Source organism: Eutrema salsugineum, unplaced genomic scaffold (assembly GCF_000478725.1).
Source record: "Eutrema salsugineum unplaced genomic scaffold, Eutsalg1_0 scaffold_5, whole genome shotgun sequence".
NCBI lineage: Eukaryota > Viridiplantae > Streptophyta > Magnoliopsida > Brassicales > Brassicaceae > Eutrema > Eutrema salsugineum.
Window position 1 is genome coordinate 8804628 of NW_006256612.1, and position 55228 is coordinate 8859855.

The window sequence follows — 55228 nt, forward strand, 5'->3', positions numbered from 1 at the left end:
AAATATCCAAACAAAATTTATTTAGTTTTCTACTATTCTATTTTTGGATCTACTGTTGTCAAACATATTTTAATTTAATTTACTTGTTATTTATTTCTAAAAATTAACAAAATAATATATTTAAATTTTATTTTTAAAAATAATTACGAAAAAAATTAAACAATACAATAAATGCATTTTAAACTACTTTCAACCCATACGGGATAAAACTGATTAGTGCCGTTTAAACTATTTTTTTAACACTGGTTATATGATAATGATGTTATTAATAAATTTTCATGCATGAATCAGCTATTAAGACTGAAAAAAAAAACACTAAGCCCAAAAAAGAATATATAATTTCTTTAGTTTTCATTTAGGTATACTGTATTTTGATTTAAAAATAATGAAGATACATAAGTATATACACAGAAATATTGAAACGGTTTCCAAATTAAAGTATTGAAACTGATATCCAAGAAAAAAGATGAAAAGCATTGTCGACTGGAAAATTCCAACTAAGCACAGTGGGGACAATGAAACAGAAAGCTCGTGTCGGGATCCGGAAACGTTAACAGAGAACATAAGCACTTACACGTGAGAGACGAGAACGAGACAACCAACGAATATATACGAATATGTAGTTTCGGGGTCAGCAAAATATTATTATATGTCAACCGATGAATCAGAGCCTATGAATCATAACCCCAATAAGACGTGTTTGGTGTGATATCTACTGTCTTTTTTTGTCGTGGCCTCATCGACCTAAATTAGATTTCTCTCGATTTAGAGCTAATTTAAATATTCATAATATCGATTATAAAACTTCGTGTCTCTTACTTTGTCAGATCCTGTGACCTAAATTATGATGTCTTCAAGGCATGTAAGTATTTATAAATGCACTTGAAAAATCGAAGCATTTAGCCTTTTCAAAAAATATGTAAGTATTTTTTTCGTAGCATTTAAATACTTATACTCCGGTTTTAAAAGCAGTTTGCCACCCAAAACAAATTGGAAACTCTGAAATAACATGTCGTTTTCTCGAAGGTTTTGAATACTGAAAAATATAAGTAATGTCGTGCATGTGTGTGAATAAATGTTTATTGATCTATAGCAAAATATTGACAACTATGTATTTTTCCATATATACTAGAAAACAAATATCATTATTCGAACTTATCTAAAAAATAAAGTCAATTATAATTTATTTTTTCTTTTAACAACATGTACTATAGCGAGTTTAATTTTGCATGGTGGCATATCGACTAACACAAATGAGACTATGATATAAGTTATATGATGAAATCACTTGGATATCTTGGTGTATGTTATATATTGTGTTTTTTATATAGTTTCTTTTATTACCTTAAAACGAAAATGAAAACAAATGACTAATAAAATGAAAACAAATAACAACAGTTTATCTCACAAATAATTTGCAATCTTATTATTACGTTCCGTTATATTCAAACTTTTAGCTGAATTTTCCACTACAATCATTATACTGATTTTTTAAAACCATGATATGACCGCGCGGTTGCCTAGTGGGCTTGTACGTAATTATTTAATTACAACTTACAAAAAATATCTTTGAAGTAGACGGTTTACCTGAAGGGAAGGAAGAAATAGTTTGTTTTAAAACACACAGTTAGTGGCATTGCGAGTTTGCGGCTCATCATACCCCTTTGTAGCTAACTTCAATATATGTGAGACGAGATTTTAAGAAAACGAACTACGAAGTATGCATTGCAGAAGAACTTTATAATGCCAAAAAACTGTTTTTTTTTTGTTGTTGTTGTTTTTGCGTAATTAGTTACTCTAAAAGCACATTATACTATGGAGTATGAATTAAAGCGATAACTAATGGTTGTATTTGTGAACATAGGTCAATGATAACTAATAATCTTCCTTTTTTTTTGTTGACGGCAATTTAGTAAATCTGTGTAAACAACAATAACTCAAAGCAATTATCAGATAATAAGTTATTGTGGATCGCGAATCGTGAAAGAAATCAAGCTGAAGATAGTTTTATCAAATAAAGTTCATGAATCTGATGTATTATTTCGGTTTTTGATTTTGCGCCAAAATGGCTTGTAAACTATTTGTACTTCTCATTTAACTATCTACTCTACTATAATCAGATGTAAAAGAATAAAAAGTTGTGGATTGTATATGTAATAACATTTTTTTTTTGACGAATTTATTAAAATGAAACGTTTTTAAATTCACATTATTTTCTGTCGACAGAAAAAGGAAAAAAAAATAGACCCCCTTACGATTTCTTTCTATTCTCGATCTCTCTATAAATGATTTGAGGAGACGCGTCTGTGAGGTGGAAAACTCTGAAAGTGTCTGCGTCTCTCCACGCAATGGCTCAACCATGATGATTTGATAAACTAAACAACAAAAGAGAAGACATCCTTCAAATTTTATCCGATTTTATTTCCTTTATAAATTCCTCCCAATCAGATTTCCTAGATCATACGAAGCCAGAAGAAAGCTCAGTTTTTGTACTTTTTATGCATTTTTCATTTTTAGGATCGACATTTTCCCCTTCAAAGTTTTTCTTCTTTCTCCGTAGATTACGATTGTGTATAGATTTTAGGGAAAAAAAGAAGAGATGAGTTTCAGGGATGATACGGAAGAGGGAAGGAATGATCTTCGGCGACCGTTCTTACACACCGGAAGTTGGTATCGGATGGGTTCCAGACAATCTAGCATGTTGGAATCGTCTCAAGTTATTCGGGACAGCTCAATTTCTGTCCTAGCTTGTGTTCTGATTGTTGCCCTCGGTCCAATTCAATTCGGATTCACTGTAAGACATAACAAAAAAATCTCAACTTTCTTTAATTTTATCAATGGAACTGGGAATGCAGGTTTTTTTTCTTTCTTTTGTGTGCAGTGTGGTTATTCCTCACCAACTCAAGCTGCCATTACTAAGGATCTTGGCTTAACTGTATCAGAGGTAAAAAGGTCTTATCTTTTTCTAAGAACTCTGTTTTATTATTTTTCTTTTCCAGACTCTTCTTCAAAAAAATTCTGACTATTATATTTGATGTTTGATGTTTAGTACTCTGTGTTTGCGGTCCTAACTTTATCTAAAGCTGTTCTTTTTTTAAGACTCTTGTTCAATTATTTTCTGACTTTTTTTATGTTTCATGTTCGATGTTTAGTACTCTGTGTTTGGGTCTCTGTCCAATGTGGGTGCTATGGTTGGGGCAATTGCAAGTGGTCAGATTGCAGAATACGTCGGGCGAAAAGGGGTAAAAGAGTTTTTGTTTCTTGATTCTAAAATTGTTCTCCTTTTTTGACAATATTGTCATATAATATCTTCTTGCTTGCTCTATCTTAATTACTATGTGTATTTCCTATTGGCAGTCTCTGATGATTGCTGCCATTCCCAATATTATTGGCTGGCTTTCGATATCATTCGCAAAAGTGAGTATTCTATTTTCTCAAGTTTCTGATATTGTTGGCCAATATCTCTAACTCTTAACTCATTCTTCTTCTTTGCTTTTTTTTTTTTTTTATTGGTTTAGGATACTTCTTTTCTTTACATGGGAAGATTGTTAGAAGGTTTCGGCGTTGGGATCATCTCTTATACGGTATTACTGAAATCAACTAGTTCTTTGATTTCAGTAATGTTTGGAATAATGTAATCAAAAATACATTACACAACTTTGATCATGGTTTAGGTGCCTGTATATATAGCTGAGATCGCTCCACAGACCATGAGAGGAGCCTTAGGTTCAGTAAACCAGGTTTGGGTTCTATGAATAGCTTCACTTTTCTTTTCTTGCATGTTATCAGCTGATTAACATTAAACATTTGATGTTTTTCTGTTTTAAAGCTCTCTGTAACAATTGGGATAATGTTGGCGTATCTACTCGGTCTCTTTGTTCCATGGAGAATTCTTGCAGTTTTGGGTAACTCTCATAACATTTTGGTTTGGCTGGAGAGAAACAATACCACTAGATCTTTTTTTCTTCCTTTTTTTAAGTATAGATACGGTCTACTTACTTTCTTGATTGTCCTCTTTTTCTTTAGGAGTATTGCCGTGTACATTATTGATACCGGGACTTTTTTTCATTCCTGAATCCCCTCGGTGGCTGGTAAGCCTTTAGAACAGTATTGCTTATATTTTTGAGTTTGTTGCTCTCTTTATTTAAGTTAGTTTCATAAATATAGGCAAAGATGGGTTTGACAGATGATTTTGAAACTTCATTGCAAGTTCTTCGTGGATTTGATACTGATATTGCCGTTGAGGTTAATGAAATCAAGGTATTGACTAAACTGTAAAAATGCTATAACATGATGATAGTTTCAATATGTAACGAGTTCAGGATTGCTTAATGGTTTATATTTTTTCTCAATACACAGAGATCTGTGGCATCATCTAGCAAACGTTCTGCAATTCGGTTTGTAGACCTCAAGCGTAGGAGATACTATTTCCCGTTGATGGTACAATTACTCTTACCTCTGAAGCCAATTTTGTCTCACTGTGAGAGAAAATTACATGTTTCTTGTAATCTATGTGTAAACAGGTTGGTATAGGACTGCTTGTACTTCAACAACTTGGAGGAATTAACGGTGTCTTGTTCTATTCGAGTACTATTTTCCAATCTGCAGGTAGAGTTGAATGTTTGTCTTGATTCTTGGAATGTTCTTTAGAGAGAATAAACAGATCTCTTATTATGCTTCTTTGTTCCATTTCATTCACTTTAGGGGTCTCCTCGAGTAATGTGGCGACATTTGGAGTTGGTGCTGTTCAGGTATATAAACTTCAATCGATATAACTTCAACACAATGTGGAGACATTGTTAGATTTGGTTTTTAACCGTTTGTTCATTCTAAACTAGGTAGTGGCGACTGCAGTTGCGACATGGTTGGTGGATAAATCAGGTCGTCGACTTCTGCTCATGGTGAGGAGTTATATTTGAGACATATATATCTTTCAAACTCTGAAGAATTTATGTATGCAAACAAAATATTTACGTTCTTTCCTCTTAATTTGCAGATCTCTTCTATCGGAATGACGATTAGCCTCGTGATTGTAGCAATCGCGTTTTTCCTTAAGGTACATTGAAAACCTTTGTACAAATATATCTGCAATGTAGAGTTTCACTATAACTCTGAGTTTGTAATCTCTTGTTAGGAATTTGTATCGCCTGATTCCAATATGTACAACATTCTAAGCATGGTCTCTGTAGTTGGAGTTGTGGTAAGTTTTATTGTATATACATTCACACATTGTTATAATGCAAAAAGAGCTTTCTTGTTCGTGCTAAATCTTTCTTGGGGTCTTTTTCTTTACAGGCTATGGTTATTGCTTGCTCTTTAGGAATGGGACCAATTCCATGGCTGATTATGTCTGAGGTATATGAATACTAAAAAAAAAAATGTTACTTCATGTTAAAATCAGAGCTAAATTTTAGTCTCTTACTAATTGTTATGTTTGTCAAAACAGATTCTTCCAGTCAATATAAAAGGTTTGGCCGGAAGTATAGCAACTTTGGCTAATTGGTTCGTGTCGTGGTTAGTCACAATGACTGCAAATATGCTACTAGCTTGGAGCAGCGGAGGAACTTTTACTCTTTACGCTTTGGTTTGTGGATTCACTGTGGTCTTTGTGAGTCTTTGGGTTCCTGAGACTAAAGGCAAAACGCTTGAAGAGATTCAAGCTTTGTTCAGATGATTCAAGGACAAGGAGAAGAAGACAATATACATTTTTCACTTTTGTTTTCGCCATTTACAGATCATTCTTTTGTCCTTCTCTGTTCATTGTCTTTCTTCCCACCTTGATTACAATTTGTTTATGTTGTAAAAGCATATCATTTTAGTTTTAAATTTGATTTGATTTTTTTTTTTTTGCGTGTAATATTTCGGATTCTTAAGACTAATGGCAATTATATCTGTATTCACCAATTTAATCATTTATTTCTTAGATTAGGCTAAAAGAAAGATAAATTAGAAAACAATCTTTTTTTCTTGACCAAAAAAACAATTTTTTTTTTAAGAATTAGATAACAATTATTAATACAATAGATCCAAATGGGAAAGAAAGCATGTGATGTGGCTTTGGGACTTTTGGCTATTCAGTGTCTGAAGAGACTCCTTTCCAATGCAAACTAGGACTATGACAAAAACAAAAAACAAAAAATTAATCATTGTTTAAACAAAAAATCTTGGCATGTTCGACGGTTCTTAAAAGAAAAAAAGAAGTAAACAATAGTAAGGTCACTTTCTTCCAAAAGTGAAAAACTGTAAAAATATCAAGACAATTTACCGAAGTAACGAGGAGATACGTTACAAGACCGTTAAGAATTGGAAATTCACGGAATCACATTATTCACACAATTCAACATGTTTCACCTATTATTTTGCAAATTCAATAAAAAAAAAAAACTATTTAGTTAAGGGTTAAATACATCAATAGCAAAGGAAATTATTTTCTCATTTCTTTTGTGATTTCGTCATTACACAACTAAGATATGCACACATGACGAGCTTAAGAAATGAAACTCAAAACATCACAAAATCTCCCAAACACATAAACAAAAACAACAAGTACATTGACATTGTCAAAGATCAAATCTAATTTCTTTAAAGAAACAACCATAGCTAATAACTTAATTTCACCGGATACTTGTCAATACAATCTTCCCAAGGACTCTTTTTAGAAGGCTTCACATTCCTTAACGCTTCCCAAATCGCGCTATTGCATTTAAACCCACTCCCAAACGCTATTTGCCAAACGCGATTACCTCTTCGCATCCTTCCTTTCGCTTCGATATAAGCCAGTTCATACCAAATCGAGCTCGAAGATGTGTTCCCAAATCTATGAAGAGTCATCCTCGAAGCCTCCACATGAACAGGTGAGAGCTGCAGATTCTTCTCCAGCTCATCAATCACAGCTCTCCCACCAGCATGGATACAGAAATGCTCGAAAGCAAGTTTGAAATCCGGTATATACGGTTTAACTTTCCCGTTAAAAAGCTTCTTCGCAACTAAAGTCATAAAGAAGAGAATCTGCTCGCTTATCGGAAGAACAAGAGGACCTAACGTGGTAATATTTGTTTTGAGAGTTTCCCCTGCAATCGCCATTAGATCTTTCGACAAAGAAACCCCTGTTCTTCCTGTATCGTCCTGTTCTTGATAAACACAACGAAAAGCTTTATCGTCTGCTCCACGATGAGTCCTGACCACATGCACAAGCCTGTACTTAGCACGTCTCTTGTCGCGAGACTTGTTCGATAGCAAAACCGCCGAGCCACCAACTCGAAACAAGCAGTTCGGTATCAACATCGATTTCTTGTTACCGAAATACCAGTTCTGAGTTATGTTCTCCGTCGAGACAACAACCGCGTAAGTCTTCCTGTGTACAAGCAACATGTCTTTAGCCAAATCCACCGCTATAACTCCGGCGCTGCAACCCATTCCTCCAAGGTTGTAGCTTCTTATGTTACCTCTAAGCTTATACTTGTTCACAATCATTGCGGAAAGCGATGGTGTTGGGTTAAAGAGACTACAGTTCACAACGAGGATCCCAATATCCTTTGGATTCACGTTCGTGTTCGCAAATAGGTTATCTAAAGCACCGAACATGACTTGTTCAGCTTCTTCTCTAGCTGCAGCCATCGAGATTCTTGGAGGAACGTAATGCATAGCTTCAGGGACATAAGTGTCTTCTCCTAAACCAGAGCGTTCGAGGATCTTGCGCTGAAACTCGAGAGCAGAGTCGTCGAAATCTCCGGTGAGTCTGGAGTGATCCATGAATCGAGTGAAAGGAGCTTTGAGGTGATCAGGCGGGAGGTAACAGGAGAAATCGACCAAGTAAACGGGTCTGGGTCGGGTCATGACATAGACGGTTAAACCGAAGACTAGAATCGCCGAGCAGATGATTATACTGACCAGATTGTATTGGAGATGGATCCAGAGCTGCCGGAGATCGTCTGGGTTCATCTGAGACGCTTCGACGGAGATGGCGACGGCGAGAGGGAATAAACAGAGAGTCAAGAGATTTGAGATTAAGTAATGGTAACCTAATTTCACGTACTTGAGATTCACGCTTTGGAGAAAATCCGGTAGCCTCCGGGTTTGTCGGATCTGTACACCAACCGAACCGTCACCGCCGTCATTTCCGCCTCCGCCGCCGCCGAGCCGTGATTCTCCGGGAACGTCCATGGTGAGAGGGGTGGTCAAGCTCTGATTTTTAACTGACACAAACAAGAGTGTGATTTTTATACGGAAGCCTGATTATTTAAATTCAGGCGTCCTTTTAAAAAAAAAATTATTCTTAAGCTGGTGAAAAGGACCGTAAAGGAGACAACTTTGACGATGACCTACTAAAACCCAGAGTTTTGAAATTGGAATAAACCGAGCTGGATTTTGAGAAAACAGAAATGTCAGAAGCACGAGGTAGAGAAACTAGGGTTTGTCTTTGAGAAACGGAGAGGGAAAACACAGAGATTGAGATTTTTTTTTTTATGGTTTTCGAGAAATTAGAGAAACGGAAACCAAAGGTGGTAGTGGAGGGTCCACGTTTTTGAATGGAATCATGACGAAGCACAGCAAAACAGAGTACAAAACCGAGAAACGTGAAGCATCATGAGCTGTGTTTTTTTTTTCTCCCTTTTTTCCTTTTTCTTTTTTTAAGAAATCTGCATTTTCTAGCGGTAAAATTAATTTTTGTACTGTACATTGTGGAATTAGCTAGATTCTGTGCCTGTCAAAGATTTACTTATTATTTTTCTCATTAGAAAATGTTTGAACGTTTCCTAAAATGGCCTCTCATATTCCTTTCATACGGTTGTTCCAATTTTATAAAATTGGTTAAGAGATCACTCTCTCCATTCGTACATCTTATATTGACAGAATTTTATTTCATGATAAGTAAAGAGTTTATTTTTTCTTTTATCATCAAGTTGGAAGTACAAATGGAAAACTCCATCAATGAACTAAAATCACATACCAAAAGAATTTCTTAATACTTAAAAAAAATGATTTTTAAGGATCTAAAAACTGTTGTGATTGAAGAAAGAGATCTAAAGTTAACAGCAATGTTGACTTTGTGAGTAACTAAAAAATGTGGCATTTCTTGTGGAAGTGTTATCCAAAACTGATTGGAGGTTAAGATCTCTAGCGATCACGCTTTTCAAATTTTACATCTACATTTTTAGTAGGGAAAATCTCAGAAAAAAAAAAACTTTTCTACTTTAATATATATATGATAAAGTGTAGTTCTTACATTACAGTGTAGTTCTTGTATACAGACAGTAAATACATATATACTATAACACATAGCCCATTGGGCATTTTTTATTAGAGGCCATTTGAGAAAATGGGCTTAATAATTTGATCTGTCAGTAGAGATTTTTATTATTATTGCAAATCTCCGTCACCTTCGCCTCCGGCTGTCTCGCCGCTTTTGGCACTTTTCCGAAACTAGACAAAGCTCTGACTACTGCTCAGTTATTACCAAAAGTGAAAGTCTAAAATTTCTTTTCTTTTCTTATCATTTTCAACTTCAACTACACATGGAGGAAAAACATTGAGGATATATTAGTGTTAGCTTAATAAAAGAGTCGTAATTTTTCAGTTTACTCTCAAGCTTAAATTTTACGATTCGATCTGGGTACTACAAATTTTTACTTTGTTTTGTTATTTCTCTCCACGGTTTCCAGTGAGAAATCTGAGATTTTTTCTTCAAATTTTATCTGTCTCATTTCGACCACATCTGTAAATTTTCTTCTTTTAGCAGCTTTTTCCAATCTTGGTACTGCGAATTCCCACTTATTCGAGCTCAAGAATCTTTGAAACTCGCGTAGATCCTTGTTAATCTGTGATTGTAGCTCCAGGGTTTGCTTAGCTTTAGCAATTCCTTGGATCTCGAGCTAATACAAAATTTGATCAAAGTGGAATTTGGAGATCTCTGTTGTTCAGATGCGTTGAAGTGGTCTTCTGTGAGATTTCAAATGACAGAGAGAAAGAGAGAAATGGGGATTGCTCATTTCGCGCGCAGGATTAAACAGCCACGAGGGATTTGGGTGAAGATGACGTTCATAGTTGTTTTGGGTCTCTGCTTCGTCTTCTTCTGGTCCTTCTTGTCTTCCTCTGCCTCTTCATTCAATGTTCAGAGAGAAAGCTTCGACGACATAGCTGAACCAGTGTCATCTCGCACTAAGTCAGCTCATAACGAGGTATCGGAATCTAGCAAATCACGTGAGAAAGGTAAAGTTGAATCTGGTTCGAAATCGAAAGATGGGAAAAAATTTGGTGGCTTCGTTCATAAGCATGAAACCAAGAAAAAGAAAGAGCATGTTGTGTCTCATCCACATAAGAAGAAGGATGTGCCAAAGCCTGTGGTAGAAAAAGAAGAAGAAGCTGTGGTTAAGGAGGATCAAGAGCAAGTAGATGCAGAATCTGATGATTCTGAGTCTAATAAAGAAGATGGAGAGGAAGGACTCGAGTCTGATGGCAGTGAAGGAGAATCTGATGGAAATGGAAATGGGGATGATTCAAATGCGTCGGTGGATGAAGAAGTGGAAGAAAAGATCGAGGAAGTAACCGAAAAAGAGATAGTTAAAAGGAGGAAGAGGAAAGGTCCTGTGTTTGATCCTAAAGCTGAGTATAGCTGGAGATTGTGTAACACTAGGAGCAAGCATAATTACATGCCATGTATTGATAACGATGGGTTGATAGGGAGGCTTCAGAGTTATAGACATAGAGAGAGGAGTTGTCCTAAGAAGCCTGTAATGTGTCTTGTTCCTTTACCACATGATGGCTATGATCCTCCTGTTTCCTGGCCTGATAGCAGATCAAAGGTTAAGATTGTTGAGCTTCTATAAGTTGATTTTATTTGATAAAAGTTAGGTTTGATCTAATGTCTTTTCTATTAACATCAGATATTATATAAGAACGTGGCGCATCCAAAGTTGGCTGCATATGTTAAGAAGCATAAGTGGGTGAATGAGAGCGGTGAATACCTAACTTTTCCACAGAACCAGACTGCGTTCAACGGAAATGTTCTTCAGTACCTTGAATTCATTCAAGAGGTGAGTATCATTTGTAACTCTCTGAACTTTAACTTTTCATTGAAGGCAAGCTCTTTGTAAGAGAAGTGTTTGAAACATGGTGGGTGTTTGATAGATGGTACCAGATATTGAATGGGGAAAGAATGTTCGTATAGTGTTGGACATTGGATGCTTAGAGTCAAGCTTTGTAGCTGCATTGCTGGATAAAGATGTTTTGACAGTTTCTCTAGGCTTAAAGGATGATCTAGTTGACTTAGCACAGGTCGCTCTTGAGCGCGGGTTTCCTACTTTAGTCAGTGCTTTGGCAAGTAGAAGGCTTCCTTTTCCTAGTGGAGTCTTTGATGCCATTCATTGTGCTGCTTGCGGAATCCACTGGCATTCTCATGGTAAGTGTTTCTCTGACAACGTCATTAGTGTCGATATGCTTTTTTTGAGTCGTGATTATTTCATATGTTTGCAATCTCAGGTGGTAGGCTTCTTCTGGAGATGAACAGGATTTTAAGGCCTAATGGATACTTCATTTTGTCAAGTAATAATGAAAAGATTGAGGATGATGAAGGTATATTAATTTTCACTGTTGTGGTTTTAGTATTCATCGAGTTTTTCATTGTCTTTAGAATTTCTTGTGACATAGCATTATCTGGTGTGAGTTTTTCAGCGATGACCGCATTGACAGCTTCTATTTGTTGGAATATTCTTGCACACAAAACCGACGAAGCAAGTGAAATGGGAGTAAGAATATATCAGAAACCGGAATCAAATGATATTTATGAATTGAGAAGGAAGAAAAATCCACCACTTTGCAAGGAGAACGAAAACCCAGACGCAGCCTGGTAAGTAAAGGAATGGTGATAAATCTAAATGCGTAACTTTCTCATTCCGTTATGTCCATTCTTGTGAACTTTCATGCGCTCTTTGGATAGGTATGTGCCGATGAAAACCTGTTTACATGAAATACCGTCAGCTATAGAACAGCATGGAGCAGAATGGCCTGAAGAATGGCCAAAGAGAATTGAAACATATCCAGAGTGGTTAACAAACAAAGAGAAAGCCATTGAAGATACAAATCATTGGAAAGCTATGGTAAACAAATCTTACCTCACTGGATTAGGCATTGACTGGTCACATATCCGGAATGTGATGGACATGACAGCTATCTATGGCGGGTATGGAAAAAGGAGACATCTTTATTTGCTGCTCGTAGCAAAAAATCGTATTCATATGGTGATTTATACTGGTTTTGAGCTCTTACAAACAAAAAAATTCAACAGATTTGCAGCGTCACTCGTGAAGCAGAACGTGTGGGTAATGAATGTAGTGCCTGTTCATTCGCCAGATACGCTTCCTTTCATATACGAAAGAGGACTTTTTGGTATTTACCACGATTGGTGTGAAGCATTTGGAACATATCCAAGATCTTATGACCTTCTCCATGCTGATCATCTCTTTTCACGGCTCAAGAACAGGTAATAAAGCAGTGACCTTTAAATCAAAAAAATTTGCCTGTGAAATGAGAAAACTGGCCATGGAATCTCCAAATTTGTTTCTTGTTGCAGGTGTAAGCAACCGGTTTCGATCGTGGTGGAGATGGATAGGTTGACAAGGCCTGGAGGCTGGGTGGTGGTGCGTGACAAAGTGGAGATATTAGAGCCATTGGAAGAGATATTAAGAAGCTTGCATTGGGAGATCCGCATGACCTATGCTCAAGACAAGGAAGGAATGTTATGTGCCCAGAAGACCTTGTGGCGTCCATGATCTGATTCTTACTTTTGGTTACTGTCTGTATATCTATCAGAGATTTCAGTTGAACCTTTTATACGTCATTTTTTTAGTTTTTATAGAACTTGTCTTGTGTGTGATTGGTTAAACGGTCTCTTGACGAGTAAGAGAAAACGACACGGTGTTCGTTAATTCCCACTAGTTTCGAATGCAATGGGATGTGCCTTGGGAAGGAAAACAGAGGAAACGACACGGTGTTTGTGAAATTTCATAGATGTGAAGAAAGTGTTTTAAATGCTTTGCGAGATTAACGGTTATAACCTTCCCGTAAATATGACGTTTACGGAATAACGAATCACAAACATTAATTAACACTATTTATAATGTTTATTAAAGAGCGTTTATCGTAGCTGATGGGAAAATACATGTCGTTTTTGGTTGGTATAAAACAGCGAATGGTTTTGCTTCTTAAAGACGAAAAGGTAAATAACATTGAAGGATAAGGTTAACGACTCGACGTGATCGTTAGGTAGGTGAGAAGAAAGAACACATCATCTTCATCTTCCACCTCACTTTCTTCGCATCACTGTTTCTGATATTTTTGTTTTTCTCCTTTCATCACCTTAGACTTTTCGCGATATTACGGACATTTAATAATTGTAATTAAGTAGATAACCTGATATTTTTTTCCTCAAACAATGACATACATAAACAGATAAAACTACACATCTGCTCAACTGGGTCCATCGCAATCCTCGGACACGCGCTGCGTTCCCATTAGATCGAAAGAAAAAGCTGTGATCTTTCGTGGTGGGTTTCGACAAGTCTAATCTTTGCCATAAACAACATTTTCCCTCAAATTCTTTTGATTTTGTTTCTTTTTAGACGTTGACAGGAAGATTAATATTGTACACTACGAGTCTCGACGAGTCAATTTACCGGATTTTAGAGGATTTTGTGGATGCAATTTCTTCTTTGGTGAGTTTTTCTCCTCTTATTTTTATTGTTTTTTTTTTTTACATTCTATTCGGATCTTCATAGTTTGAGACGCTTCGAGTGTGTTCTCAATGGTAGTTTTTTTGTTGTTGTTGAAGATACACAATTTCGATTTCAGAGCCTCTTGAAACTTTATTTCTTATCTGGGTCAATCTCGAAAGTTTGAGATTCTAATCTTAGTGTGTCGTTTCTCTGCATCTGCAAAAGTTTGAAACTTTGAATCTTTAACTGTCTTAGCGTTTGCGATTCAACTTATTGTTGGTCGATTACTATTTGCGTTATTGCTTCTGTGATGGGAATCTTCCCTTTTGGGACAGAATGATTCTCTTTTCCCGTTTAAAGTATTCCTCGTTTCATGTCCATATAATAAGGCTTTCTGTTCCTCAAAACCAGGTCTCTCTCTCTCTTTTTGGGATTTTTCATCGGAATTAAGGCTTACACAAGTGTGTTCCGACTAGATTTTGGAGTGAGAATTAACTTTGGGTTTTAAGCACTCGTTGGTCCTCTTCCTCTCGAATCATGGAGGACACTGGTGTGACACTTGACAATGGTGAAGCCTTTCAAATATCTAGATATCATAACTATAACCATCACAGCTCCAGAATCTCATCTCCCTGGTTGGATTTGAGAGTTTTTTACGTCAGGATAAGCAATTTCACTGTGGATGATTCGACCCCTGAAGTCCTCACCATCAATCACATTCCTCTGGATCCAGATACGCTTTTGGAGATAAACGGTGTTAGGATGAGCATGTACTCGGAAGGGTGTTCTTCACAGCTCAGGAGGGACCGGGTTGATAAGAAATCCGAAGAAGCTACTTATGTCAGCACAGACAATATCAGGTTAACCGGTAGCATAAAGTTTGAGGTTTATGACAGAAACGAGCTTGTTCTGTCTGGAACTCTTGAGATGTCTGACAGTAAAGGTTTCACTGGGGAATCGAATAATCGATGGAACATGGATTGTGAGGCTGTAAACACTGCAGGGTCTGGTTTCTTTAAGGAGAAGAGCATTAACGGTCAAGAGTTGTCGTCACCATTGCCAACTATCGAGGTTTATGTCACTGGTTGCTTCTCAGGAACACCTATCATCTTAACCAAGACTCTGCAGCTTGGTTTGAGAAAGAAACACGGTAGAAGAATGGCATTGGACTCAATTCCTGAGTATGAAACGGCAGAGCCTCGGAAAAACAACCCCTCGGAGCTTGATTTTCAGGTAAATTTAAAGTATTCAATTTGATATTATCTGAGTTCGTTCTCCACTGTTTCAAGATATTGCATATGCCTGATACAATCTTATTTCTTCTCATTGCTTCACAGTTTTCTTGAGCATTTTTGTATTGTGTTCAAGCCATTGGTTACTATCTCAGATGGAAAACTAATAAATTATAACATGTTGTGATTGTTTTCGGATCTCTTTTCCCTATTGAAATCATGTTTGTTGGTAGGAAGATTAAAAATCCTTTAAAAGAATTGAAGTGGACCCGTCTCCTTCTGATGAATGTGGCATGTGGCTAGACCCAATTTAGGATTGAAGAGATAGATATAAATCTCCCATCTGCCTCCTTTGTCTGTGAGCTCTTATCCTTTTGTCTGCTGCTTCTATGACCCACAAGGGGTTGCTACCTACGATTTCTTCAGTATATGCTTTGTTGTAATGTTGTGCTGTGAAGTCTGTCAAATATTTTGGATCAATATAGGCTAAAGGTGTTTCCCCTTCAGCTTTCACTATTACTGTTAGGAAGTAGATTCATTTAGTAAATAGGAAATCTAAGCTATTGCATAAAAGCCACTATGAGAACAACCTGGCAAAGCTGATCCTTGAAAGTATCTTCTTCGTATAGTTTGTTTCCTTTAAGTATGATTTTTGCTTTTGTCTGCGCAGGCAGAAGAATACGCAAATTACAAAGAGGAATACGAAGGAGACATGTATTGGAGAAGTGAATGCATAGATGGAGAGATGTCATGGTTCAATGCAGGTGTAAGGGTTGGTGTTGGGATAGGACTTGGTGTCTGCGTTGGTCTTGGGATTGGTGTCGGTCTTCTCGTTCGTACTTATCAATCAACGACCAGAAACTTCAGGAGGAGGCTTCTCTAGTTTAATATATACATTTTCACTTTTCTTTAGTTCTTTACCTTGAAATTTTGAGAGAATCCTCTTTTTTGACCATTTGTATTTTGGGTGTGATGTGAATCAAACAATTTGGTGTGGGTTTGTTGGTATCTGTTTTACTGTAAATAAACGAGTGAGAGAGTGTAGTCCTTTTTTTGGTATTCAGAATTTGATTGATAGAAACTTGCGAAGTAATCTGACCAGATGAAGAAAAAAAAAGAGAGAACTTGCAAAGCAACTCTGTAGATAGACGGGTGTAATTCACGAAGATCTAATACATGAAATGATGCAGGTATTCGATTTTTATAGAAAAAAAAAAAAAACTATATTTCAGCTAAACTTACAGTGACAACACAATCAGCAGGGACGGATCTAAGTTGCAAATTAGCTCTGTAAATAGACGGGTCTATAAATTCTAATTCACTTAACTTTTGCAGCCTTCTCGGTTGTATTAGCTTTTATGTTGGGTTTTGAGATGATAAAGCTCTGATGCACTTGATGTAAAGCCTATTTGATTGAATACAATTTTACATTCAATTCAAAAAAAAAAAAAAGAAGTTGCTGGTACTTTCAAAGGTTTGGTATTTGTTGCACTGTAGTCTGTAGATGTCAGTAAATCAGAATTCAACGAAGTAGTTGATTAGTGAAAAGTCGATGGTAACTATACATCAATGAGTTTTTGTATTGACTATTATAAAATGTTCTTAGGCTTATTTCCACAGAAAACAAAGAAAAGTTCAATTCATTATTCATCTAAAGAGGAAATTTCGCCCATTGAACTTTTTTTTTAGCAGTCATTCTCACGGCTTAATTTATCATCAAAAATATGCTTGGACAAAATCAAAGGAAGAGGGGAATGAAATTTAAAATAAAAGAAGTGACCCTCGTGCTTAGTTAAATGCTACTAAGACTTGAAAAAAAAAAAAAAATTGTTGGGACTAAGAGATGATGTAATTTTGGGAGGGACGAAAAGGAAATTTGAAAATGAAATGGTTTATAAAAATAATTAGAGTTGGACTATTGACCTTGAGCTACAAGAACCTGGAAGACAACAAAAAAAAAAACTGGTTTTATTCATTCTCGGACAAAATCTGTTTCCAACACAGCACTCAAACTTGTCCTAGAAATCTTCCAAGTTCTAAAGAAACTCAAGACATATTTAAGTTAATTTTGTAACCTGTGACGGAACATTCCTGAGAGTCGGTTTACTTGTTTAGCAAGGAACAAATCAGCCGGCCGCCAAAAGCAACATCATGAGGTGCTATAACAATTACTCCTTGTCGATTATTCTCTCTCTTCTACTAATCATGCTCATCATTGATTCAAAAGTCACCGCTCTTTCGAGCTCATGTGAAACCGAATCATGTGGAAGTGTAAGGATCCTGTACCCCTTTGGAATCAAAGAAGGTTGCTATCTCAACGAATGGTACAGAATCGAATGCAAAAACGCTACTTCCCCTTTTCTTTTCAAGCTAAACATGGAAGTTGTGAATATCTCTCTTCCTGGCGACAGAGAGGGTTCCTATAATTCCAATTCATTCGGGTCAATTCGTGTCAGAAACCCGATAACATCCGTTGGATGTTCCAGAGATGGAAAAGAATCTAGATCGGTCTTGAATTTGACGGGTAGCCCTTTTTTCTTTGGGACTGGAAACAACCTCGTAGCGGTTGGTTGCAACAGCAAAGCCTCGTTGACTAACATCGAACCGAACAAAGTGGGATGCGAGTTGAATTGCACAGCAAGCAAAGAGTCTTTACCTAGCAGTAGCGTCCCTTTTTTCGACAAAACCGGGTGTTCTTACAATGCGTTGCCTTATACTTACTCTACGGTTTGTACAAAGAACAGAGGGAACGGAGAAAGAAGCTGCGATGGTAACGGATGCTGTCAAGCAAGCGCACAGAGTATTGACGCTCAACAGATGATCGGTGTCAGAATAGACAACTTTGATCATGGAAACTCGACAAGCCGAAAATGCAGAGTCGCTTTCTTAACAGATGAGATGTACACCGTGTCGAATGCAACCAAGCCAGAAAAATTATTTGCTAAGGGATATAGTACTCCTGTAATGTTTGAAAACAATTCATTTCTCGCCATAGACCTTTCTCTCTCATTTCCTCTTTTTCACATCCTCTAGTGGGTTTTTCCGTTTCCTTTTTTGCCTTCAAATTTTGAAAGAATTCTCTTTTTTTTCCCCTGATTTTACGTTAACCAGAGTTGCAAAAGCACACACTTGGTGTGAGTGATTGTTGATATTTACTTTCTGTAAACGAATACGCAAATTACAAAGAGGAATACGAAGGAGACATGTATTGGAGAGGTGAATGCATAGATGGAGAGATGTCATGGTTCAATGCAGGTGTAAGGGTTGGTGTTGGGATAGGACTTGGTGTCTGTGTTGGTCTTGGGATTGGTGTCGGTCTTCTCGTTCGTATTTATCAATCAACGACCAGAAATTTCAGGAGGAGGCTTCTCTAGTTTAACATATACATTTTCACTTCTTCTCACCTTGAAATTTTGAGAGAATCCTCTTTTTTTTTGACCATTTGTATGTTGGGTGTGATGTGAATCTAACAATTGGCTGTGGGTTTGGGTTTGTTCGTATCTGTTTTACTGTAAATAAATGAGTCAGAGAGTGTAGCCCTTTTTCTGGTATTCAGAATTTGATTGATAGGAACTTGCAAAGTAATCAGACCAAAAAAAAGAGAACTTGCAAAGTAACTCTGTAGATAGACGTGTCTAGTTCACTAAGAACAAATACAAGAAATGATGCAAGTATTAGATTTTTAGAGAAAAAAGAAATATATATTTCAGCCAAACTTACAGTGACAACACAAATTAGCAGGGACGGATATAAGTTGCAAACTAGCTCTGTAAATAGACGGGTCTAGAAATTCTAATTCACTGAACTTTGGTAGCCTTCTCGGTTGTATTATATTTTATGTAGGGCTTTGAGATGATCAAGCTCGAGTCTTTGGTACTACTATATCTTCTCTCACTTTCACTCACTCGTTATTTTGAGATAAGAAACGACTTGGGTAAGAAGAAAAGTGAAAACAGAGCAAGCAAAGAAAAACAATTGCAGGTTTAATGCTTTCAAGCTCTTGACTTGGTGCTCTAGTTTTGTCTGGATATGATACCCGGAATCACCTAGAATCACTTTTTTCTTATAGAAGTTAGAACCGACTACCTAAAAACAACCTCATTACACAAGTACACACTACAACCACCTCAAGAGAGTGGTCAAAATTTTGGCTCAGTTAAACTTCCTCTGATTGCGAAACAGAGCTCTCACTAACCACCAAACTCAGGTTCTGTTGGCGTCAGTTGCCAATTTACTCACTTGATGGGCTTAAAGTTGGGCTTTGAATTGTTTATCACATAAACATGATGTTCTATTGTTGATGTGGATTGGTTCTCGGACTAGGTCATTTGAGAAGAAACTTCTTCTACTTCGAGAACACAAAGACTACTATTTCACATTTTCGTCTCTCACAAACGTTTATTAAAATGAGTTGATAGTGATATTTTTGTAGGGCATGTTTTTAGTAAAACAAGACGGCTTAGACTATTGACCTTGAACTATCAGAAATTCGCCACTGGTTGATTTATTCTGAACGAAAGCTGTTTTCAACACAACATCAAAAAACTTGAGTTCTTGTTATTATATATCTCCCAAGTACTTATGAAATTCGAAACATCTGATGTTGTTTCATAACTTGTATTGCAAGTAACCTGAACATCGGCTTGCTAATTTCAGTTGAGCAACATCATGAGTTGCTATAAGAGTTACTCCTCGATTTTTCTCTCTCCTTTACTATTTCTGTTCATCCATGAGTCAATTTCGAGCTCGTGTCAATCGGAATCATGTGGAGATATGAAGAAGATCCCGTACCCTTTTGGAATCCAACAAGGTTGCTACCTCAACGAATGGTACAGAATCGAATGCAGAAACGCTACTTCCCCATTCCTCTTCAAGCTAAACATGGAAGTTGTGAATATCTATCTTCCAGCTGATGGGACTGTTGAATACAATACCCGCCGATCTTTGGGATCGATCCGTGTAAAAAGCCCTATAAAATCCGATGGATGTTCAAGAGATGAAAAAGATCAGTCTGCATCGGTCTTGAATTTAAAGGACAGCCCTTTCTTCATTGGGAGTGGAAACAGCCTCGTAGCGGTTGGCTGCAACAGCAAGGCGTCGTTGACTAACATCGAGCCGAGCATTGTGGGATGCGAGCTGAGCTGCACTGCTGCAAGCAAAGATTCATTACGTAGCAAAAACGCGCCCTTTTTCGACAAATCTGGATGTTCTAGCAACGCCTTGCCTTACGAAAACACTCAAGAAGACTGTACAAAGAATGATCATGGGGATCAAGAAGAAAGAAGCTGCAATGGCAACGGATGTTGCCGTGCAAGTCTACCGGATGATACTGAGGCTCACCAGGTGATCGGCGTCGACATAGAGAGCCTTGAGAATGGAAACTCGACGACAAGCCGACAATGTAGAGTCGCTTTCCTTACAGATGAAGTCTACACGTCATCGAATTTAACAGAGCCAGAAAGACTTTTTGCTAAAGGGTATGCCACAGTTAGGATAGGATGGGTCATTCAGACCAGTAACCTTTCCTTTGTAGACTCCTTGAGCTGCAGAAACACAAAAGAGTACAATAGTTTAGGGTTTAATGATATTAAATTCGGAACAAGTTGCACCTGCAGCAATATCACCATTTCTGCGACCAATTATGCAAGCTGTGGATGCACACAAGGTTATACAGGCAACCCATACCTCTTTAACGGATGCAAAGGTTTGTTTCTAAACGTGTCTCTTTTTGTACATATATCACATCTCGTGAGGGAAATACAAATCTTTCCTTGGCTAGAGACTTCAGTATAAATCATCGTCAGCTGATTACAATTTCACCATCTTTCATATCGACTGTCTAGACATTGATGAGTGCCAAGAACGCGATCCTGATGGAAGTCGCCGATACTGTACAGGAAGTGGCGATACTTGCGTGAATTTGCCTGGAGATGTTGAGTGTGTGCGCGATAAAACTGGAGCAATAATGATAGGTAAGTTAGCCAATGTATCTTCTGCTTCGGTTAGCATCACGAAGGCATGAAATGTTGCAAAGTTAAACAGCTGTTTATCAACAATCTTGTGCGGTTTTTGGTTTTCAGGAGTAGGTGCAGGTTTTGGAGTGTTAGTCCTAGTAGGTGTAATTTGGTTCTTGAGAAAGTTTCTTAAGAAGAGAAGGAAAACTCAGAGGAAAAAGAAGTTCTTCAAACGTAACGGTGGGTTATTGTTGCAACAACAACTAAACACAAGAGAAGGCAGCATAGAGACGACAAGGATATTCAGCTCGAAAGAGCTTGAAAAAGCCACTGAAAACTTCAGCGAAAACAGGATACTTGGACAGGGTGGTCAAGGCACTGTGTACAAAGGAATGCTAGTCGATGGTAGAACGGTTGCTGTCAAGAAATCCAAAGCTGTGGATGAAGACAAAATAGAAGAGTTCATCAACGAAGTTGTGATCCTCTCCCAGGTCAACCACAGACATGTCGTCAAGCTCCTAGGATGCTGTCTTGAGACGGAAGTTCCCGTTCTGGTTTATGAGTTTATCCCCAATGGTAACCTTCTCCAGCACATCCATGAAGAAACTGATGCTTACACAATGATATGGGGGGTGCGTCTGCGCATTGCCGTGGATATTGCAGGAGCTCTTTCGTATTTGCACTCTTCTGCGTCTTCTCCAATTTATCACAGAGATGTCAAGTCAACAAACATATTACTAGACGAGAAGTATCGAGCCAAAGTGTCCGATTTCGGTACTTCAAGATCAGTAACTCTAGATCATACTCACTGGACAACGTTTGTTTCAGGTACAGTCGGATATGTGGATCCAGAGTACTATGGATCTAGCCAATATACCGATAAGAGTGATGTTTATAGCTTTGGAGTCATCCTTGTTGAGCTTATCACAGGAGAGAAGCCTGTAATTACCTTTTCAGATTCTCAAGAAATAAAAGGCTTAGCGGATCATTTCAAAGCTGCCATGAAGGAGAACAGATTCAATGATATTATGGATGCTCGAATAAGAGATGCCTGCAATCCGGAACAAGTAATGGCAGTGGCAAATCTAGCAAGGAGATGTTTAAATTCTAAGGGAAAGAAGCGGCCATATATGAGAGAAGTGTTTACCGAGTTGGAGAAGATATGTTCATCTCCTACAGGTGATTCGTTGGTAAAGGTTGAAAATGACGATGATGCTGATGAAGAGGACCAAGGAATGAATACGATACACATAGCTGATTCGTGGACTATCGGTGTTACTGCTCCAATCCCTAGTACTGCTGCTTCCTCTTCCTCATCAGATGCTGAACCATTGTTTCCTCGCTCCACATGGTGAACTGTGAAAAGGGGAAGGTAATTCTGAACAAAACTGATTATGTTTTCAAAGTTTTGGTAGTTGCTGAACTGTATAATGTTTGTTGTGGTTGCGTATGTCTCTTAAATACCTGCTCCTCTACTGGGCTTTCCCTACCCTTTAAGAGAATAATGAACTTTCCTGTAAATAAATGAATTCTTAGCTCAATTACGATTTTTTGGCTTTTCTGTGCCTTTGAATAATTACTCAAATTCTTTAAGAGAGTTAACGCGATCTTTCTACATGTTGAACACAACCGTACAAGGCTTTTCATCTCTATAATTTTACAGCTTTTAAGGCTTTTCCACTTTGAGGAGCCATCATTATACTCCACAAGTACTACACAAAACACCTTATTTTCCAAGATCTAGACAATCAAGTCTACAATCTTTACTTAGATCTCTGTTGTTAAGAGAATCACCTTAAGCAGTCCAACTTTCTTGCAGATTGTTGTTCTCCATTTGAGCCTGATGGATCCACTTTCCTACTTTCTCGTGTGTATTCAAAAGAATATATACAGATGAGGGCTTGCTTAGTTTAGATGGTCACTAAGTACCTGACACGAAAAAAGATAGATCTTAAACGTGCATGTAATTAGGACAAGTAACATTCAGGCAAAAGTCATCATATCATACGAAGTTATGAAATTTAGAGCAAAATTAGATAAACCATGCATTGAATTCGGATAATTCAACTACCAAAACCCTTATGGTTGGATAATAGTGTTTAAGAAGAATCTTGCGATACAGAGACCAACCTCTTTACAACTCTTCAGCCTTATTACATTCAGATTCCATTACTACTTGGAAGGAGGCTATTTCCTCGACACATTGATAGATAGGAGAAGATTCTTTGAAGTTTTCTTTAGTAACACAACGTTTGAAGCACCATTCTTGGAACACATCCATTAAATATCTCGAGGATAAAAACCGACAACCAGCAAAGCTTGCAATAAGTATTACCACACACCACAGACGCATCAGAAGAAAAAAAAAAATTACTTGAGCAAACACTAGGGATCATTAATGTCTATACATACAGGCTTTTATTAACATAGGCTCATACCAAAAGAAAAGCCAATCCAAACTCCAGAAGATGGTATGAAAATACACATTCCATATTTCAATAAATAAATAGGAAATCAAAGTAGTATACTGCATACTTATTAACTACGAGAGTTACGAGTACATATGCAATTAAGTAGCTGGAGAACGCAAAGTAAAGCCCATTTAATTCAGAATCAATGAACTAAGATTAGCAAATTTTATTCGGTCGTGTGTAATTAAAATAATTAACAGGCAATTACCTTTGTTTTGGTCATTAGAAGCTCATTGTCAGGTTTGTGATTCCCTTAGATGGTAGCACATGCAAGAAGCATAATGAAAAGCACAAGTGATAGCTCAATATTCGGTCAGTGGTTCTCTTCCTGATTTGCACTGATGGGTTCATATGCAAGATGCATATTAGAGGGGCACAAGTGATGCCTCAGAATTGGGTTTGTGATCCTCTTTGTGGTATGCAAGAAGCATATGAAAGAGCAATAAAAAAAAAAAAAAAAACGAGAGAGACACAGGCACACAGCCCTGAGGGAGGGAGAGCCGGGCAAATAAAGAATAATAACCAATCCCCGTGCCATCTCCCATCCCTCCACAGAACCAAAAACTGTATCTTTTTATTTAAGGGTTTTTGACCTGCCAAGCAAGCGCACCTGTCATGGCAAAGGTCACATACATCCCTTTTTTCTACATCTTTTTCTTTTTTCCCTCGATACTTTGAAATCCCAAACAGTATCTTTTACCAAAAAAAAAAATATCCCAAACAGTATCTCAGTATCTGTGCAATAAGAAAATACCCGAATTACACATTGAGTTCTTGTTGTTGATCAACGAGAATTGATCAGATCAACGAGAATTGATCAGATGCTGTTTATTCCCGCCCGCTCTTGTTAATCCCTAGAGAATTACGAATCCCAAAAGTAAGTCAACTGTATCAAAGCAATCCAACACAAGACCCGAACGATTCAGAAACAGTAGCAACAGAATCGAGAAACCCTAGGTATAGAAAATAACATACCTCGATGACCGGCCGGAAAAAACTCAATCGGTCGGCTCAGGATTAAGGTCACCCGAATCGAGATGCGTCGTGCCAAACCCTAACAAGGAAATTCGAAAGATAATCAATAAAACGACCGAATGTCCCAGGAGAAAAAAAAAAGAGTTAAATCGGATTTCGAAACCAAACTCACATGAGAAGAAAGATGCAGAAGCGATCAGCGGGAGATTTTGGGTAAAAAACTGAGAAACAAGTCGAGCCACTTTTTATATAGACGGAGCAAAACCCCAAATCCGAGTCGGTTTTAAATTTCGGAGATTATTGAGAGATCCTACGGTTGTCAATTATTAATGTGTAAAGCAATCGACGGTACAGATGAAATAGAACGAGAAAAGGTGGTTAATAAGTTCGCGCGTGATTTTTTTTTTATCGGATGTCCCTTCAAGAGTAATTAATTTTTGTTCGTGCGTGATTAACTTTAGCAAGAGTAATTAATTTTTGGAGAGCCACGTCGCCCCATTCTAGATTCCTTTAATACTGTTTATAGAAAACTCGATTTATGCATTATGCATTTAATTTTCTCTCCTCGAATGACCAATTATTATTATTGAGAAATATTACAGTTTCGGTATTATTCGAGAAATACTCTTATATACAATAAAAATCTTATGTTATTCTCGTGGGTTTCCGTCTTCAAAACTCAATGATGATTGGGCTGGGCCGAAGTAGAGTCGGGCTTAAGAGAGCGAACAAGAGACAGCTTCGCAATATCGGAAACGGCACCGTTTCGAACGGCGGCGGAGTCACTGACCAGAAACTCATAAGCCGCCTCGAACGCCTCTCGCCAGAACCGAGGAATCCTTACGCCGCCGGAGCGTCCGTAAACATCCCACATCTGCCTCACCACTTTCTCTCTCTCCTCAATTTCCTGTCAATTCCACAAAAACTCCAAAACTCAAAAATCCAATTCCGATTTTAAAAAATTTCAAATACAAAACCGCGATCAAACTGGTACCAGAACGTCGAGATCGTCGCCGACGGGAAATCCGAATTCGCCGTCAACAGAGTGGAACAGACCGAGTCCTTTGAGAGAGACGGAACCGGTTAACATAGACCCTAAGGCCAAGAGGAGAACCGCGACTAAAACCCAAAGCTTGTAACCAGCGCGTTTGCGGTTGCTGCTGAGACAACAGCCATTTACAGGTTTTCTCACGGGTAAGAGCGTTTGAGATTCTTCAAACTTCATTTCTAACTGATCTCCGAATCAAGTGTTGTGTTATGGACCTGCCTTGATAAAGGAACTAAAGATCAAATGTGAAAGAGAGACTTTTTGAAAAGTTTGGATAAAACTAACAAATTTTAAAAAGTCAGTACTGAGTTTTTTTAGCTGAATACGACGAAGTGGGATGGGCTAAAAGCCACGATGAAGTTGACTTCGTGTTGACTTTAGTAACGCGTTCTCTCTTATTACGGCTGCGACTGCGATATTTTAACTGTTTAAAAGAATCAAGCCGGTGGATATAGTAGTCTTCGTGTCCAAACAATAGCAAGTCTGATTTTTTTGGTTTTACAACAGTCTTGACGAGACCATAGCATGAACTTTTGATCTGTCTTAAAATTATTTAGATTTTTGATTACTTCACGCACTATGGTATTTTTTATCATCGTTAAATTTAATTAAGAATCTAAAGTCTTATACAGTTGATAATTTGATTTTGCCTTAGATTACTTCGACAAGTATATTGCCGATTTCATTATTTTCAGATATTAAAGTCAAGATTTTCGATCTGAAAATTTGGGTAACACTCAATTCAGTTAATGATTTTAAAACGTCACGCATGTGTTGGCGAATGGATCAGAAACTCAGAGATGCTAAGTGTAGCAATTAGAGGCAGACAATCAACACGACATCAATTTCAGACCGCCCGTCTGCTATTTCTCATCATTGTATCTTCCTCACAATTGTTATTCTTAATTTAGATTTTTAAAGTAATACTTTTAAGAAGGGCATCAGAACTCATCTGCCACCATCGAATTTTAAATAATCAAACTTTAACGAAACCAAACAGAGCTAAAACAAATTAAAATTGGATTTTGTCAATGAAAGAGCTTCGGACCAATTGGCATCAGATAATAAGCAGAGATTGGTAGTCAACACTGATTCATCTGTGTGTAGGATAAGATTCTACTCATCATTTGCCAATTAAAAAAAAAAACAGATAATTTTAAAACCATGAAGAACAAACCAAGAAAAACAGAAAGCAAATACTTTCGCGGAAACAGAAGAAAGAACTATGAGCGATCAAAGAGATTTCCGCAGGTGTGGTTTGTTAAATATGGTTTATATAACGAAGAGGTGACAAACCAAGCTAGGGTTTAGCTTTACAATGGGCTTACTTTGAATATATTGGTCCAATGGGCTCACATAGTTTTTCGTTTGATGTTTTTGTTAACTAAAATCCACACTCTTAAACAGTTCCAAAACAAAAGCAGTTTATCTCGTTTATATAAACAGAAACACCAGAAAAAAGTTTGGCAAGTCATCCTTTACTAGCAACTAGCAAGTCACATTTTCTAATCAAACTCAGTCTACATACATATAATCTTTATCTCTTTCCTTCTTTCGTTTTTCTTTTTTTCCTTTTATTTGTGTGGTATCAATGACTCTAAAGGATGATTGATGTGAGAAGAGCTATATATTATTGATTGTGTGGCTCTTCTCATATCATTCATATAAGTCCTACATGCAAAAATTCGAAAAGGAAAAAAAGAAGAAGCAATATATCCTATATATATGGGCGACAGCTTTCGTTTCCAACCTCTCTCATAATGGTATACATTCTTTCTAGCTAACTCGGAATAGATATAAGAATAACTCTAGATGTTATATTTTCATATAACTATTCACAGAAAGCTCAAAATATTCCCTGTTTACTACACAAATTCATATGGCATCATGACTTTTATAATTAAATGTTCTGTCCTTTATGGTCCCAATTACACTAGTAGTCAACTACAGTAAGAAATGGGTATATATTGACCTGATACTCTGATAGAGATGATTAGGTTTCAGAGCATATTTCTTGCCATTTGAGTACTTAGAAAACCTTATGTAAGAAGAGTAGAAAAAACATATATAGAGATAGACTGATGATGATTATATTATTCCTTCCTTTGCATCATTATCTTGCACTGGTAAAAAAAACAATCAAATGGTGGTTAAACATCCAATAACCAAAAAAATCAGGATACCGATTTGGGCGAATAAGTCAAAGGTGGTCCACAAGCGAATAAAAGAGGGATGAACTTAGACAAAGATAACATATCGTTCACATGTTGTCCATCTGTATCTAGATGGTTGAACACTTCGTTATAGGGACGATATTGTCTGAAAAATATCTTGTGTGCGTCCGTCTATAATGAATGATCGTCTGTAATAACGCCATTATATTTGTAGTTACGCTAGTTATCATAGTCACAATATCAATTTGGATTGTTTTTTGTTAATCTAAACACTATATATCACAGTTAAATATAGATCTACAACACTTAAACAAACGTTCTTCGAAGTTCTAAGTAACAATAATACACGTAGCTAGAACTAATTAATACGAATATTAATATATATATGGTTCACCAACTTGTTATACTCAGACCATCCCAGTACCAAAACTTTAAGAAGATATTCCAAAACAAGGCCATGCACACATGTTTGGTCAAACATATTGTGTCCACTCCATGCTCATGCCGTCATGCCTATATATACACATAGTATTAGCTAGAGGCTATACTTGTCAACAACATCAAAAGAAAGAGAAAATTATATAAAGAGAAACGGTGACATGAAGAATGAGAAGTTGTGTGGTAGCCAAGTGATATGATCCTCAGAGGAGGAGGAACCAGAGATAGCTGGCAGGATTACTCGTTCCAGAGCTAGAGAGATGGTTAAGGAGGCTCACGCACTCATTGCCACAGAGGACAGCGATCACCAGGAGGCTGGAGCTCACATCTTCAACATCTCTATCTTGAAGAATGAAGAATCCAGTAACAATGACTATGTAACTTAGGTGATGATTTTGTACTCTTTTCCTTGGTGAAGATTTTGGAAGGCAAGGAGGTTCTTCTCCAAGGTTTTTAACGAGGCAGAAATCATTGCTACGTCGAGTTACTTAGAAGTTGTTACTAATGGGTAATAATGTGCAAAGTCAAAATGACTTGTGCACTAGTTGTTTTAGGCGCACCACTTAGGATTAGAAGGGACGCCTCGCTGTTTTTATTTTAAATCAAACTTCATGTTGTTTTTATTTAAATTTCATGTAGTTTTGTTTCTTTAGGGCTGCGATTTCTCTAAGTCTATATAATAGAGAAATCGCCTAAGTCATTAGGCAGCTTGGAATTTTAACGTAAAAGAGATAGCAAAGTTTGCTTTGACTCCTTGACTCAAAAAGTTCATTGAATTCGATTTTCTTACAAGTGATTCTTACAAGAAAATCTGCTACCTATCATCTAATCGATTTCATCATCTTCTCTTCTCATCCACCACCATATCCATCGAACTCATCCCTCCACCATCATCACCATCGATCCACCAGCCACCATCGTCTCTCATCGCTTCGAGTCACCATCGTGTCACCTCCACCACCATAACGCATCATCGATTCCTTCTATCCATCATATCGCTGCATCTATTTCCCTTTGCTTCAGAGTTAATCACTTAGGATCGTATCACCAAAGATGACTTGCCTGCGTCTTAAAACCATATTTATCGAAGACTATATCGATAGTCTCTGAGTTGGTTAGTCGTTAGGCAGTCTCCCTTGGCTATTCAAACAATTCTTTTTCTACTCATTTCACATTTCTCTTTTTTTTCAAGACCGAACTCGAAAAAGAGGTGACGTAATCAATTTTGTTGGCCATTAAACATTTTTCCTTTTTTGGTTGGTCTCTAAATTGATGTTATATCAACAAACAAACAAAAAAAACAAAGATTTCGGGATCTCGTATATATGAGATTGGGGTGGACTTTGTCCATGTATAAGCGCATTGGGACAGTGTGTTTTGAAAAATCGAGGGCTTTTGCTTCACTGTGACCAAGAAGCTTCACGTGGAGAGTCTATGGATCTTGTCGCTGATCAGCATGTGTGCTTTTCTAATTCTATGTGTGGCCATCTAGAATGGTCGGCGCCGAAAAATTTATTTACTATGATGTTACTGTTTCTTCGTAAAGAAAAGGTTTTTAATCCAACCAATTTATGCGTCTTTTTGGGTTTCAATATGAGTTTTTATATATTTAAGTTACGCTGTAACTTTTATTTCTGTAAGAGGTTAACGTGTTTTTTATTTTTCAACAAACCCCATACATAATAAGAAGAAATTAACGTCTTAAAATGCTTTTAAATGCGGTTATTTATCACAAGCCAGAGCATTTGTTGATTAGTAATGTGTTAGATTTTCGTGTGTAAGTTAAAGTTAGTTTTAATCCAATCACAAATATGACCAACCTACTGAACTTGTTTTTTTTTTTGCTGAATGAAAGGAAAAAAAAAACACAATTTAAAGTTTCATCTATACTATACAAATCTTGACATCCATGGGCAATTTGAAAAACGGACTACAAAGATTAAAATTTCTGGAAAAAATACATGATAAATAGTCCCAAATAGCACAAAATTAGTATTAAAAACAGCACAAAATTAGATAAAAATATTATTACATGATAAATAGTCCCAAAATATCGTAAGACACTTTCTGATCTCTTCTTAGCGCCAAGCTTCACCGTGACTGAAGACGACCGGATCGAATTCCAGACACAAAGGTCTCAATTTTTGACCTTCTTCTAAAATTTTTTTATTACACCCAACAAAGATCTAACAGGACAAGATCTTCTTCTCTTTCCACTCAGATCCTTAATCTCCACTCCATCTCCTACGGATCTGCATAAATGGCGGTTACTCACTGATTCAGACACGGAAAAAGGAAAAAGCTTTCTGCTTAACTTTTGCATTACTTTTAATGGCGGTTCCTCAAAACGGCAAGTCCTTCTTCTTCCGCTTCTCCTTTTTAATCTCCCTCACTTTACTTTTTGTTTCGCCGTCGTATGCCAACGAGTCGCCGGTTATAGTTGATCCGACTCCATACGAAACCGTAGATGTTTCCACCGATGTAGCTGTTTCGGTTAGTGAATCCAATCGAGAAGCTGTTCTATTGCATAAACTGGAGGCACTCGTCAAGAATCTGACGGAATTAGTCGCTAATCTAGATGCTAGGTTATCTGAAACTCAGGAATCGCCATTAATGGAGAAGAACGAGATCACTAGATCAGGTGATGAAATGGAAGATGAGAAAGAGAGAGGAGGAAGAGCAAAGGCGTTTTCGGTTACTAAATACAGCCCTTTTTGGTCGGAGAGGTTTTTGTTCACATCAGCTGTGAAACTCGATTCCGATGCGACTTGTATCAATGTGCTGCCGTTTAAGGACTTCGAAGGTTCGAGCAAATACTTTGCGATTGGTGATTCTCGAGGCAGGGTTTATGTGTTCTTGAGAAATGGTGATGTTTTGATTGAGTTTTTCACCACGGTTGATTCACCGATAACTGCTATGGTTTCGTATTTGTCTGTGTTCAAGAACTCGAGTTTCGTGGTCACGGGCCATCAGAACGGTGCGGTTTTGCTGCATCGGATCCACGAGGGATCCAACGGCGAAGATTGGAACTCGAACTCGGTTTCGATGGAAGTTGTTGGCAAATTTGATGTGGATGATTCGGCTGATCCTGTGACTCTATTAGAAGTGCATCATGTTGGTCGTGTTAGGTATATATTGGCGACGGATTTAAGCGGAAAGCTCACGGTTTTAACCGAGAACAGAACGGTTTATGGGTCGGTTATGCCATCGAGTAGACCGCTCGTGTTCTTGAAGCAGAGACTGTTGTTTCTCACCGAGTCTGGTGCTGGGTTCGTTGGACTTTGAGGAGTATGAAGATAAGAGAAACAGAGTGTGAAGGACTAAACCATTCAATCGCGAGAACCTTATGTTTTCGATGCCACGGAAAGGTCTAAAGCTTACGGATTCACATCCGAGGGAGAAATCATTCACGTGTTGCTTCACGGAGATATAATGAACTTCAAATGTAGAGTAAGATCCAAGAAAAAGTTTCAAATGGAAGAGCCAGTAGCTTTACAGTCAATCAAAGGCTACCTTCTCGTAATCAACGAAGAAAAGGTTTTCGCTTTCAACGTATCGACTCAGCATTACGTCCGAACAGCAGGTCCTCGGCTTTTGTTTTCCGCGGGATTAGAAGAGATCAGATCAGCGTTCTTGAGCCATCGTCAATCTTATTCAAGAAACGTAGCAGCAGTAAAGGCGAGACCTTTGATCGCTAGCGACAGAGAAAATCTTGTCGTGATCGGTTTAGGAGACGGGTATTTCGCGGTTTATAAGTCGAAGCTTACGAGTCTCAAAGGTGATTTCAACACGATGCTTTGGAGCAGTCCAGTGTTCTTCTTCATACTGTTTCTGTTCGGAGCTTGGCATTTCTTCGCCAAGAAGAAAGAGTCGCTCACCGCGTGGGGGCCAGATGATCCTTTTACACAAACCGCAGGACAAAACAGTTCCGCGAAAGAACCGTCTTTTACTGAACCTTCTAGAAGAAACGATGACCTCATGGATCTACGGAGAAGATACGCTGGTGGGTCTTCGTACCGGTCAGTTGGAGCTAACGACCAAAGCTCGAGAGCTCCGGTGGATGGAGGCTACAGAACAACCGCACAGGATCATAACAACTACCGTGGCGGGTCGGGTCTTGATTCAAGCGGGTTTGGTAATAGAAGAGATAGTTTGTTTGGTAACAGCAAAGTATTGGACGACGAAAGTTGAGTCTTTTTGGATTTCTTGCATATTCCCAAGCTTTGTTTAAGTTTTGACATGGAACCAACTGTTACTTGAACAAGTTATATAATCTTTGTAACGCAAAAGTTTTTTTGTTCCTCGTTCGTTTTTTTTTTCAGGCTCTTCTTTTTTTTTGGTCAAGGCAGTACTCTTTGAATAATCCCGGTGAAAGAATAAATGTTCTTTGCAAAGTGGATAATCTTCTTCTTATTTCCCGCCGCCGCACAAATCAAAATCGCGGCGGTCTAACCGCTGAAATCGCGTACTTGATCGCTGAATCTAAAATATATAAAACATTTGGTAAAGATGCGATGAAAGGTTTGACAGCTTAACTAATCTCAATCATAATAGTTTAGTTTGGTCTATCATGTGTGATCGTGCTAGCAAGTGGATTATAGATGTGAGCTTGTTAATTTAAAATTTTGATATATCATATTTCTGTCAAATCTCGATTTAGAATTTGTTCTGTTGACCGTCAGATAAGTCTGCTTAATAATCATCCCCATCGAACGGTTGAAACTTCATCTTAAACTGTTGAATACGAAACACGAATCTACACCGTGAATCATAGTAACAGTATTTTTATGAGCTTTGATTCATCGTCGTCTTCGCAGAAGAGGCCAAACAAGCTCTCTCTCTCTCAACAACTTCAAAAGCCGGGAGGTCTGACTCGAGACCACCGAAGAAAATAGAACATTTCTAGGGTTTTCTGAAAAGGAAAAGACTTTTCTTTGATCCAGCACATTGTTCAACTTTGTCTGTTCAAGTAAATCAGAGAAGAGTCTTAATCGTTTTAGCTTCTGGGTCTTTGATTTCGCTAGTGAAGGGAGGAGAGAAAGTCAACGACCATGGCGGGTCGTAGAGAGAGAAGCCAACAGCTCCGTGGATCTCGAATTGCCATCGCCATCCTCGTCGGTATCTTTATCGGGTGCGTATGCGCCGTTATGTTCCCTAACGGGTTCTTCAACTCGAGCTCGTCGGCGCTTACAGCTAAAGAACGCGTTCAGGTACTGGATCTTACGCCTTATTTCTATAGGAGCTCTTATTTTGGGTTCTGTGATCGAGTTACTTAGAATGCTTTCACCTGAATTTGATAATTCCCTGCGTTAATCTCAGCCATTATAGGTATTAAGTGGAATGTGTCTAGAAATGGAAGAAATTCTTCTTGGCGTTTGTGTTTGTTGGAGATTAGTTCGAGAAATTCTTCAAAGTATTTGGCTTGATTACTGGATATTGTATCACAAGTTGGAACTAAGTTGAGCTGTTTAAGGATTCTTGAAGTTTGAAGATTTGAGTTTACTTGGTTAAATTTCATCACTTCTTTGTCTTTTCTTTTTCTTCTTCAGGTTGGATCATCGTCTTGTGAATCGCCCGCACGAATAAAAATGCTAAAATCAGACTTTGCATCTCTCTCAGAGAAGAATGCATATTTGAAGAAGCAGGTCAGAGAGTTAACAGAAAAGCTACGTTTAGCGGAACAAGGACCAGACAATGCACGAAAACAGGTCCTAGCCTTGGGAACACAGATCAAGGCTGGTCCTTTTGGAACCGTCAAGAGTCTGAGAACTAATCCAACAATCCTCTCAGATGAATCTGTAAACCCAAGATTGGCAAAGATTCTAGAGGAGATCGCTGTGGATAAAGAGGTAATCGTGGCTCTTGCAAACGCAAATGTGAAATCAATGTTAGAGGTTCAGATTGCTAGCATTAAGAGATTGGGTATAACAAACTACCTGGTTGTCGCATTGGACGATTACATAGAGAATTTCTGTAAATCTAAAGATGTTGCGTATTACAAGAGGGATCCAGACAAGGACGTGGACACGGTCGGGAAAACCGGAGGTAACCACGCCGTCTCTGGATTGAAATTCCGTGTACTAAGAGAGTTCTTGCAACTCGGTTATGGTGTTCTTCTCTCGGATGTGGACATTGTCTTCTTGCAAAACCCATTCAGACATCTGTACAGAGACTCTGATGTGGAGTCAATGAGTGATGGCCATAGCAATATGACGGCTTATGGATTCAACGATGTATCTGATGAACCAGCCATGGGATGGGCTCGGTATGCTCACACGATGAGGATATGGGTTTTCAATTCAGGGTTTTTCTACCTAAGGCCTACGATTCCATCAATCGAGCTGCTCGATCGTGTAGCAGATAGGCTCTCCAAGGCCAAACTGTGGGACCAAGCGGTTTTCAACGAGGAACTGTTTTATCCTTCGCATCCTGACTACATTGGCCTGCATGCCTCCAAGAGAGTCATGGATATGTATGAGTTTATGAACAGTAAGGTCCTTTTCAAGACTGTAAGAAAGAATCAGGAACTGAAGAAGAAGGTGAAACCGGTGATTGTTCATGTGAATTACCATCCAGATAAGCTCAATAGAATGCGAGCAGTGGTTGAGTTCTACGTAAATGGCAAGCAAGACGCGCTTGATAGCTTCCCAGATGGCTCCGAATGATTCACCTGAAAAGCAGAGTAGACTCAAAAGTTTTTCAGTTTCTTGACACTTGTGATTCTAATTTTACGTTTTTCTTTATTGTTTCCATGTTTAATGCTTCATGGATGCCTTCTGTTTTTTTTTTTCTTTTGTATCATGAATTTTGTGTGACTTATGGCTAAAAGCTCAAGTCTTTTTTTACTTGTCTGTTCTTGTTACCATTTTTTTCTTTTCTAGGTTCATATTTGCATAATGAAGCCTTTTCCTTCCACATTTCTCTCTGTTTCAGAATTTCCTCTTTACTCTTTCGGTATATCTCAAGTTTGAATGATATATGTTCTAGTTCAAGCCACTTAATAATGTAATATATTTGTAATGTTTTCCAAGATCTAGAAGGGATGATGATAGAAACATACATCTTAAACATTCTATCTACAAATAATGCGGTTGTGAAAACAAACTCACCGGTACAATGAATATCGATTCTAGTACAACAACCAAAACCATGAACTGAACAACACACGAAGACTACAATCCTTCCAGTTCGACATGCCACAACAGGTTCTTTTGTTCTTTATCTCAACTACGACCTTTAGCGTTTCCAAGGGTGAGCTCTAGATCCTCCATAGCCACATCATGGATCCTCTCCCCTTCCCATGGCTTAACTTGGCTGTTCTCAAATTTGAATTCCGAGCTTTGACCAATCTCCCGGTTTGCTGCAGTGTTTGGAGATAATTGCTGAGGTGCGGGGGGCTTCACTAGATTGAACGTAGGAGAGGCTGGCACTCCAGGGCCGGCATGAAATGGCTGTTGTGGGAACTTTTGAAAGCTTATCCAATGACCCGAATCAACAGTCGAAGAGTCAGACTCATCACATTCAGGTATAGTAGCAGGGGCATTGAACTGGCGATGATGAGTGGGACTCGCAGGTGCAGATACGGCGTAAAACGGGTAGTTGAAAGATGAGATTGATTGTTTAGCAGCAATGGCCATGGATTGTTTTGTAAAAGATTCCCAAGTGGGCAATGGCTTGGGGTGGTTTTTAGAAGTTGGGGATGAGACTGGTGGAGTGACTGGAGCACTGTTTGAGATTCTAAGCGGAGGAAGCGATGAAGGAATCCCACCGTTCCTGAGGAAAGGGAAGATGTTGGAGATGTTGTGTGTGTCGCCGCCACGAGAAGGACTTGGGAATGAAGAAGAAGACGGACTGACTTGGTAAGAAAGGATGGGACTTTCAAAAGGGCTTTGGTTATGGGAAGAGTAAGGAGTGACCCGCGAGGATGATCCAGCCATGTCACCAGGGAGAGGCTTGTGTCCCTGATGTTCAAAGAACAATAGACAAGTACACAACAATGTCACAATCAATTTCCAGAAAAGGGAGAATTATAAAGACTTTGGATCAAAAGACCCCTTTTCCACTAAGATTATGTGATAAAAACTGCAAAAACAAGAAAAAGAAGCAATGACTGAGATTTTTAGATGCACTAAAAAGCCAAGGGAGAGATCTAAATATAGTAACTCAAAGGAAAGCAAATGTTAAAAGGAAGTCCATTATCTTCTCCACTGACTCTGGATTTAGTAAGAATCGCCCTAAATTCACTTTCTCCAAGTAAAATCAGAAGGAAACTAGATCCACTTTTAAAAATTCCCATTTCACTAATGAAATTCATCTAAATGTCGTTGAAAAGCTCGAATTCTATTTTCAGAAAAGAAAACCGAGAAAACGAATTTTTGAATCCAGGGATCCCAAAACTACAGATTCAACAGCTAAAACATGAGAAACATCGACAGATAAGCTCAGATCTAAAGCAAATGCGAATGATACTCACCTTGCGATAAGTGGTGCCGTCTTCTTCAACGACCCAGCCAGCTTCAGAACAAAGAGCCTTGAGCACTTCATTGTTGTCGCAGTGTTTAGGCAGATTGTAGTTACCTTGAGCTCTGAGACCGGTATATATCTTCGCCGCCACAGCTCTTCTCCGCCTCTCCCTCCTCCGATTGTTCTCCCTCTCTCTCCACGACGGCTTCCGCCTCGTCGCCATCGCTGCTGCTGACGTCGACGTCGCACCGTCAGACGTCATCTTCTTCCCCAACACTCAAAACACCCAAACCACCTTCGAAACCGATCCGAATCGGGTATAAATACAGGTCGCTGCAGATTATACGCACGGATTGTGATTCAGCTGAAGAAGATGAAGAAGAAGAGTGAGAAGTTAGTGCTCACGAGGAATACGCTTTTCTCTCTTCGATGGAATTATAGAAGAATCTTTCTTCATTATTAAAAAAAAAAAAGCAACAATAAAAATAAAATGGGTGAATTTAGGTGAATGTTCGAGTACGCGCAGGTTCACAATAGAGAATTTACTGGTGATTTGACGTAAATCAGCCACGTGTCAATCGAAAGTTGACGAATGGTGAGAAAAGCTGTGGCGTACGTAACTTACTGTATGGTTTTGCGTAACGAATCAGTGGAAGCTGTACGTTGTTATGTATGTATGTTTCTCTCAATCTGTGTAAAATGACCAGATTATAAAGAGAAAAGATGTGAGACATGTGGGCTCCGCTTATTTGAGGTGGGTCCCTTTCATGTATGACCGCAAAACAGCCCATCTGATTGGTTTTTCGGCCATGTTAATAGAAAACAAATTAATTTAAGCCTCATAAACATTAATGCTTTTTTCTTAATTAAAATTTAACTGTCACTATAGTATGAACAAAAACAAAAGAAGTGCTCACTTTTGTCCTGATATCATGTGTCTATCCAATGATTGCTATTTTCTTTACTTCATTGGCATTTTAGCGAGACCAGTAATGGTTTTAATTGAGAGCATTGTGACAACAAATATATGTAAATCGATCTGGTAGATGATTAGGGTATAAAATTAACTAAACTCTTATGGAACAGCATAAGTTATATTTCTGTTAGTAATTTTATAAAATTTGGAAAGCTTGCCTCTATATATATTGAACTACAGTTTTTATCATAATTTAATATTTGGTTTTAACAAACTCATTACTATACATGGCAACATATTCAGTAGCTAAAACATTCAAAGAAGATCCCTCCAGAGTCCATTTTCCAGAATACCATCCACGGCCTTCTTTTAACACGTGCAAGTAGAATAACGAACAGTGAGCTTTAAAACGAAAACAAATTAAGATATTTCAACTACGTTTAAAAGTTAGAGCCCATAATATATATGTAGTTAATATTAAGAGCTAAAACTTTTTGATATGAGCAATGGATTGCTTTATGTCTTTGTGGCGGATTGTATGGATCTAATCAACACGATGGAAACTCCTGACGTGTGACCAAGTTTCTCAACTGAGTTGTCTGAGTTCAAGCGAAAATGAAACTTGTTATATATATCCTCTTTCTCTTTATAATTAATTTCTAGACTAAGTAATTTTCAACTTCGTAATCTAATTCATTTAATTTGTACAACGCGCGATATGCATAATGCATATATATATCTTTTTGAAGGCACTTTTGCATCGGATTAGTTTATCAATTCCGCTTAATATCTTTTATTGCTTAAAATAATATGCTGAAAAAAGTTTTGTAAAATAGCTGAATAAAATCGTGATTTCTTAAAATTGTGTGAATGATAGAAAAACATGTAATTATTCTATCGTCCTACTAATTACAGATTACTAAACAGTCAGTAACTGGAAACTGTAAAAAAGAATCAACATTTTATTCACAAAACATTATTCAGTCAAACTGGAAACCTCTACTATGTTTGGAATATAGTCGAATTGTTTTGTGGTTTGTAAGCATATTATTATTTGATTGCTATGACAATCAACTATCTTGGAATTATTATTGTTGGGCCCCTTCCCTTCATTGATCATGATTTTCTTTAATTTTCATGTTTTTTAAAAAATTGTATAGTTCATTGAACATAATAGGAAAATGGGATAGTGGATTTGCCCCACATTCTGACCCCTCTCAAAGCAGATATGATCTCCCAACGAGTAGTCACTTATTGAATTCATTTTTACACGCTTTTGCCTTCAGTTTCTTTCATATATTTTGTTAAAAGAAAATAAATGATAGTATGTGATCTCATTTGTACTTATATTTTTTTTTTCCTGAAACATCTGTGATGACAAGAAAGAAAAAGCTTATTAAATTGATGGTACAGTGATATCAAAAAAAAATTGATGGTACAGTACAGTTCTGAAATCTATCAGTAAGCTTCTCGCCTGATTCTCACATTGACTTCAAACGATGTCGTTTCACCGAACCATAACTTCTGATGCTACTCAAAGGTCTCTTCACTGTCCTCATCATGAAAACGAGCCATAGAAAAACAATCATAGAGTTTTGGCCCAAGCCAGTAATCTTCAGTGCTAAAGATTAGTTGATGCACCCACTAATCTTTCAAGAAGAATCTCGAGTCCTGGAAGTGAAGCGGTTCGTTTCCCCAAGAGGTCCATCCAGCAGCCATTTCCCTAGCAAATAGCTCAATGCACCGAGCTGGTTGAGGCCCGGGAACATGTTTCATTAGTATCTCTACACAAATTTCCAAGTGAAAAAAAAAAAAAGAATCAGGGAACTAGACAGCAAAATTTGAACAAACTGCATTACGCTCTTGATTTTGATAAAACAAAGCAGTTGAAATACCTCCAATTGGAGGTTTCCTCGAAAAATCTCCAGGGATGCTTATGATTATTTTGTTCTTATCCAAGAGATTGAAATCTGACCTATGTATTGATTCTGCAAGCTATGACATACATACGGCTGTGAAACAGAAGCTCTATTTGCAGATGATTATTCAAGTAAACAAATACAAGAATTGGCTTACTTCGGTGAAGCGGTAGCCTAGTAGCACATATTCATAAGGCTTATGATGGACCAGGTCCATATCGCAAATCAGTGTACCATCGGGTCTCACCTGAAACATTTTAAATTTCAAGTTCATGTACGCAAACTCAGAAATCAAGATGGGGATCGAGAAGTGCAAGTTGGACTCACCTTTAACCAATACATTGTCGCTACGTACTTAATTCCCCACGCAGGGAACAGCTCTTTCTCAACAAAGTTAAGTAATTTCTCTCTATTGGTCACCCATAAAGCCACAAGAGCTCCTTCAGCATGAGTAAGCTGATTGATTGGGAGGGATAAGAAGTATCTGTTTGGTAATGTTGGATACCTAGAACAAGAAGCAAAACAAACATGGCTCATGAACAGCTTATCTCACAAGCACATTTGGTGTCGATATTAACATATAACAGAGGCAGGAACGAACTTTGACTTCTGATGAGCGCTTGCATTTTCCCAGGGCGGATCAATAACTATAAGATTGAAGCCTTCTTCAGGTTTAGCTGCATATATGACGTTAAGATGATAAATACATCGCCTACCGATAAGGTCATGACTGATCTTTTTAACAAAGGACTTAGGACCAATCAACAAAGCTCTGAAGTAGTAAAACGTCTATATGGACTATACAGCACAATAGTTACCAGGAACAAGGTTTCGGATGTGCAGCAAATCAGACTTCATTGGAAAAAAGAAACGCGAGACCGGAAAATGAAAGTAAAACCAGAAGAACATATCACACATCAACTTGATCAGCTAAAAATACAATCTTTAGACAGCAATAGGCAAAGAACAATTCACAAACCATGTAGAAGCAACTCTTTCTGGGCACTATATATCTCCGGTTGGAAAACTCGGCTTCAACTTCTTCTTCTGCCTCGTTCACTACTAGGTTATTGAACACTTTAAACACTCTCTGTTCACTGCATTTCTCAGTTGAGCAACCTATCAAGACCACAAAATCCCATGAGATACACCATCAAGTTCATAATTTTCACATAGGATTTTAGCAAGTAAATTAGATGAGAACAAAAACCTGGATTACCGCAATGTGGATTCGAATTCAGTGTGATCTCATACAAAGGAGCTTGCCACACTCCTCCAAGCTCAACAAAAGAGAGTTCATCGCCACAACACTCGGTCAACAAACTAGGATCATCATCATCACTTAGACCTTTCGTTAAACTCAACAGCTCGACTTCCCGTAGAAGCGATTCATGCGCTTCCGATAAAGACAGCCTCGCTCCCTGGAATTCGAAACCATTTACTGTCAATCTCTCTAGTCCTCAACACAGAGAGAAAAAACTAACACGGGGAGTTATGACCTCATGACGAAGATTAGAAGCTTGCTCTCCTGCACTGGGAAGATGAGGGCTAGGTTTTTTCTGCTTCCGTTTTCGTTTTTTCGGATTAGGGTCGCTGGATTGTAGATTGAGATGCTTCGAATTGAAGAAACGAGAGTAGTAAGCAGAAGATGAAACTCTTAATCGGGTATATGATCGATTGATTATACGAACTGGGTCTAAGAAGAACCATTTGGAGTCTTCGGATTCGAAGATACCAGATTCAAGGAACCGAGCTAGCTTATCAGTTTTCGCCATTGACGGCTGAACACTCTCTAGCTCTGGCTCAAACATAAACAACAAATCCCTCCAATTTCTCGTTAACCCCTCCAAGTTTTACAACTGACAACAATTAACCATATAATTTTGAATGTTACAGGCAAAACCCTGGAAAATTCGCCGGTAACCAACGGATTTGATTCATTAATCCAAATAAGAAAAAACCGATTCTGGTGTCTAGATTTATTCGTTAATGCTTACTTGCTTAGGCTTAAAAAGTATATAAAAAAAAAACATAGATTTTGATGGGAGGGAAATGGTAAGCATTAAAAGTTATAAATAATTGAAGCAGGGGTCTGGTGAGGGGTCGCTTTGATAGTTTCCCCAAATATGGGGACGGTTTTATTTGTGGGTGGGCATTGTAAACTGTGACTATGACAATGACCCCATAAAAGAGTTATGGACAAATAATTGAACCATCGCTGTAATTTCTTTTTTTTGTTTTTTAAAGAATGTTTCAAAAAAAAAAACGTTTTTACATCAATGATGTTTGCATGATTTGGAAGAAATTAAAATCGCATAAAGTATTACTAGCTATTCTTCAATTTGGTGATCTTGAGGCTATCCAAAGCTGGCAGCCGTCTTCATATTTGTTGTCCCCCAGTAGTCGAATGGGAGTTGAATCTGTTCTTCATGCCTTTGTCTATTCTCTTTGTCAGCTTCTGTGGTGTTGTCGGGTGCTCACCATGACGTCTACCATTCCGCTCACCCTAAACGTGGTAAAGAGTAATGTGGAACAAGTATTTGACTGTAAAATCTCGAATAAGATTCTGATTTTGATGAGTTAAGTAAGCTAGAATGTTTTCCCAACTACTTGTAAAGTCGTCTCCAAGAAGATCCTTCGCTAGGGTATTCTATACTTGCGATGTGTATGGACAATCAAAGAACAAGTGCTCTCTGCTTTCCAATGGATGAAGACAGAAGACACAAGAGGTATGTAGTTGTGTGCTCCAATGTAACATGCGATTCCCAGTTGGTAATCGATTGAAGATTGTGATCCACACATGAAACGCAAACTTTGGGGTATTGTGACGAAACCACACCATACGCCAACCATCATGCTGTAATTTCATATAGTAAAATAAGTAAAAAAAAATGAAAAAAAAAATCAAAATCATATCTACTTTTATGAATTTTTGCTGTATCTGTTCCATTCCTTTCACTCATGTTTACCCAACGTGGTTTAAAAAATGTTAAAAGACAATTTCGGTAGCAAATTATTCAAGGAAAGAAAATTATAAGATAAGGACAAAGGAAATCCAAATTTCAAAACCAATTGAAAAAGTGACGTGAGGAAGGGTACAATCGTCATCCAGTGACCGAATGGGTCCCATGCATCCCTGTCTTTATTAAACACCAGTCAACCATTCAGGTCAATCGCGTGTCTAAAATTACGAAAAGTACCCCTCCGGTTAAATCCAAAAAAAACTGGTTCTGTTTTTGCATAACGCATATACAGTTTCAGTACAATGCTTACGTGGTGAGTTTTTATTGGTTAACGTGGTGGGAACCGGTCGCTATTATCACTCTCTCTCATCTTTCCCTCGCTTCCTCCTCTTTACTATTACTCTGCTTCTCTCTCTCCTCTCTCTCTCTCTCTGCTTTTTTCCCTTTTTTTCTCTTACTCTCTCTGCTTCTTCTTGTGGGACAAACCCTAATAATTTGCATCGAATCCTCTCCACTTTCCCGCTCAATCATCTGATGTTTCCCTCTCTCGCAATGCATGATCTTCGATTTTGTAGCAGTGTTGTGAGCTGAAATTCGAGGGATTTTTTTACAATCGAGAAAAAAAAAACAAATTAGAGAAGAAGAAGAAAAATGCTGGAAACTGTGGATAGCTCCGGGATCGTCAATGGAGGATTCCCTCAGATTCAGAGCTTATGTGGCGAGAGCAGTAGCGAAGAAGAGTTATCAGTTTTGCCACGTCATACTAAAGTGGTCGTCACCGGAAACAACCGTACCAAATCGGTCCTCGTTGGTCTTCAAGGTGTTGTCAAAAAAGCTGTCGGTCTCGGTGGTTGGCATTGGCTGGTAAGTCAAAATAAAAAAATTAGCTGATTTGTTTGATTTTTTTCCTTTTTGGTAAAATATATAATTTTCGATCTAATTTAGGGGTTTCTCTGCAATCTCTGGATTTACCACCAAGTTTGAATTCAATCTATTGAATCGATGATGAGAATTTGGGGGTTTTCGAATTTTGAACTTCAAATTTTGATTTTTTTTTTCTTAGATTTCCAAAAATGAGTTAGTTCTGGGTAATGTCTTCCTTTAATGATATAACATCAATGCAGCTCGATTTACTAGTTACAGATTTCATTAATCACAATCGAATGTTTATCATAGATTTGCATCTCCTCGCGTCTAATCATTAAACCAAGAGTTAAGAGTCTATTAGTGAAAAAAATCATCTTTTTTTTTGTCTTTGCCAATGTTAAATCTGTAATTTTCGAATTCTGGCGATTGAGCTTCTTGCATGCATGTTCGCATTTCAGTTACCATTATTGTTTTGATTTCTTGTTGCTGGATCTTACACTGTTCAAACTTGCATTTGGGTTCTTAGGTAGTTAGGTTATTCATGAAGCCTTCATTGATTTTTTTCCCCTTGTTAAATTTGTTTTTTTTTTTTTTTTTTTTTGAATCGAATGTTAAATTTATTCAACCAAAAAAAAAAATCGTTTTTACAACAAGTGCATCTTTCTTGAGAGTCTTAATAGCATTTTACAGCAGATATTTAAAAAATAGAGCTGTGATCATCTCGAAGCAAACCATGCTTCCATGCCATCAGCAAGCTGAATATCATCAGTTGCTCGTATGGAAGACAGTCTGTTTCTGACCTGTTTGTCAATGCTTTGAGCTAGAGTTTGCGCCGGTTGTGCTGGTTCGCCGTGCTTTCTGCTTTAACTTTGTTTTTCATCTAATAAAGTTTCTGAAACATCTTTAGTATCCATTTTGATGTTTCTTGCTAAGATTCAGGCTCAATTTCAGGAATCATCTATAGGGGAATAGGGAATTTTGAGTTTGTAAAACTAAGTTAGGCAAAAAAAAAGGCTACTTTATTTTCGCGCCTGTTCAGAAAAAACATAATAACAAATATGCACTTGTTATTTAATTCTCCATCATGTTTCTTGACAATTTTATCCTTTTTTCGCCACCTTATAGATTCAAGCTGGCTTTAGAAAAATTAAATAGCTTTGATTAATGGTAATCATTTCTTTTACGGCCTTTTTTTAATTTTGTTCTTTCTTTTTTAGTTGAGTCATTTTCGTCCCCAAGCAGTGTTATCAACTCTTTTTCCTTTGGTTGGTTTAAGTTTATATTATAAATTGTTCTGCAAGATCTTTTTGAGAGTGTCTCTGTGTATGTGGACCAAAAGGAGTAAATTCAGCATATTCTGGCTTTTTACTTTAATGAACAATCGAACTAATATACGATTTTCTCACTACTTCGAATATATTATACTAATAGTGATATCACATTCCACCAGTTCGTGTCTCCCAGAATTCCTATGGAAAATAAGAAAAAGTTTAATTTATTAGGAAACATATCATATTCGTCTTATAGAGCTTATTTAAATGAAAATATGTCAGTACTTGTTTAGTTGTTTTATGTCAGTAAAATAATTAATCCGAATCATTGTTGTGCTTTTTTGGTTTTTCTTTTTCTTTTTAGGTTTTGACAAATGGAATAGAAGTAAAGTTGCAGAGGAATGCGCTTAGTGTCATTGAAGCTCCTACTGGAAACGAAGAAGACGATGATCTAGATTTCGAAAACACGCAGAGGAATTGCTCCGATATGAGTAAGTTTGGTTCCTTGTTTTCCTCAGGATAATGATTTTTTAAGGGTTCTGTCAGTTGCTCAAAGCCTCAAAAACTTTGATAACTTAATTGTTTTTGTCTCCAATGAGTTAACTAAGTGGCATATTGTTCTCTGGAGACAAAAGTAGTAACCTATATAACTGATTTTCTCAGTCTTGTTTCTATGATAAGTTGTTTCTTTTCCAGCATCTGAGGACACACTGAAGCCTCATAAGTCGAAACCAAGAGCGCAGAGATCATCGCGGTCATCTCACAAGACTATGAGCAGGTCTCTATCATCTGACTCACAATCAAAAAGCTCGGGTTTTACTCCTCCTGAAAACTTGGTATGCGTTATTTTTGAGATTTATTCCACTTGATATTGAACATAATCCTGAACTAATCATAGGTTTACTGATGCGATGTTGTATGCTTTCAAGCAGAAGGTTGATCTTAGCAAACTGGAAATGCCTGCTTTACTGAAGTATTGGCGACATTTCAACCTCGTAAGTTGATTTTAAGACGAAGAAGAAAACTTCTCTTTACTCAGTTTACAACTCTACTGTCTATGTGCTTGCTTCTTACTAAACTCTTTGTAGGTGGATGCAATTCCTAATCCATCAAAGGAACAACTAATTGACATCGTTCAGAGGCACTTCATGTCTCAGGTACATCAATCCTTCTGAGCCTTCACCAGATTGTCTCATGAGTTCTAGCTTTGTTCTGATGATGCATTAAAATGTTGTAAAACACAGCAAATGGATGAGCTTCAAGTTATTGTTGGGTTTGTCCAAGCTGCAAAGAGAATGAAGAAGGCCTGCAAGTTGCAATCAAAGGAAGCCAGAAACACTGATCTTAACTGCATCAGCTAAAAGAAAAGCCCTGACTTTTTAACAGATCATGTAAGTACGGTTTGCCGCCGACTTGTTTAACCATTTGTGGCTTGCTGCTAGTTTTTAGTTATTTCTGGAGATGTTTGGCTAAAGAGTAGATGCTGTTTCCTCTTGCTTCTGTTGTTTAGCTATGTAAGTACCCCATCAAGACACCAAATGACCATGAAACCATGAAACATGACTCTCTAAAGCTCCCTATTGAAACTCTCTGTTCTGATCCGATCTGGATAGATATTGGTATGTTAGAATGTAAATATGTTTTGATATGACTTCTCTCAGCTCTTATTTCTTTTTCATACTTAAAAGTCAAAATCAAATTCAATGTTTAAACTGAAAAACAGTGCACATGATATCAGAGTAAGATAAGTGTGAATGTAATAGCAGTACTTTGAAAACCATAATGGGATGTTTCGATACAAAAGAAAAAGTTGAAACACAATTTGTAATTATTAAGAGCTTAGTTCTCAAGTAAAAGTGATTCCTAATTCAACTATGCATCTCCAAACTTCTGAGTTTCATCTTTTTACTGGAATCAGGACTATGATAGATCACAACACTATTTAGCTCAACCCTATAAACCTAAATCGAATGGAAGTTTTTTGTTTGAAGTATTTGTACAACCTAACTTCCTCTTCACTTCTCTCCATGCACTTATCTTCTTCTTCTTTGTGCAATAATAAAAGTTATATAATCATACAATTTTTTTTTAATAAATTTCGTTCAGTAATTTATTCATTATAATATCAGTCAGCAGAATTTATCTCATTCTGCAAAAACTTGTTTAATTTCCGCGATTCTGCAGTATTACATACAAATCGTCGTTGATATAAATGATAAAAGGATATCCCATATCTATATATCTATCTAGGACAGAAAATGATGGAGTAATTAGCATTGGCACAAGTAAAAGTGCTCGAAGCGTCGTCGTATGCGTAGCTATACGCTTTGGGACAAGCTCCTTTAAATATCCTCGAGTAATCCGTAGGAGGACAAGTCTCCGGTTTACCGAACGAACCGGTGCAACAAAACTCCGGTTTGTTAAAAGCCTCGCAAGCGCTCTTACACGCAACAACATTACCCGCGTCCGAAACGCGTAGATCGTTCGGACAGTTGGCGTTCAAGTCCGAAACGCACCCAACGTTTTGGCAATCCCCTGATCCGCCTCCCGTCGTGATTTCCATCTGGACGTTGTAACCGTCGACGAGGCTTACGTCGTAGAAATCGTTCCCGCCGTTTGTGCCGATTGTGAATTCGGCGAGTGTGGCTGGTGGAGCTCCTCCGGCGCCGCCGCATTTTAGTTTGTTGCCGCAGTCTCCGGTGATGCAGCTTCCGGCGCCGGAGGAGTCGAAATTGCAGCCGGTTCGGCCCCAGAATCGACCGGACCATCCCGCGGGTGCGGTTACGTCGACGGAAGCTCCTGGGTTTAATGCGAATCCGCCGTCCATGAGTTGTGCGCCGTTTCCGGTGAGGATTCCGGGCCAGACGGTGAAGCTGCAGCTGTTCACTATGGTGAAGACGGTGCCGGAGACGACGGAAATTGTGCCTTGCAAATATACAATTTCGAAATTAACTAATTACTACATTGTTATATCATTTTCTTTGCTTGTAATTAACAAGAAAAACTTGGTGCAATTCTAAATTATGAGGAAAAATGATTTATTTGAAAAATGTTTGCATGGAAGAGCAAAATGTATGTATGCATACCTGTAGATATGAAGAAGGAGAAGAAGAGAAGGTGTAATCCTGAGAAAGTCGCCATTTTTAATCTCAAGTATGGAATGTGTAATGATGAATTGAAAGTTAATGCCACAAGGATTCCTCTATTTATAGTTTTTTTTTTCTCTTCAACTGCATGCTGCTACCGGTTCAATTTTCTGATTTTAACGTAAATCATTTTATTATATTAATTAAAGAGTAAAGACTGACAACAAGAGATCTGGCTTGATTAAAACCAAGATTATGAGAATTGAAATAAATCAACTTTAATATAAAGTTTTGGGTGAAATCGAAAGGATGACTGAATATATACTAGTTACTACGGTTACCACTTACGACTAGTTACTCTTTGCTATACATAGGAAAATAAAAAACGGTGATTCGTTTGCTATTCCTAGGTAACACTAAAACAGACATAAAAAAACTGAATAAACCAAACTGAACCAAAACCTATATACAGTTGAACACTTAAATTGAATAAAAATTCTATCACTGTTATTAGAGTCCGAAAACTCTTTGAAAGTGTATGATGAGATTACAACTATGATTACCATATAGAGTTAGATGTTTAAAGTAGATAATAGTTTAACAATAAAAAAATTGTTATTATGTACTACAAGAATTGTATATCAAACGTTCTTAAGATAAAAGTTGAAATAAATATCTCAATATTAAAATTGTCCGGCCAAGGTACAGACAAAATTAAATTCCACAAGTTGTGCTTTCAGGGACATATCAAAATAAATAGAGAAGCGATATATAGACGACTTTTATAAGTCAAGTAGGTTAGGGGGAATTGACAAAAGAAATACAATAATGTATTCTAGTATACACAACATTTCTATTTTGTTTTCCGTAGCATAAATGGTTGTATAATCTTTTTTTTTGTTTCCTCTTATAGATTAAGGCCCCTTTCCATTAAACGAATTAACTTTTTTTTTCCTTGTAGAAAAATACCCAAAAAAACACAAAAGATCCTTCTTGCCTTTTAGGCTTTTATATGTGAGAGAGCTTACAGCCTTACACGATTCTGGTATACACAAATTGACATACATAAAACCTAACCGTTAAAGGCAAAATGAGATTTCGTAGTCATTTTAGAGTTGAAAAGATAACCTGGTGTGTTTCTCACTTATTCTTTTTTGTGCTAAAATACTTCTCCCTTATTACTTTCGAATAAGACTAATATTTACTTTTTTTTCCTACAAAATATAAACTATTTCTTCTGTATACGGTTTGCCTCATAACCGACTATGAATATAACAATCGAACATTTAAAGCTTACATTCCATCTTCTCAACTAATAACAACATATGAAATTTATTTAAAGATTTGATCCACGGTCCACCTTGGATTTCATTAATCTTTTTTGTTTATACACAGTATGCGTTATGTAAGCTCATCCTCGATGATGTCATATTTATGTTGTTAATACATAAACCACTTTATATCGTAGCCACCTTAAGTTTTATAAACTAAAAATGGTACATAATATTCAAAAACAGCAGTTGATTTATTTATTAGGTTTGAAAAACTGAACACAATTAAAAGGAAAATATGTAAAAAATGAAAGAAAATTATAAACGTAAGATGGCTGGTACATGCTACATAGGTTAGCATCTTTTTGGGACAGCAAGTTTATATGTTTTTTCATTACCGACCAAATCAAAACATTTTTTATTATGACATGCTGTTTTGACTCAAGCAACACCCTTTTGTCACAATTCCAATGAATCCGCGACAAAAAGTAAAGGTAACCCAACGACACTATTGAAGGATATTAGTCATTGTAAATAAAAGAAAGGCAACGCATCTCAGCTTGTATGCGATAGTTTAAGTCGTACTCTACATTTTCAGAAAATGGTGTCAGAAATGAAGAGAGTTTTCTCTAAGTAGAAAACAGAAAGAAATATGTAGCCAATAAACTCTCTACATCCAAATCCACCTCTGTCTGTGGTTTACAATCAAAACTCGTTTTTATTCATGTTCATTTCCATTTTGATAGCCCTAATCAAAGACCTACAGGTTTCGTGTTTATTACGTAACCCTTCTATTACGAATATAAAACTTTCTAAATGCCCGGAGACCTCTCGTTTCCGAGTCTGATCGGTATTGGATATATATGACTAACTCGGAGAGTGTGAATGAGTGCTTGCTTAGCTATTTCATAAAACTTTTAAAAAGTAAAACAAAAATAGATAAAAAACCAAAGCAGAGGAAATGGACTTATAGGGATTACATTATTTAGAAATAAATAAATCTTTGAGGCTTGTTAGCTTTGTATCGTTTTTTACGTTTACATTATTTTCTTGACAAAATGAAAGAAAAATTTACATTTTCGGGTTTAGGGTCTCATCACCGGAAAGAAAAAGATGGAAGCCTATTGATTTGGGAATCGTCCCATTCCTCCACCATGCACTACCAAGCTAGCAAAATATTTCATTTTTTGGTGGCTCAGATTAAAGGATGGGCGTTTTACGACCGTGGTTTCTATTTCAAGTGGAGTGAGGAGAAACAGTTTCATGTGGGAGGCACAATTAATCTCCTTGTCCAATACCGGCAAAGAAGTCGAATGCATCATAGAGCAGAGAAATTAGCGGTGATCTTGAATTCAAATCTTGCGATCCGACTTCTCCTATAAAGACGGGACATATTCTACTATTTCATCAGCTCAAAGACTAGTCACTGTAAGTCTGGCATAAATACTAAACTTGTGAATATATATATTCCAATCATTACCAGCTGTGCATATGTTAAAATTATAAAAGACATTCAAATCCAACATAAACATACAGAGATCGAGGAAAAAACATCAAGCTAAAACTTGTGAATAGAGCGACGAAATCTACATCCCATGCCATTAAAAAAAAAAAACTTTTACGTTTTGTTATATTTATTTATTAATTTATTAATCTACATCCATTGATTTTTTACTAGATACTAGTACTTTATCATTGACTAGATACTTATCTAACACGTCCAATGAGAGAAATAGTTGACTTCAATAGACACTACTTGTCCGTCACGTGCACACAATGTGCTCACGTGGATGTGGGGACCACTCGATGACACGTCAAATTCATGGGTGAAATAATTAAACTAGAACTTTTAGGAAAAGGAAAAAAAAATGAATCAGTTAATCAAAAGATTTTTCTTCGATGATTCATGTCTCCGACCAATCTTAGCCCTTAAGCAAACGTTGCTCCCCGCGGATTGCGATCGATCGTCGATCCAACCTTTACTCGGTATATTTTCCGATCATTCACTTTGTTTCAGATTGTTCCGATTCTTGTTGTTCTAATTTCGCTGCTTCTTTTTCTATTTCCTCTTCGATTCCCGGGAAAATTCCGTTCCTGAGTTAATGATTTTCTTGATTTGGTACGGTTTCAAGATGATTTGGTTTTTTAATCGCCGGATTATATGACCGATGTTTTGTAGTGGTTTAACGGAGAGATCTGGAGGTTTATGATTCCGTTTTGCTTGTTTGGAATCACTTAATCTTTAGGCCTTTTTCTTCTTCTTTTAAAGCTTTAATGATCCACCAATGGTTACTAAATCCTCAAAATTTCAATCAAATTGGCGAATTTGGAATCACTTTTTTTTTGTTTGGTTTCTTGGAGCAAACTGATTTTAATTTTTGTCTGGTGAGAGTAGTTGATTAGCTAAAGTAATCGTCTTTGTGTTATCTTCCATTGTTTGTTTACTTAATTCAAATCCTGATGTGATTAATGCTGTGTAGGAGTTAAGAAAAAAACAGAGGTTTTTTTGGTGGAATCAATGTCTGATATCCCTTCTTGTTCTAGCGGCAATAATTCAAACAGCAATAATGATTCGGGTAACTTTGAATGTAACATCTGCTTGGACTTGGCTCAAGACCCGATTGTGACTCTCTGTGGTCACTTGTTCTGTTGGCCTTGCTTATACAAATGGCTCCATCTCCATTCCCTCTCAAAGGAATGTCCTGTTTGCAAAGCCGTCATCGAAGAAGACAAGTTGGTTCCTTTGTACGGTAGAGGTAAATCATCCACTGACCCTCGATCCAAGTCTATACCGGGACTGGAAGTGCCAAACCGTCCATCGGGACAGAGACCCGAAACAGCACAGCCTCCTGAGCCTAACCATGGTTTTGCTCATCATGGTTTTGGAGGGTTCATGGGAGGTTTTGCAGCTCCAATGGCTAGTGCTCGGTTTGGGAATGTTACGTTGTCTGCAGCTTTTGGTGGTTTGATTCCGTCGTTGTTTAACCTCCAGTTCCATGGATTCCCTGATGCAGCCATGTATGGTGCTGCTGCTTCTGGAGGCTTCCCTCACGGGTTCTCGAACACATTCCATGGAGGACACTCGCATATGCATAGTTATCACAGGCACACGGGGCGTCAAGGACAACAAGACTATCACTTGAAGGCATTGCTTGGCTTTGTTTTCATCATCGTTGTGTTTTCCCTCGTCTTAAGCTAGTGATGAAAATCGATTTGCTAGCTTTCCATTCACTCTCTATTCGAGATTTGATTGCATAAAAAACCGGGAAAATTTGCTGTGATTTGGCATGTTAATCTTTTTTGCTTAGCAAAATTGTTCATACATATGTTAATAATACATGTCGGATTCTCTTACTGATGTTTCTTACGGATTTTGTTTTGCGAGTCTTCTTATAGATTTATGGTGTTCAGTTTATTCTCATAATGTTGAAGAATCGATCATTATTCACCATTATGTCATGGGTTGGCTAATTCCTTGAATTTTTTTTTCTTACGTTGAGGGAGCTTAGGATTGTATAGAGACTACGATGAATCTACTGATGGTTCAATCTACATTGTTTGTTTGTTCTTTAAGGGATTGTCTTTAACTTTACTTTGTCTTTAACTTTACTATGTCTTCTTCCCATTTTAGATAAGATTTTGCAGCAAATAGATATTCTCTATAGTAATAGTGTTAGGTTTGGAAGACAAGACATAAGATGCTCCCTATTGCTCAGTAGTAGTAGCTACCAAAAGAATTGTCTGCCTTGAGGATATACCTATATTTAAGCCACATGCAGCCAATGCACTTTGAGTCTTTTTTAATTAATAACTATCAGGAAGTATGAAGTAACCATTCAGAATAAAATTAACTTCTGGACTCTCCTGAAACTTAACAATTTGAACTCGTGGAAGTGAATGTATGTGCTATAAATGCTAAATCGAAATCTAACTTTGAGACCCATCGTAAATTTTTATTTTTATTTGTTGTCAGGGAGTTGACACATACACACAGTCTCCACTTCATTTGGTTCAAATTAAATATTTTCTGAATTTAAGTTACTTATTTAAATTGCATACGTTCATGAACATGTCTTAAAGCCTTTCCTTCATGCACACATGACCACATGCTTATTTGTTGGTATTTTTTGAACAAAACATGCTTATTTATTGTTTCGTTCGTTTCTATGTTTGATTTAATGCGCCATGAAGCCATATGCATCCCTTTCATTGATCACATTAGTTATTTTTTGTGTCTAATGATCACGTTAGTTTGAATTAAGAGAACAGAAATGATTTACTCAATATTATTATAGATACTTGACGTTTGTTATTATATGTTTTTTTTTGTCACAACTTTACGTTTGGTCTTAATGCATTACTTTTAATATCATACGGTGGTGTTTATTGTCCATAAAGATTTGAAACAATAATTTGAAGCAAAATTCGAATTGAACGTTTAAAACATTGAACAAGAGTAATCATCATAGTTTTCGAGTTTCATGATTTCAAACTGCGGAACAAAATTAGCTATATGTTTGCCGCTAAAAATAGAACTCATATTGTGATGAAAAATAAAATTAGTTTTGTTTTAACATTTATGAAAGTAAATAGAAGAAGGGAACCTCGCATTCTCGCAATGCTTCGAGTTTCAGCACCTAACTCCCTTAGGAAATAAGTGAAGGGGTTTTCAAGAAAAAACGATGGTCCAACAGATCAATTTGCCTTCTTAATAATTATTTTCTGGTAATTCTATTTTACACTAGTTGTCTAGTGGGTGTTTTTAATCTGAATTTCGATCTTTTAGATTTTCGGTTTGTTAATAAATATTTAAAATAAAACATAATCTATTATAGATGGTTTGGTTTGGCTTCGGTTTCGAATTAGATTGGGAGTTAAGTGAAATTGATCTTTAATTTTCCAAAAACTTCGGTTTTAATCAGTTTTTTCTTTCTTTGGTTTTTAGTTTTGGTTTTCAGTTTTTGGATGTAGAAAACATGATATATCACTTAGCCGCTTTAAAACATAGATCAGTTTTTTTAGTTTGGTTCGGACCGGATGATGGAATCGGTTAATTTGGATTGGTAATTACAGAAATTGATATATTTAATTTATTATCGAGACCTTCATTCACCCACCAATTAAACTAGATTTTGTCAGTAGTAAAACAGGTGAGCTAAGTAGTGAGTTGTAGCCTTGTAGGGCTGATTCATGATCTATTATTACACAAAGGAGTTTATCTGCGTGTCTGCGCTATTATTTAGCGGTTGTAAATTTCAAAATTGATTTCGTTCAAATTATATATGGCCATTGACTGTGATTATCCAACATTTTCTTTATACGTGAGATTTTTTTCTGTTACGCTCATGAAATATTCGGTACCATATCGATTCGTATCTTTTATGGTGCATTGCAATGAGGTGTCTTAATCGCGAATGTTTGCATTTTCCTTTTCCGATACCGAGTGTTTTACAATATGAATGGAAATCATTTGAAATAAAAATTTCTTTCTTCAAAAAAAAAAAATCATTTGAAATAAAATGATCTTTAACAAAGTGCAAAAGGGATACAAAAAAGAAGGGGAAAAAAGACATGTCTAGACTCTTTTTTTATGTTCTTTGGGTCTAGACTAAAGACTAGAACTTAAAGTACTCGCGATTTCACATTTGGTGATGAAAGAAAAGTCGTACCATTAGGATTTGAGATATTATTCCATTACACGTTTGGCCCACGCATCTTGCTTTTTCTGCATTATATTTTTGATCATGGGTGATAAGTGTTTATCTAAATGAAAATCTTTATGATGTTTTACTTATTTAAAATTTTTTATTATGTCGATACTATTTTTTATTTTGTCCAGTTAATGTGCTTAAAAGTATGGACTCAATTTTACTTCTTGATATTCCTTTTTACGTAACGATGGCTAAAAGTTAGTGAATAATTAAGATGATACTATTATAATCTTATATCTTGTTATAGTTAACTATAATATTTATATGTATTGAGTATAACTAGCCTTTAGGCGTCTAAGTAGATCAAGGTAAAATATCTTAAGTATCTCGCGACTCTTTAAGATTTTGACTTAAAAAACTATCTCAAAACTAGAGAGTGAGAAAGTTGGTTTGGACAAATACATGTATACATCTAAAGTTTCCTTAATTAAAACTAAAACATGTTTTTAACTGATTTTGACAACATGGACTAAAAATTACTTCTTGATATTCCTTTTTAGTTTTTTTTTGTCAATTATTATATAATTTGAATATCGGAAGGAAAAAAAGAAAAGAAAAAGGGAAACCATTCCGTGACCATGTTCCCATCCTCATGAACCAAAAAGAATTTATTAACAAAATAAAGAAACAAAAAGAAAAATTCAATCATTGAAAAAATAAGACTACAACCCATAAGCAAAGAAGAATAAAAAGAAAAGCGTAGCAGCAATATTGTAAAATTCATATCAGTTTATGAAAGAACTATAAAATGGACCAATTT

The 55228-nt window shown here is 37.1% G+C and overlaps 14 protein-coding genes and 1 non-coding gene across 25 annotated transcripts; 8 read left to right on the top strand and 7 right to left on the bottom strand.

Moving 5' to 3' along the window:
- The first annotated feature begins 2317 nt into the window (after positions 1 to 2317).
- LOC18992979 (sugar transporter ERD6-like 4) lies at positions 2318 to 5898 on the top strand. Its single transcript, XM_006416440.2, has 17 exons — positions 2318 to 2794; positions 2882 to 2944; positions 3153 to 3242; positions 3358 to 3417; positions 3519 to 3584; positions 3675 to 3740; positions 3830 to 3905; positions 4027 to 4091; positions 4168 to 4260; positions 4360 to 4440; positions 4524 to 4608; positions 4705 to 4751; positions 4839 to 4901; positions 4997 to 5056; positions 5135 to 5200; positions 5296 to 5355; positions 5447 to 5898. Exons 1-17 carry the CDS (start codon positions 2600 to 2602, stop codon positions 5672 to 5674), a joined length of 1464 nt encoding a protein of 487 aa, XP_006416503.1. The 5' UTR covers positions 2318 to 2599; the 3' UTR covers positions 5675 to 5898.
- A 514-nt stretch (positions 5899 to 6412) lies between these two features.
- On the bottom strand, positions 6413 to 8566 carry LOC18992980 (3-ketoacyl-CoA synthase 4). The gene has a single exon (XM_006416441.2). It carries the CDS (start codon positions 8161 to 8163, stop codon positions 6601 to 6603), a length of 1563 nt encoding a protein of 520 aa, XP_006416504.1. The 5' UTR covers positions 8164 to 8566; the 3' UTR covers positions 6413 to 6600.
- An 878-nt stretch (positions 8567 to 9444) lies between these two features.
- LOC18992981 (probable methyltransferase PMT28) lies at positions 9445 to 12923 on the top strand. The gene is made up of 8 exons (XM_006416442.2): positions 9445 to 10802; positions 10884 to 11033; positions 11128 to 11398; positions 11479 to 11571; positions 11671 to 11845; positions 11936 to 12178; positions 12284 to 12478; positions 12569 to 12923. Exons 1-8 carry the CDS (start codon positions 9954 to 9956, stop codon positions 12765 to 12767), a joined length of 2175 nt encoding a protein of 724 aa, XP_006416505.1. The 5' UTR covers positions 9445 to 9953; the 3' UTR covers positions 12768 to 12923.
- A 586-nt stretch (positions 12924 to 13509) lies between these two features.
- On the top strand, positions 13510 to 16022 carry LOC18992982 (uncharacterized protein At1g01500). 4 transcript variants are annotated; one of them, XM_024152734.1, is made up of 4 exons: positions 13510 to 13541; positions 13617 to 13709; positions 14121 to 14942; positions 15612 to 16022. In XM_024152734.1, the coding sequence occupies exons 3-4, from the start codon at positions 14247 to 14249 to the stop codon at positions 15822 to 15824; spliced, it is 909 nt and encodes a 302-aa protein (XP_024008502.1). In that variant the 5' UTR covers positions 13510 to 13541; positions 13617 to 13709; positions 14121 to 14246; the 3' UTR covers positions 15825 to 16022. The 4 variants fall into 4 exon arrangements, with proteins under 4 accessions (XP_024008502.1, XP_006416506.1, XP_006416507.1 ...); XM_006416443.2 differs by lacking the exon at positions 13510 to 13541 and having other exon boundaries at positions 13602 to 13709; XM_024152735.1 differs by lacking the exons at positions 13510 to 13541; positions 13617 to 13709 and adding an exon at positions 13778 to 13801.
- A 1070-nt stretch (positions 16023 to 17092) lies between these two features.
- On the top strand, positions 17093 to 22387 carry LOC18992983 (putative wall-associated receptor kinase-like 11). Of its 2 annotated transcripts, XM_024152398.1 has the most exons (4): positions 17093 to 17894; positions 20418 to 20645; positions 20785 to 20913; positions 21022 to 22387. In XM_024152398.1, the coding sequence occupies exons 1-4, from the start codon at positions 17093 to 17095 to the stop codon at positions 22248 to 22250; spliced, it is 2388 nt and encodes a 795-aa protein (XP_024008166.1). In that variant the 3' UTR covers positions 22251 to 22387. The 2 variants fall into 2 exon arrangements, with proteins under 2 accessions (XP_024008166.1, XP_024008165.1); XM_024152397.1 differs by lacking the exon at positions 17093 to 17894 and having other exon boundaries at positions 19501 to 20645.
- Positions 22388 to 22436: 49 nt separating this feature from the next.
- On the bottom strand, positions 22437 to 24580 carry LOC18992984. Its single transcript, XM_024152399.1, is given in 5 exon segments — positions 22437 to 22824; positions 23026 to 23895; positions 23897 to 24220; positions 24342 to 24420; positions 24514 to 24580. Coding segments are annotated over 2 exon segments (321 nt in total). The 5' UTR covers positions 24002 to 24220; positions 24342 to 24420; positions 24514 to 24580; the 3' UTR covers positions 22437 to 22824; positions 23026 to 23679.
- Positions 24581 to 24896: 316 nt separating this feature from the next.
- Positions 24897 to 25737, bottom strand: LOC18992985. The gene is made up of 2 exons (XM_006416447.2): positions 25336 to 25737; positions 24897 to 25248 (listed from the first exon to the last, which is right to left on the bottom strand). The coding sequence occupies exons 1-2, from the start codon at positions 25564 to 25566 to the stop codon at positions 25021 to 25023; spliced, it is 459 nt and encodes a 152-aa protein (XP_006416510.1). The 5' UTR covers positions 25567 to 25737; the 3' UTR covers positions 24897 to 25020.
- A 702-nt stretch (positions 25738 to 26439) lies between these two features.
- On the bottom strand, positions 26440 to 26524 carry LOC112084251. The gene has a single exon (XR_002898207.1). It is a non-coding gene; the product is annotated as a small nucleolar RNA R16 (small nucleolar RNA).
- Positions 26525 to 29978: 3454 nt separating this feature from the next.
- Positions 29979 to 32320, top strand: LOC18992986 (uncharacterized membrane protein At1g75140). Its single transcript, XM_024152889.1, is given in 4 exon segments — positions 29979 to 30135; positions 30223 to 31277; positions 31280 to 31345; positions 31347 to 32320. Coding segments are annotated over 3 exon segments (1857 nt in total). The 5' UTR covers positions 29979 to 30135; positions 30223 to 30332; the 3' UTR covers positions 32193 to 32320.
- A 472-nt stretch (positions 32321 to 32792) lies between these two features.
- Positions 32793 to 34918, top strand: LOC18992987 (arabinosyltransferase RRA3). Its single transcript, XM_006416449.2, has 2 exons — positions 32793 to 33211; positions 33551 to 34918. The coding sequence occupies exons 1-2, from the start codon at positions 33053 to 33055 to the stop codon at positions 34664 to 34666; spliced, it is 1275 nt and encodes a 424-aa protein (XP_006416512.1). The 5' UTR covers positions 32793 to 33052; the 3' UTR covers positions 34667 to 34918.
- Positions 34919 to 34988: 70 nt separating this feature from the next.
- Positions 34989 to 37133, bottom strand: LOC18992988 (protein BRASSINAZOLE-RESISTANT 2). 2 transcript variants are annotated; one of them, XM_006416451.2, is made up of 3 exons: positions 37090 to 37133; positions 36475 to 36828; positions 34989 to 35962 (listed from the first exon to the last, which is right to left on the bottom strand). In XM_006416451.2, exons 2-3 carry the CDS (start codon positions 36724 to 36726, stop codon positions 35225 to 35227), a joined length of 990 nt encoding a protein of 329 aa, XP_006416514.1. In that variant the 5' UTR covers positions 36727 to 36828; positions 37090 to 37133; the 3' UTR covers positions 34989 to 35224. The 2 variants fall into 2 exon arrangements, with proteins under 2 accessions (XP_006416514.1, XP_006416513.1); XM_006416450.2 differs by lacking the exon at positions 37090 to 37133 and having other exon boundaries at positions 36475 to 36912.
- A 1602-nt stretch (positions 37134 to 38735) lies between these two features.
- LOC18992989 (methyltransferase-like protein 2) lies at positions 38736 to 41250 on the bottom strand. Of its 5 annotated transcripts, none has more exons than XM_024153442.1 (9): positions 40799 to 41249; positions 40510 to 40720; positions 40279 to 40418; positions 40118 to 40151; positions 39901 to 39976; positions 39627 to 39804; positions 39457 to 39546; positions 39276 to 39368; positions 38736 to 39164 (listed from the first exon to the last, which is right to left on the bottom strand). In XM_024153442.1, exons 1-8 carry the CDS (start codon positions 41108 to 41110, stop codon positions 39321 to 39323), a joined length of 1089 nt encoding a protein of 362 aa, XP_024009210.1. In that variant the 5' UTR covers positions 41111 to 41249; the 3' UTR covers positions 38736 to 39164; positions 39276 to 39320. The 5 variants fall into 5 exon arrangements, with proteins under 5 accessions (XP_024009210.1, XP_006416515.2, XP_024009208.1 ...); XM_006416452.2 differs by having other exon boundaries at positions 39276 to 39375; positions 40519 to 40720; positions 40799 to 41245; XM_024153440.1 differs by having other exon boundaries at positions 39276 to 39375; positions 40799 to 41245.
- Positions 41251 to 42678: 1428 nt separating this feature from the next.
- On the top strand, positions 42679 to 46123 carry LOC18992990. 2 transcript variants are annotated; one of them, XM_006416454.2, is made up of 6 exons: positions 42679 to 43126; positions 44765 to 44891; positions 45082 to 45236; positions 45333 to 45395; positions 45489 to 45557; positions 45645 to 46123. In XM_006416454.2, the coding sequence occupies exons 1-6, from the start codon at positions 42914 to 42916 to the stop codon at positions 45759 to 45761; spliced, it is 744 nt and encodes a 247-aa protein (XP_006416517.1). In that variant the 5' UTR covers positions 42679 to 42913; the 3' UTR covers positions 45762 to 46123. The 2 variants fall into 2 exon arrangements, with proteins under 2 accessions (XP_006416517.1, XP_006416516.1); XM_006416453.2 differs by having other exon boundaries at positions 42683 to 43126; positions 45097 to 45236; positions 45645 to 46119.
- Positions 46124 to 46492: 369 nt separating this feature from the next.
- Positions 46493 to 47571, bottom strand: LOC18992991 (pathogenesis-related protein 5). The gene is made up of 2 exons (XM_006416455.2): positions 47487 to 47571; positions 46493 to 47325 (listed from the first exon to the last, which is right to left on the bottom strand). Exons 1-2 carry the CDS (start codon positions 47539 to 47541, stop codon positions 46643 to 46645), a joined length of 738 nt encoding a protein of 245 aa, XP_006416518.1. The 5' UTR covers positions 47542 to 47571; the 3' UTR covers positions 46493 to 46642.
- A 3031-nt stretch (positions 47572 to 50602) lies between these two features.
- LOC18992992 (RING finger protein 5) lies at positions 50603 to 52112 on the top strand. The gene is made up of 2 exons (XM_006416456.2): positions 50603 to 50743; positions 51238 to 52112. The coding sequence occupies exons 1-2, from the start codon at positions 50626 to 50628 to the stop codon at positions 51954 to 51956; spliced, it is 837 nt and encodes a 278-aa protein (XP_006416519.1). The 5' UTR covers positions 50603 to 50625; the 3' UTR covers positions 51957 to 52112.
- The last annotated feature ends 3116 nt before the right edge of the window (positions 52113 to 55228 follow it).

What these genes read in the sequence shown, in the direction of transcription:
- LOC18992979 (XM_006416440.2), top strand. Translation starts at nt 2,600, where the DNA reads ATGAGTTTCAGGGATGATACGGAAGAGGGAAGGAATGATCTTCGGCGA. An exon ending in GATACTATTTCCCGTTGATG is followed by an intron (nt 4,441 to 4,523) that starts GTACAATTACTC and finishes ATGTGTAAACAG; the next exon opens with GTTGGTATAGGACTGCTTGT. An exon ending in TCTCTGTAGTTGGAGTTGTG is followed by an intron (nt 5,201 to 5,295) that starts GTAAGTTTTATT and finishes TTTTCTTTACAG; the next exon opens with GCTATGGTTATTGCTTGCTC.
- LOC18992980 (XM_006416441.2), bottom strand. Translation starts at nt 8,163, where the DNA reads ATGGACGTTCCCGGAGAATCACGGCTCGGCGGCGGCGGAGGCGGAAAT.
- LOC18992981 (XM_006416442.2), top strand. Translation starts at nt 9,954, where the DNA reads ATGACAGAGAGAAAGAGAGAAATGGGGATTGCTCATTTCGCGCGCAGG. An exon ending in GGCCTGATAGCAGATCAAAG is followed by an intron (nt 10,803 to 10,883) that starts GTTAAGATTGTT and finishes TATTAACATCAG; the next exon opens with ATATTATATAAGAACGTGGC. An exon ending in GAAAACCCAGACGCAGCCTG is followed by an intron (nt 11,846 to 11,935) that starts GTAAGTAAAGGA and finishes CTCTTTGGATAG; the next exon opens with GTATGTGCCGATGAAAACCT.
- LOC18992982 (XM_024152734.1), top strand. Translation starts at nt 14,247, where the DNA reads ATGGAGGACACTGGTGTGACACTTGACAATGGTGAAGCCTTTCAAATA. An exon ending in CCTCGGAGCTTGATTTTCAG is followed by an intron (nt 14,943 to 15,611) that starts GTAAATTTAAAG and finishes TTGTCTGCGCAG; the next exon opens with GCAGAAGAATACGCAAATTA.
- LOC18992983 (XM_024152397.1), top strand. Translation starts at nt 19,610, where the DNA reads ATGAGTTGCTATAAGAGTTACTCCTCGATTTTTCTCTCTCCTTTACTA. An exon ending in CCTCTTTAACGGATGCAAAG is followed by an intron (nt 20,646 to 20,784) that starts GTTTGTTTCTAA and finishes TCGACTGTCTAG; the next exon opens with ACATTGATGAGTGCCAAGAA. An exon ending in AACTGGAGCAATAATGATAG is followed by an intron (nt 20,914 to 21,021) that starts GTAAGTTAGCCA and finishes TTTGGTTTTCAG; the next exon opens with GAGTAGGTGCAGGTTTTGGA.
- LOC18992985 (XM_006416447.2), bottom strand. Translation starts at nt 25,566, where the DNA reads ATGAAGTTTGAAGAATCTCAAACGCTCTTACCCGTGAGAAAACCTGTA. An exon ending in GCGACGATCTCGACGTTCTG is followed by an intron (nt 25,249 to 25,335) that starts GTACCAGTTTGA and finishes TGGAATTGACAG; the next exon opens with GAAATTGAGGAGAGAGAGAA.
- LOC18992987 (XM_006416449.2), top strand. Translation starts at nt 33,053, where the DNA reads ATGGCGGGTCGTAGAGAGAGAAGCCAACAGCTCCGTGGATCTCGAATT. An exon ending in CAGCTAAAGAACGCGTTCAG is followed by an intron (nt 33,212 to 33,550) that starts GTACTGGATCTT and finishes TTTCTTCTTCAG; the next exon opens with GTTGGATCATCGTCTTGTGA.
- LOC18992988 (XM_006416451.2), bottom strand. Translation starts at nt 36,726, where the DNA reads ATGACGTCTGACGGTGCGACGTCGACGTCAGCAGCAGCGATGGCGACG. An exon ending in ACGGCACCACTTATCGCAAG is followed by an intron (nt 35,963 to 36,474) that starts GTGAGTATCATT and finishes TTTGAACATCAG; the next exon opens with GGACACAAGCCTCTCCCTGG.
- LOC18992989 (XM_024153440.1), bottom strand. Translation starts at nt 41,110, where the DNA reads ATGTTTGAGCCAGAGCTAGAGAGTGTTCAGCCGTCAATGGCGAAAACT. An exon ending in CATCCGAAACCTTGTTCCTG is followed by an intron (nt 39,977 to 40,117) that starts GTAACTATTGTG and finishes TCATATATGCAG; the next exon opens with CTAAACCTGAAGAAGGCTTC. An exon ending in CGACAATGTATTGGTTAAAG is followed by an intron (nt 39,547 to 39,626) that starts GTGAGTCCAACT and finishes AAAATGTTTCAG; the next exon opens with GTGAGACCCGATGGTACACT.
- LOC18992990 (XM_006416454.2), top strand. Translation starts at nt 42,914, where the DNA reads ATGCTGGAAACTGTGGATAGCTCCGGGATCGTCAATGGAGGATTCCCT. An exon ending in ATTGGCGACATTTCAACCTC is followed by an intron (nt 45,396 to 45,488) that starts GTAAGTTGATTT and finishes AACTCTTTGTAG; the next exon opens with GTGGATGCAATTCCTAATCC. An exon ending in AGAGGCACTTCATGTCTCAG is followed by an intron (nt 45,558 to 45,644) that starts GTACATCAATCC and finishes TGTAAAACACAG; the next exon opens with CAAATGGATGAGCTTCAAGT.
- LOC18992991 (XM_006416455.2), bottom strand. Translation starts at nt 47,541, where the DNA reads ATGGCGACTTTCTCAGGATTACACCTTCTCTTCTTCTCCTTCTTCATA. An exon ending in CTCCTTCTTCATATCTACAG is followed by an intron (nt 47,326 to 47,486) that starts GTATGCATACAT and finishes TATATTTGCAAG; the next exon opens with GCACAATTTCCGTCGTCTCC.
- LOC18992992 (XM_006416456.2), top strand. Translation starts at nt 50,626, where the DNA reads ATGAATCAGTTAATCAAAAGATTTTTCTTCGATGATTCATGTCTCCGA. An exon ending in GTCGATCCAACCTTTACTCG is followed by an intron (nt 50,744 to 51,237) that starts GTATATTTTCCG and finishes AATGCTGTGTAG; the next exon opens with GAGTTAAGAAAAAAACAGAG.